Below are 72,089 nucleotides of genomic sequence, written 5' to 3'. Positions count from 1 at the left end.
CCAAATATCAGATTTTTCCTGTAACTAAAACTTAATTTGAGCCTGAGAGGGTTAACTGGTTTTGGTCTGCACCAAGTGCTCAGGTCTTGGTCTTTAGAGGCTCAGTGCTCATCAGCTGTTTGCTTCTCTTCCCATTCTGTTGCATGGTTCTGAGAGGGTACTGTACAGTTATCTTTGAAGGGTTTTTCCACAAAACGCAGCTGCAAAAGCAACATAATAAAGTATAATAACAAGGAGCTGAAATTCACTGTAATGTCAAATTCAGCTGAAAAATCCCAGCATCCAACGCATAACTTCTTCCACATTATTATATTGTCTTCACATTGTCCTTTGATTAACCTTTAATATAGTTTTACCTAATTCAAATAACAGATGCTAAAAGATGAGTAGAGACTTTAGTGGAAAATGAATGGATTAGTTTGGCATGGAATAAAATGTGTGCTTCCTTATGGGTTCTTCCCTTCTATGATTGTCTGGACTGTTTGGCTTTTTTATTTATTTTACAGCAAATTTGTGTTTATTATTTGTAAGTTTTATGTATAAGTGGTTTTTTTACCCACTGTTTCACTTACTGTAAGCATAAAACCTAAAACCTGCTGTCAGATGAGCAGAAATATACTTATTTCTGGTGCAAATTAAAGTTTACATTTCACCCAAGCGCTGGTTTGCCCACGAGAACGTGCACACACACACACACACACATACACTGGTCAGAGGTCTGTGGTTAGAGGCTTGTTGTAGTCAAACAGCATGATGAAGTGTGTGGAGGCTGAAGAGAAAGAAAAGCACTTCCTGGGCAGCGACGTGTGACGGGAGATATCAGAGAATCGGTGCAGGGTCAACCACTTCTGACAACCACCACACCTCTTGACATCCACCCGAGACCCTGGGAGTTGTGATGAGCGCATATGGGTCAGTGGAGACTTGAGATACATGGACTCATCACTCAAAGAGTGTATGACCGGCATTTAGCTTTTGTGTGTGCGAGCCCTTTTATCTCTCTCTTTGCTTGTGTGCATGCTATCTGATTTCTCCAGAAGCAGCACGGGCTACCCAGGTGGTCCCAAGTCATGAGGAGAAGAGTCAGTGCATTCAGACAGTAAGCAGGTAACCTAAACCTTCACACCCCCTGCCTGCAGCTGCTTGGTCTCCTCCCTCAGGAACCCGGGCTTCTTTTACACGCTCGGCCCTTTGTTCCCCTCCCTGCAAAACATTAACACTACAATGACCTCTACAGAGAAACTCGAGTCCATAAAAACCTAATGGAGTAGGATAAAGGAGACAGGAGGAAATGGCTGCTGAACAGAAAAAAGATGCAAAACTTAATCTATATTCGACAAAATGAACCTTCTAAGTAGTGCAGTGGAGTTTCCAGTGAGGACTTCATCATCTGTATCCCTCTATCAGTGGTGAGGCGAGGGGGTAGAGAGGAGGGGACAGTCATGGTGTGGTAATAATGGTCTGTCATTTTTCATCAACATTCCTGACAATGCATGACCCAGACTGGAGCCAGAACACACACTTGGGGAGGTGACACAGTGCACAGAAATACAGCACTCGGGTCAGAGGGTCGAAGTGAGTCTGCATTTATATGTGGTGATGTGTGTGTGGGTGTAGGTGGGTGTTTTGGGTGGAGGGTATAGCCCTCAATATCATATCTGGGAGGTTTCAAAAAAAGAGCAGACTGAGGATGGAGATCTTTTGTGCCATCAGGGTGTATTTCTTGAGAGAAAGTCAAGCACACGAGCCCTCGAGCTGAGGTCCTCCTGGAGATGATGGCCACGCCACACAAACCCCCACGCCCGAACCTTACTCTTAGCCCCCTTCTCAAATTAGATCCCAGGTCTAATCAGAGACAGCTTGGCGTTGTGGGTGGAAACTAGCCACAAACCTCATCTTCGAATGACTGTTGGTTACTGTTAGAGGCCCCCCTGTTCTGTTGACAGGGCAGGATGTAGCACTATACGAGGCGCTCTCAATTCTCTTGACCACACAATGGAAAATGAGAGAGAGACCACACAACAATGAGTGATTTTCAACACAGCGGCTATCCAAAACCCAGATTCAAAGTGAAAAACATACCAGAATAACGCCAACCAAATTCAGTGCTGCTCAGTGTAATAGCTTTCTTTTTCTTGAATGGCAGGTGAGGACATTAAACAACAAAGAGAAGAAAAAAAATGTAGCCTAGCTTTTTCCAGGAATAAAAAAAAGTTTAAAATGGCCTTGCACTTTTGAATGCGCATTGTTTTCTAGCTCAAGCTGAGGGAATCATGAGGTGTATGTAACTGGTGACAATACAAAAAAAAAATAGCAACATTAAGCACACCTGACATTAAATGTATTTGCTTGTATAGTTTTAAGAAGGTGAAGAGTGGCTGGGCTCTCCCTTAGTGATAAGATACAGAGTTCATCATCTGGGGGTGACTCAGAGTAGAGCTGCTACTCGTCTACACCTAAAGGATACGGTTTTGGTGCATCTGACAAGGACGTGTCCGAGATGACTCCAGGCATGTCCTTCAGGAGCGAGGCCCCGGGGCAAATCAAGGACACAGTGGAGAGATATTATCTCTCTCGGCTGACTTGGGAACACCTCTGGTGGTGGTCAGTTAAGCCTCTTTTCCACTAGTACCTACTTGGCTCAGCTCGACTCAACTTGATTCAGTTTTTAAGGTTTTCCATTTGGTGGTAGTACTTGGTACCAGGTACTATTTTAGTACCTGCTCGGTCGGGGAACCAAGCCAACTGAGTCGACTGAAAAATTTGGTGTCAACACACTGCATGCCACCGATTAGGCAGTTAATTACGTCACTTGATGAGTCACGCGAGCGACTTCTTCACAACAACCAAGACCACAATTTTTAAAACCTGGCAATGAGGGAAATGGCTGCACAAAACACAACACACAAAAAAGCCCTGTCTCACAAAAAGCTGTGGACCGAGCACCAGGTATACCATCGTCTCCATGTCCTCCATTGTTTTGTTGTGTTTGTGTTGCATACAAAGGACATCCAAGACTTTTGGACGCGTAGCTATAACAACCGCCACACACATCGAGGTTGGTACACAATTGTAATGGAAAAACAACAAAAAACTGAGGAGAGTGGGCTCAAGTTGAGTCGAGTTCAGCCAGGTAGGTAGGGTGTCTGCTTTTCTGCTTAGACTGCTGCCCCTGTGACCTGGACCTGGACAAAGGGCAGATGGGTGGAGAAATGGATGAACATTAAATGTGCTCCATGTCATTGTGCTATTGTAGGCCACAACACAACTCACTGAAATATAATGTTTTTTAACCTCCCAAACACAATCTTCATTCAGTGCAGACTGTCTCCATCAGATTAGGTTCTCTTTGATCTTCCCCAAAATAAAATTCAGTTTGTAAGGTCTTCATTGAGATAGAGTGGAAGACATCCATTGTGCTTGTGTAGACCTGTGTAGATGCACAACTGCACGTCATCTGAACTAAATTTGTAAAAATAGCAGCAGCATTTTCAGAGGTCCAGATGTGCCCAAGGAGTCCACTTCCAAGAGGAGGTTGGCCAAACTTAAATCAAAGTAGGGACTCTGATTTTTATGGGTGGAGTTGCAGAGCTTTTTCACTGCACCTCATATATGTCCTTTCCCTTCTATTTTGGGTCCATTCACAGGTCAAGAGGCAGACCAACATGTGTGGAAGAACTGAACTCTGAACTTCCTAACAATGAGGCAAGCTTCTTACCTTATCTCGCAGGGTGAGCTCATCCATCCATCCGTCCACCCAATCCCCTGGAGAACAGTCGTGTTGACCAATTTTTAATTACAATCTTATTCTTCTCATCAAAATCTATAGTAGCAGATATCTGACCTCGGAAGACTTTGCAGATGTTGACGTTTGCACTAAATTAGACAGCAATCAGCCAACAATGAGGCCTCCTAAGCCGCTGGGATGAAACACAGAAAAAGAAAGCAGTGGTGGATTTCTGGCAGCCTCCCCTTTGGCAAGCCTTCATGATTATCACTTTGTGTGGAAGCATTCATTTTGCTCTCAATTGCAAGACAAGAAAAAAGTCAGTTCCCCTTATTACACTGGTAATGATAGATTGCTCTGGCAGAAAGCACATGTCTGGCCAGCCGACCTGTTGCTTTACTACCTACACCACTGATGCCAGAGCAAATGGGTCCTTATTTAAGTCTTGTCAAGGGTAAAATTGGGGCCTTAGCTAGTCATTACAACAGTGGCACATAGTCTAATTTGGGTCATGCTGCGGTGGCTTAAAAGCAGTGTGAGCACAGTTTTTACTGCTCCCCATGTGTCATAGTGAAAATGAAACAAATGTGCTTATTTTACATCAGTGACAAATGGAAATCTGTAATAGCAAGCACTCCATCCCTAAGGATGTTTTTCTACTCCCAACCAATAAACATTAAGAAACGAAGCACTCCCACCAGTCAGACTGTTCGCGGTGGATGTGGATATTTTCACAAGAATAAATGAATGAACAATAGCTTAATGTAGACATGACAAACATTCAGCGGAGTTTCCTCATCCCCCCCCTCAAAGTCACATCTGCTAGAGATTAAATTGTGGTGTTAAAATCACCTCAACCACATGATGTAGTATCAACTAAGCAAATGTTACCATCTCAATTCTTTTTCCATTAATAAAGACTTCATCTAAAGCCGGCCTCTTTCTCCGGAGTTAAATTATTAATGTTGAGTGCTCATTACAGCTGTTCAAACACTAAATAGCCAAATGACCCGCGCTCTAAGAAAACACAGTGATCTCTTCTGGCAGCGTGTACAGAATAATGTGAAGTAGACCATAATAACGTTTATCATATGTCATAGGACGTGGAGGGCCTGCCAAGAGAGGCCTTCAAACTCAAACACTGCGCATTAATGTTTGTGTGTATGACACAAACCAAAACAGGCAGCTGTTAACACCAGGCCGATGAAGAGGAGCGGACCCAGTGACTGAGGCCCTCCTCAATGTGCTTGTTTCATCTGTTGAGGAGGTCCAGAGATCAGAGGGGCAGAGAGAGGGGGGGAAAGTCTCTTATGGAGCCGATGTCAAGGGCCAAAAATAGCGGAATAGCTCTTTTCTCTGTTTCTCTCCCTCTGTGACTCATCTGGAGTGTGGTAATTAGCAAGAGACGGTTTGCCACCATCGTGGCTGGAATCACACAGACCGTGGCGGTGACAAGGCCCAAAACAAACGCTCCTTAAAGAGGGGCAGGGTGGCAGGGTTGCAGGGCAGCCGAGGTGGGGGTTTAGAGGGGAGAGAAGGAGCGAGGAACGAGAGGATGTGTCACACTTGGAACCAACTGGTATTACCAAATCCTTCCACGGAGCAGGAGGAAGCAAGAAGGAGGGAGGAGGAAACCAGGATGACAAGAGGTGAGCCAGAGAGAAAAAAAAAAGACGAGACGAACAAGAGCTGTCTCATTGCCGGATGGCCATCTGCACCGCATTTTTTCCCCTGGATTTTCCAATTATAACTGAAGTGAATTAAAAGTTCAACTCCCTCCTCTTCTCTCTATCTTCCATAAATGTTCTCTCCACAGCATGTAGTAATGGAGGTCTATTCAGCAGCTAACCCAGGCGCTATACCACAAAAAATCCACACTCAACTATAATTGGCTCACTAGACCCCTGGGCATTAAATTACACCCCTCGCACATCAATTGATTCACCTCCATTTTCTCTGCAAACAAAATGGTTCGTTCACATATCAGCACAGACCCTGCTGAGCAAATAAATGTCTTCATCATTGCTGTGCTGTATGTTTTGGGTCAATGTTTTCTTTGCATTTCGAGTCATATTGATTTATGTCTGGGCCTCATAGTCTGAATGTGTGTGCGATAGAAAAACAGAGAGATACGGAAGACAAGCGTACAAAGCAAGCATTTGTCTATGTGCACAAATGTGCACAAAGGCAAAAGATGCAATAAGCCTCTTACCTTATGTAGGGCGCCATATAAAAACCACACAATATGTTTTGTGGGAGGGATTATTGGGATCAAAGACAGAGAGGCAGATATGAGTTTCTGTTCCTGGCTAGTCGAGGAGGGGGGTTGTCATACCAGACATGGTGAGCACATACATTTCCTTCGGCCCTGGGCGTGTGCTTAGGTTCTCCTGGGTGGACTCATTACTCACTGTGAGCACTGGGGTTGACGGAGAAGCCTGTGTCACACCCACTACGCACTGACCGTTGTGTAATCCCTCCTGGGGTTTTGGAATGGGCTTGTAATGATGACTGGTTTGATACGGTTTCACTCTCTGCTTCACGCAGAGACAACTGGGAGACAGTCCTGCAGACACAGACAAGAACCTGCTGTGGTGTAAGCGATACTACCCTGCGAGAGCTTCTGTCCGTAGCAGGGAGCACTTAGTAGAGGTTTGAATGTATAAACAAAAAAGTCAAGCGGTTTAAAATGAAGCTTTAACGCTGGTGCACCACCAACATGGAAAGCTTAAAACAAAGAAAAAACCACTGTAGCTGTGTGTCAGCACCTGCCTTTATTGAGCCACCTGTGTAAGTATAAACCACTCCATGAAACACAGCAGGTGGCAGAATGAGCTATGAGCTTATAGTACAATTACAAATATAAATTCAAGCACTCTCTCTATTTTTTTTTTATTAACCAACCAAATGAGCCTGCTAAGGCTCCAGTCAGATAGGTGCAGAGACCAGTTGGTGACGCCCTGGCAACTGTGCTCTGCTTGCTAGGGAAAAATGTGCATTTCCCAACCAGCTGGCGAGTGCTTGCTGGCATTCACTGTGAAACTTATTACCAAAGGCTGAGTCACACAGGCCTAGAGACCAGTCAGTCACCCCTGGCAGCCACAGATTAGCTGGGAAAAATATGCATTCCCCAACCAGTTGGCAAGTGGTTGCTTGATATCGCTATGTGAAACTGCTAAAGAGGTATACAGTGTTGCAGCAGAAACCTCCTTACAACTGGTTTGGTCACTAATGATTAGCTGTGTCTGCCTATAGTTTGTGTAGGATGCACAAAAGTTGTGCTGTGACACTGCAATCAACACATCTGAAAGAGCAAATCTTCTTAGTTTCTGATTTGTGTTTTTCTCAGTTTTTGCAGTCAACAGTTAACATCTTCCAGGCAAACTACGGGTGGCTGTGGCAATCTGCTAGAAACCAAACAATCACAAGGAGGTGCAGCAGCCTCCAGCAAACACTCCTCAACTGGTTGGGGATTACATATTTTTTTAAAGCAACCAGAGGTTGCCAGAAGATCATCAGAAGGTTGCTGAGTTGCTGAGGGCTAACTGAACAAGTTTCTGTTATTTTTTTTATGGTACACTGTCTGAACCCCCTTAAATTTTTAGACTTCAGGCTGCTGTTATTTGATGCTCTATAAATTCAGTGAAATGAACTGAATTTAACTGAAAAACTGCACTAATAGGTGTTTTCAGAAACACAGGTATTTTCACCAGATGTTTTGTGTCATTCACCTTTTTAGCCTCTTTTAGCTAATTGTTTTGATTGTATTGCTCACATTTCCAAAAAGCGAGCAAGCTACCTTTGCGTTCCTTACTACGAGACAGGAAAAATTAGTGTCTAGGTAGAAAAACTAAAATGGAACTGAATACTGGAACTACATTTGACAAGAGGTTTGACACAAAAGCTTTTGGCTTGTTTTTGCCTCACATGTCAAAAAGCAGTTTATCTCACTTTTCCACAGTATCTTCATGCTGATCTGTGCCAGATCAGAAACATCTTTTTCACAGCAAAAACCTTGATTTTTGGCTTTGAATTTTGACTGATTTCAGTCAAGTTTGATCCTTGTAATTGCTTTTGTGATGGAGCTCCTCCTATTGGTGATTGAAAACAACAGAGTCAGCTTAGCTGTGGTGCATGGTTTGGTGAAATCCAGTTGAAACACTGTGAAGATAAAAAAAAAAAAAGATCACAAAGTGTTTTTGTGGATAATAATACGATGGAGAATAAAAGCAAAAAGTGCATTGTTAATGAACATACAAATGGTTGAGGGCACTGAGGACTTCAGGTGTTCATTACCAGGAACCTGAAACTCAAGGAGCCGAATGGTATTAAGACATCACTGTAGCTTATTCGGCTCCCATTATTATTTTTCCAGCTTCACGCATTTCTAATATTTGAAGTTTATAAGCAATAAAAATCAACCCACCCATAAAGAGGAGTGGTATCGTTCTTTGACCTGTTCACACTCTGGCAACGTTGGGCTCGCCCCCGTGATTTTGTCTCTTTATCAAGAATGTTCACAAATCCCTGTGAATGACATCATCTTGTTCTGGGGAGTTGTAGCCAAACAGACACAGAGAGAAGCAGCACCAAGCGTAGCATCCAGATCCAAGCCCTCAGCAGTCAGTGTCTTGAGCCAGCAGACCTGGACACCAGCAAAGAGAAATATGCCAAATACCTCCCCCCAACCACCATCCTACCCCAACGTTTCCCCCCACCCCTCCAGCCCCGTCTATTATTTCTGCCCCTCTCTCTGTTCCTGAAAGCTTGGTTACATCATCCTCAGTGTCCACATTTCAATAATGCCTGTGAAATCTCCCACTGGCTACAGGACATGGGGGGGGGAGAGCTGGGATGGAGAAAGCTTGCAGAATGAATGATAAAAGAACGACAACACGCATACATAACCCATCATTTGTTGTAAGACAACAGTTCGAAACATACCAGTTGAATGTAGATTTCTGTCTTCTCCTTTCCTCGTAATCCCTGAAAGCAGAAGTGTAATGGTAAGCATTTGTATTGACTCAGGCCGGTCAGCCAAGTCCCCCTCCCCTAACACAGCTCCATGCAGGCCCAGCCATAGCAGACATTTTTGTGGTGAAATCATTAAACCCACGTGCAGCTCTCTCTCTGTGGTCACTGGGGGTCGTGCTCCTCTGCCTTTAGCTGAATAAATCATAAAGTTTGCCGGGGGACCACACAAGAAGCCAGCCCAATGCAGCCAGAGCATCCAGCCTATGCAGCCAGTGCAAAACACATGCACACGCACAGCCCCAGATCTTGTTATTTTTCTGAAAAACACCAGCAGTGAAACAGAGACAGAGCGAAGCAAGACAGAAAGTGGCGAGAAGCGAATGCAGCAGAGGCACAAAAAACAAGTGATAGAGCACTACACCAAAAATAATGTCAACCAATGTACAAGTTAACAAAAAAAATAATAGGGGGGAAGTCTTGTAAAACAGAAAAGCATAAGGTAAAATACAGCAAGGTGGAAAAACAGACTGCCAAAGATGTCAACAACATTTGCTAGCAACATCAGTCAGGATACAAATGAAAAACTTTTTTCAGCATTGGGCTCAGGAGCATCATAAAGGAGAGAAATCCTCTCTCCCTGTCTGTCTGGGATGGATGAGCTTGCCAGACTGATCCTTCAGACAAGATGTGACCGCTAAAGGAGGAAACGCTGTCCTGTCTGAGGATCACATACCGTCTGGGTGCATTTTTGTGGGATGCACCAATTTATACCATAAATTACTAGAACAAATCGCAAGTAAAACAGAGAGGAAGAGGAGCTTCTGTTTGCAGACACTTCACTATTACATTTCCATTGCAGTTTTACATTAGAAAACATAGCTGGATGTCTTTATTCAAGTTACAAAAGAAGAAATATTATTTATTTAAAGCCTCTATGATTATATAGCAATGTGAAAAAGAAAGTACTAGTCTTTCAGTTCAAGGTTTTATGTATCAGTACATCATCTAGTCCTTAGTAGGTTCAAAAATTATGTAAACAACCTCAGATGAATACATGACACACTGTGAAAAAACAGTTACAGTAAAAAATAAATACTATTTTCATAGGAATTAAAAGGATAAGTAGTACTCTGGTGCTGTTAATTAAATGCTCTTGATGAGCAGATCATCAGCAAGTGTGATCACCTCTGTAAAGGCAGAAGTTTTTGCACTTTGTTGGGCTGGAGGATATGAAACACTGTTTTAAAACAATGCCAAAGAGAGAAGACATCAGCAGTAATTTCGAGGATGTTGGCACCCATCAGCTTGAGATTGTTTATAAGGTCATTTCCAAACAATTTGAATTCCTTCATTCTGCAGAGAAAGATTATTAGCAAATGGAAAACATTCAAGACAGATGCCAATGTTCCCAGGAGTGGATGTCCCAGAAAAAAGGTCAAAGGACTGTGTCATGCTTACAGCCACTGCAAAGAAAACCCAAGAGCTACATTTCACACTCTACAGGTCTCAATTAGCATGTCAAATGTTAAAATTCATTTAACAGAAAAAGACTGAACAAGTATGGCTTATTTGGAAGAATTGCCAGGAGAACGCTTCTTCTTCCTACAAAAAACCTGGCACCATGGCTTAGGTTTGCTAAGTTGCATCTGAACAAATGACAAGACTTCGAGAACAGTGTCCTTGGGACAAGACAAGGCCATAGTGGAGATGTTTGGCCAAAATGCACAGTGCCATGTTTGGTGAAAATCAAACACAACATATGACTAAAAGCACCTCCTACCAACTGTCAAACATAGTGGTGGAGGAGTGATGATTTGGGTTTGTTTTGCAGCCAAAGGACTTGCGTATCTTCCAGTCACTGAGTCAACCATGAACTTGTCTTTATACCAACGTATTCTACAGTCAAATGTGAGCTCATCTGTCCAAAAACTAAAGCTTGGCCCAAAGTGGCTCATGCAACAGGACAATAATCCCAACAGCAGCAACTTTACAACAGAATGGTTGAAAAGAAAGGAATCAAGGTGTTGCAATGGTTCAGAAAATTAAAAGTCCAGACCTCAACCTGATTGAAATGCTGTGGTGGGACCTTATGAGAGCTGTGCATAAACAAACGACCACAAACCTCAATGGACTGAAGCAATGTTGTAAAGAAAAAGGGGCCAAAATTCCTCCACACACTGGTTATGCGCTTTGGCTTAGTTTTTGTTAAATAAATAATGACACGGTGTAACATGTGTTGTTGTTTATCTGAGGCTGTATTTATGGGATTTTAGAACTTGGCAAACACCAGCAAACTTTTTATTGTGCATTGGAATAAGGGTGTACTTTCTTTTCCACGACTATATATCATGTAGGTATATAAATAATGGTTAACATTAATGGTTCACACTTAACAGGGGAACATAGTGGTGCATATAGCCTGATGGTTCCCTCTATAGTTGGTGGAGACCAAAAATGAGATCAAAAAACAGGTACGTCTTACAGCTGTCAGTTACGTACAAACACAACTTCAAGTCAATTATGATATTTTTGTAGGCCTGTTAAATGTGCACCTTTGCAAGTGCTTAAAATGTTTTTAGTAGTATAATACATTGTACAGTTATTTCTCTACAATTTAAAGTCTCGCATTCTTAATCTTATACAAGGAAAAGAAAAATGCTACTTAGAAAGTTTAGTCCAAACATAAAAAGTAATATTCTTCCAATAGTATAACATTACATAATGGATAATACCTGATAAATAATGAGGCATTAGCAAGTAAGTAATATTTTTAACTTATTTTAACCCAATTTTATATATATTTTAAGAGAATTGCAGTTTTAAAGTGATTCCAAAAGTAATGAATAACTAAATTTAGTGGACAGAGAATACAGTACAAATGTAAAGTACTTAAAAATGTGAGCTCAAAGGTAAAGCATATCACAGCTGTGGCTATGAATTATATGGAAGCCAACACACTGGCTTTTGTTCAAATGTACACTAGTCATTGCGTATGCGCACCATACATTTACAACAGTGCAACATCAACATACAGCCTGCCACATAAAAAATGCTTTTCAATGCATTTCTGTTTTTGTTTGATTGTCAACTTTCTGCAAGGCAAATTAAACACATGAACAAATCTATACCACCAAACTACTGCCTTGTAATTTTGTATTCTAACGCCATGTCATCTTGATTTGTTGTCCACCTCCATCAAGCTTCTGTCACCTGACTAAAAGGTCGGGTCGTCATGCGTGTCACGGTGAGAAATGTAAGTGTTGGAACAGCCTGGAGAAAGAGGTGAGGGTGAGGGTGGAGGTTGAAACTCTACCCTCACCGTTAACGGAGGCCATAGCACCTCGTGACCCCAGGCCACACATTTCTGAGTGAACTTTGGCCTTGTGACCACACCAGTGGTGCTGGGTAGCTCCTCATGTTAGACATGCACTTACATACACACACAGTATATCTTCAGACTCCCTCTGGCTTGCAGTCAGGCAGCCATTACCTGGAGATTGTATCAGTGTCAGTTTGTGTGGGATTCATACTCCCCGGGGTAAAGCACAGAGGGCAGGCGCCTGATCTTTCTGTGAAATGTTAATGTGGAACAAAACAGGCTGAACTCAGAGTGTAGCAATATGTGGAGCCCTGCTCATTGGTTAAGAAACTATATCCCCTCTAGCATCAATTGGGATGTGACCAAGCCAAAAACAAATCAGAACGCTTTGAGTGCTCGATCAGTGGAGCATGCTTTACAGTATATCTACTGTGCTCTGGTCTCATTTAAGTGAGACAACAATCTTCCATTCAAGCCACAGTTAGAGTGTCCATTAGTACTGGTATTTCAATTTTGAAGACAGTAAATTGACCAAGGAATGCAGCTTGTTGCCTTATCAAAGTCTAGAAGCCAGGGATCTGGAAATGCCTTGCTTTGTTGCGCGTTCAGTTTATCTGTCCCGTAATTGCACATTGTAAAACTGTCTCTCTGGGCTTCTTGCTATCCCCAGTGGCCAATGTAACCATCTGGCCCTCGCAAAGATCTGACCAGGAAGTTATGTGAGACGTCAGAGGATAGGAACTCTGATAATGGATACTTAGCCTCACATGGAGTTAGCTGATTCTTCAACATTCCCATCATTGTCTGAAATACCTGTTACTGCATGCTTTGCCAAAGTTGTCAGTCTTTACAGTACTTTTCCGCAATGAGATGGTCAATAAAACATTAACAAGCATTTATTTTTTTATTTGCACAAAACTTTCTGCAGGAGTTCACAGAACATGTAGATCAGTATGTTACTAAACCCGGTATAAATGGTAAAGTACAGGTGGATGGCGCACACAGCCAACTCTTTTTGTGCACACTTGCATTGCAGTATCGCTTTTGGGAGCACCTGCTCTAAGTCTGCACACATATATCTATTATATATCAAATAAGAGTTCATGTATCAGCTGCTTGATATGCTGAATTTTGCTGAATTGGGAGTGTGTTTGGGATCATTGTCATGCTGAAAAATGAAGCTACTGCCATTCTTCCATTCATGATGGATTAAAAACTGATGGTTTAAATGCAGCCCCATGGATTTGATGAAAAGAAGTATGTGTGTTTTGTGGCAGGCTATTTAAAATATAATTTAAAATTGGTTCTTTGCAAAGTTTTCTGTTTCCTAGTTCATCCTTTGAGTTAGGTGCCTTGTTTATGCTCGAATGATTGATATATCAGTGTAAAGTGGTTAAATAAAAAAACAAAACAAAAAAACAAACCCTTATAAAATGGTCAGATACAAAGACTGAACTAAAAATTAAAACCTCTGAAAGCCCCTCAGGAACTCTGGAAAACTACCCTCACCCTTTAAAGACCACTTTAAAAACTTACAAGAATGTAAGAAGAGGGGTTGCTCAAGACTTTTGCACAGCATATATGTATTATATATGAGCAGGTGGCTTGCAGCCTCTTACCAACCAAGTTACACAGTCCTGTTGATGGGATGAGAGCCAGTGTGATTACATCCTACCTCACTACCGTCATAGTAGGTAGAAGTATTACAAAAAGGCTGAACATAGACACAGTGATAGGAAGACAAGGAGGCCCGAGGAGAGTCAACCTTCACAGGGCACCCCCTCTGCACAGATCCCTCTTTATGCTCCTGTTTATTATGGTCCCAAGTAATCCATGCCTGGTGCACTACACCAGGGCTGCCATATGTCAACATCTTGCTGGTGGTTTGCAGGGTTTCAAACAACAGATAGGGTGCACTGAACCTACCATGTAAACTTTATAAAACAGATTCAGCAGAACTATAATTATTTACAAAACCGGAGTATGGGAATATTTTAGTAGAGAAGGTTGTTTTTTTTATTTATTTATTGACATCACACAAGTTCATTGTTCACCGCTCATATTTTTCTATCAGAAAGTGATATACATTGCTACGATGGGACTTTCCAAGCCACCAGATTATGAAATCAAAAAAGTCTGGCTGAGGAAAAATTGCTATAATCTACATAACCTGTTAATTTGCTCAGTTTTCCCCACCATGGCTAACACACAAATTTGTATATGTCAACATTAGTGTCTTAATGATCTAATGAAAGGCTCTGCAAAATTTAGTCCACCTTTCCATGGAGCAGGCGTGGCAAAAAAAAAAGGTGGCGGGAGGGGTTGTTAGTGAGGAGTGAGGGGGGTTATTTTTGTGAGTACCCCTACAATGCTCCACCTGTGCTTCAGCCATACCCCAGAGGACCACCCACTTAGGGAGAGAGAGGGCTGTCGAGAATCCCTATAACCTCTTTGGGTGGGCAACAAGGCCTTGCGCTGGAGTAGAGTGTTTCAGGCAACTGAAAGACTCAGGAGGAATGACTCCCAGTAAATACTATCACACTACCAGCAGAGAATAGCAAGTGTTGGTGGGAACTGAAAGAGGTGCAACATTATCCATACATGTGCAGAGGGACTGAGTAAGTGTGTGAAGCTGATTAAAATGAAGACAGCAATAAAGATTTATTGACCTTTATTATATGCTTATTTTTCATGTTTTTGCACCTTTGGACAACCCTCCAAAGGTCAAAGACACACTCACCATTGCTGCAAGTTTTGGTCCAAAGAGCACCTGTACAGTAATGTGAAACAAAAGGGGTAAATATACATCAATATGTGACTTTTTTACTGTAAAATTATATGTCAGGGATTTATTTGAGCGTGTTTAGTCTGTGCATGATAAAAAAGTCAATACACAAAACGTATGTTTATAGGTCTTGTAACTTCCTGAAATGGTCTGAGCTGGGCTTTTCTTTCTTTACCAGATGACTCCTGTCAATGTGTCAATTGGATATATGCATTTTGCCACACTATGCATCTTTTCACCCTGCCTAGCTGAACTTGAGTGAGGCATATATATCATTTAGTTACACAGTATTTCCCTGGGCTCTGTGAAATCAAAAATGAATCATGATGAGATGTGACGATCAGTGTCTTATTGTGTTTGCTTGCATCTATCTTTGCTTACATCCAATTAGACAATCAAACCTATCTATCTTTGCTTATGCCTGTGGGAGTGATTGATGGCAGAGGAAAGAGGTGAAGGCCTCCTCCCCGGTGGTCTGGCTGGGCTCTTAGCCACTGTGCAATGACCGCTGCTGCTGCTATCCCTGACCCACATCACCACATCATTGACACTAAACCGACCGCCAATCTTCCGTTGGCCCGTTGCCTTTGGCACGGTCCGCGCTGGAGCTGTTTAGATTATAACCCTGCTGCATAATGAAGGCTGAAAAATAACGAAGACGAACTCTGTGTCCACAAACTACAAGATAATGCTTGTTTGTCTATCATTATTGTCACACTGACTGATTTTTTTTTGTTCTTTTTTTTAAAGATGTTGTGCACACAGCCGCACAGGCCAGCACTGCGGTGCATGTGTTAAGTGGCAAACACAAGGAGGATAAAACAGTTCAGGAACACTATCCCATGTTCAAATAAACAGAGGTGTGTGGGGTCTGAAGAACAAACACACATTCATTAAGTGTATTGGTGCCTCTGGACCCATAGTGTTTGAGCAGTGGTGCATACACACACACACACACACACACACACACACACACACACACACACACACACACACACACACACACATATGTAAGACATACAAACACACAATGGTATGGACTCTCTTACACTCTCTTTATATTGCTCATTTTCACACACTCACACAGTGTCCAACCAACCCCCAATTAGACAGTCAAATCCACTCTGCTGACCCTTAGCTTCTCTGGGATTTTGGAGTTTACACCCCGACATAGGCCGCCCACTCCTGTTTATCCAAGAAACCTGACTGATGGATTGTATTGTTTGGCCTTTCGCAGCTATAATTGGCTTCGTTGTATAGGTTAAAGCTTGGGATATATTCTGCAGACCCCAAACATGCCACGCTTGGCCTCTGGGTCAATAACACTCGTATCAGTCCAGGGCCCCCTAAATGGTAAAGGGGTCAGGAGTGAGCATCACTGGCTCGCTAACGACATTAGTTGGTGGCGATGACCTCACCATCTTAACCCTCGTTTGCTCGTGAACCAGAGACACGAGCTCGGCCAAGTATGCCTTCTAACCTCCGCGGCACCCAGTAAATATTTAGCCAGGACTCCACACTGTGATACACAGCCAGTCCAAACAACCTGCTAAACAATTATCATTGGCATAATCTGTATACTGAACTGCCTCCATCATGTATCCATGTGTCGATATAGTGTTTGGCTTTAAAACACTGTGTGATATTTTGTTAGCTTGAGATGTCAAATTGTAGCAACTGTCATTCTGATACCACAGAACGAGAAAATGTGCATTTCAAACACTTATTTATAGTCCACTCTATAAATCAGTGGTTGGGGATGTGTGTTTTGCTCTTAATGGCAATAGAGTACAGTAAGTACATAAAACAAAAGAAAAACTTGAACTTTGCATACAGAACTCAGGGAGGCGGTCAGGCTCAAAAGTAGATTACACCAAGTCAGCAAAACAGAGAAGGTGACAGCAAATAACAAGCCTTAAATTTCAGTGTAAGCATTCCAGATGTGCACTCAGAGATGACCTTGAAGGTGCCAAATTGAATTGAGGTATGGTTTTTGATTTTTTTGGCTCTCAAGCTGTTGACTGAGAGCCATCACAACAGTGTTTTAGGAATACTTTTATCCACAGACCATAAAATCCACAGAATTGACTTGCCTTGAAACTCGTTTCATGATTTAAGCATATATCTGCAGCATAAAATCATGCACATTTTTTTATGTACGTACCTGATGTTGTATTTAATTAGATAAAACAACTTATTGATGTGACAGCTATTCTGGTTTATGGCCTTCATTGGGGACCCAGTACATTTTGGGACTGTGTGCTAGGATGGAAAGTGATTTCGTCATGCATCTACAAGAGTCATAAATGTCTGAACCGCTGGTTGCTAAGCATTCAACAAAGACACTTACAAACATATGACACCTCTCTGTTTGGCCACGGGTGAAGTTGTCACACTTGGGTATGCAAACATTTGCTAAAATATGGCTTCCTCTCCTCTGCAGCCTACTAATGAGGCTGCAGGCATGGTGATTTAGGGATGTCCAGAATTTTGAAGTTGATCTTGGAGACCACGCCATTTCCAATAAATGCAGCTATTCTCCTCAGTGCTTTATGTGCTCAGGTTTGTATTACACTCTCAAGTTACATTTCCGTCTACACTGGAGGTCTCGGCAGTGATGACTCAACGAGGAGTGTACAATAACTTTATTTGTGAAACGACAGATGTTTGTATACCATGACTGCGGATGTCAGTACCGCCAGACACTATTTTGGTCACCAGATGATGCTGTGGTAGTGATCCAAGGTGGGCTATATAGGCAGAAGCTTGTCAGCACAAAGTCTGAAATGAGACAATTTAAAGGCCATGTGGTGAAAAAAGAAAGGGTGAAAATCTATATTTCTGTGTGTGGATCTAAAAATCGTTTCCTAGGACATACCAAAGCACAATGTACAAACGGTTTAGACACTAACAAAGAGAAGTAAACGGTAGGGATGAAAGCAACAAACCACGGTAAAATCATTAGCTTGAAATGTGTTTAAAGTGCCTTAAACAGAAATGTATTCTGAATTTGTCCTAATGGTGCTTTTTGTGAGAAATAAAAAGAGAATGTAGTTTCGGTGTCAAAGTATTGTAAGATAAAGATGCTACAACAAAACCACGTTTCAACAGTACAATACTAGTAAAAAGACTGCAATAGCTGACATGCCAAAAGAACACTTTTCTTTTCACTCACATTTCTTTGTTTATGATAGGCATCCTATCAGAAGACAGCAGACTTAAAATAAGGTGCTTTTTTCAAACAAAGGATGAATTGTAGCAGGTAAATATCGATCATATTTAGTCCAATGGAAAAGAAAAAAAATAGAGTTTAAGTGAACTCACAACCAACTCACAACTGACTTTCTAACATCTTAAAATCTCAGTCTCTTGGTATTGATCCAGAGAGACATAAGTACTATAACTGTACTTTCTTATTGTCAAGCAATTATACTCAGTTGAAACTCAAATTGATTGAATGATGGTGTTTTGTTAAAATAGAAGAAAATAGATAATAAAAAGACGTCCATTAAAAGGATAAACTATATGGTTAAGGATGGATCCGGTGAATATGAACCCTCCCTTAGTTATGCTGCAATAGGCCTGGGCTGCTGAGGGCTTCCCATGATGCACTGATTGCGTCTTCTTCACTCACCTTTTTTTTCCACTCACTATGCATTTAATTATCGGTTATTACTCATCTCTGGCTTTCCTTCCCCTCACCCCCAACCGATCACAGTAGATGGACGCCCCTCCCTTACTCTGGTTCTGCCAGAGGTTATTTCCTGTTAAAAGGGAGTTTTTCCCTCCCACTGTCGCCAAGTGCTTGCTTGAAGGGTGTTGTCTGATTGTTGGGTTTTCTCCGTATTACTGTAGGGTTTTTACCTTACAAAATAAAGCACCCTGAGGCAACTGTTGTTGTGATTTGGTGCTATATAAATAAAACTGAATTAAAATTAATTACATTATTGCTCCCATTTTATCTCCTGAGGCAATAACACTTGGACAGCACAGTGTAAAACATGAAGTGGGTTCAAGTTGTTTGAACATTACTGATGTGATCCGACTCCACAGTACTATCCAGATGACCACACAAATATTTGGAGCACGCGGTGATACTTGGCAGCCTCCGTCTCTTAGACGGCGTGCAAGCCACAGGTTGTGAAAGACTGGAAGAAAAAAAAAATCACATTCCCAAGAAAAAGACAAGTGTTGAAATTTGTTTGAATGTTTTATGATCAATCCATCCCCTAATTTGCTGGCTGGTTTATCTCACCAGCATCGGCGAGTTCCTTCTCTTTTGGTGGGCCGAGCGCACCACAAGAACATAAAGGCTCAGTTCATTTAGCATGTTAATAAAAAACAGGCCACATGGTTTCTATGACTTGGACTGTAGACTCATAACAACCTTATAATCAAAGACATTGTGTATAAGGAATACTGATTCCAGTTGTGGCCTGATGTTGGCAAGTTCCCCCATTTACTCTTTTTACATTCCACTGCCAAAGAGTGAGTAAAAATAAAGCCATTTACAACATTATACCACAAATAGTTCATCTGCGAGCACTGGCGCTAAACACCTGCTTGTGCTGAACATAATCTGCGAAATAATACTGCTGTGCACAATTACGTACAACACCTGTGCCAAATATACTTTATCAAGGGTTGGTTTGCCAAAATCACACAGAGGAATTGTACTTAGCCGCAGTGTTATTTAGTTTTCGGATAATTTGGTGGGGCTTTTTGCAAACTGGCACTCATTTTTAAATCCATAATTAATGAAAACGTTACTGAAATGTATCTTGGGGTACATGAATAGACACAGCTGAAAACTGTCTTTGAGACCTAGCAATGCACAGAATTCAAAGCTCTTCTTTAAGACTAGTCATCTAGGAGATGGCGTCTTACTGGCACAACACTGCTTCTCTGACAAGGAGAGGATGGATAAGCAGCAGAGGGAAGCATTTTATCAGAGTCTTTGTACATATCAAGTCATGTAAGTATACTTAAAATCCTTGGTGGTCCAATGCTGCTATCAGCAAGTGGAATGTAGCACGGTGGGGACTGCACCCAGAAAGTTCAGCTCTGTATCTTTGCAATTAGCTGAAGATAAACTCGGGTTTTTACACTGTCCTGATTTATACTTTGTTTCCCAAATTATTTACAAAATGATCATTCCCACAAGAAACTACACACATGTTGCGTGTGTTTATGGTCAATGACTTTTGTTAATTTGATGTTTGCTTCTAAATGGCTGTGAGGGGAGCATAGGGATAATGAAGCAGTGTTTATGTTTTTGAGTGCTTAGTGGTATAAGGAGTGCGACTGTTTGAGTATTTTATGTTCTCGTGCTGATTGTTCTGCGTGCATGTTTGGAGGACATCAGTGTGTTTCAGAGCATATGAGCCTGTCTGACAGACCATGTGAGCCTACCTCAAACCTTTACATTGTGTTAGTGTGAAGCTTTGAGGAATGGGAGGGTGCATACAGTGGCAGACAGGGCGCTGACCCCATTCGTCTGAGATGAACCCCGCTGAGAGAAGTCTAAGGCTGGGGTCACAACTTCTCAATCACACTCAGCGCGTTAACATGCATGTTCATGACAGAGCCATTAGCCGATTGCTGCATTATGTTAAATAAATTCAGATTTTGCTTTCCTCACCCAGCTGAAAGATTAAGCGAAAGCTTAGGGAAACAGCAGGAGTCCCAACAAAGATTTTATTTTTATACAAATCCCACAATCATATATATTTGTACATTTGACCATTCAGTTGAGCGCTGGCGTCCTTACGACTGTGTTCACCATGCGCATGTTTGATGAATAACAAACAAATATCGAGTTAGATTTGCTTTTAGCCAAATTTAGGTTACTCCTGTTGGTTTGCTACTGATAGTTTTAGTATTAGCTAACTTCCTGGCTAATGTTAGCTGAATACTCAGTCAAGCTGACTGGTTAGTTGCTACGGCAATCCTGGACCAACATTATTATGATGATGTAGGATCAATACCAACAATAACAGATCATGCCTTTCTTTATGCTACAGTCAGTAATTTTGAATCTTCCCAGTGCAGCTGTTCAGCCGCTGATTATTGATCAAGTTATCAAAATAAGCTACTATAAAAATGCTTTCAAGAAAATAGCAGAAAGAAAATAGCAGCGTAGAGCAGATGACAACAGCGCAGGAATAAGAAGCTAAAGTTTGGGTGACTATCATCATGTCATGAGATACTATGAAGCAACCTGTTGGGTATTAAATCTTCTGTATCTATAATTCACTAGTAATGTTTTATGTATATATATATATATATATATATATATATATATATATATATATATATATATATATATATATGTGTGTGTATAGTGCTGTCAGCAATCTGGTGATGATAATGATGTTAATGATGTTAACGCCATAATTGCATTAGCGCAGCAAATTTCCATTAGTGAGTTAACGCATATTGCCCTATGCGTGGGGCTGCACGGCATCAATGCGTTAGCGTGGTTAGCTCGTTAACGCGTTAGCGCCGTCCAAAAAAAACAACAATCAGATGACTTCTTATGGGCAAGCACTTGGCAAAAGTGGAAAGGTAAAACTCTCTTTTAACAGGAAGAAACCTGCGGCAGAACCAGGCTAAGTGATGGGCAGACATTGATATACTGGTAAATTTACCAGTATATCAAGCGTGACCTTAAACCAAACTGACACTAAAACACCTAAATAAGTTTACTTGGACAGTGGATTTGATAGCCCAGCTACTTAAAACTTTGCAGAAAATGAAAATGAAGCTAGTGCTCAAACACCAAAAACTGCAGTTTCTCCAGTGATCACCTCAAGCAAATATTGCTGACATTATTGTATGGTCTTTTACTTACAGTATAAAGTCCCTTTAGGTGACTATATAAATAAAACTGAATTGAATGGAACTGAATTATGTTGTATGAAGATATGGCTGCTTTGTGTGACAGGGTTTGTTTGGCATCACCTTTTTGAGTTGCTGAACTTTAATCCTTAATTGCGTTTGTTGTTGTGGTGCTTTTTGGAGGTTTTCTATTGCAACTGTCTGTCAAATAACATGGCTAACTATTGCACAACAGATAGTCTGTTCTTCAGTTCTAGTGAGTGAAATTCTAATACTGTCTTTATGTTTGCACTTATGTCAAATAGCAGATATCAGTGTCACTGTGATCCACCTATACAGTCTATGAATGCACAGTGGCTAACAAAAACTAAACAAAAACAACAAAAACATGCCAACAGTAAGTCCATTGGGGGCGGGTCATGCTAAAGAGTTCCAGAAAAATAGTCCTTTGACAGCAGTATAGGAGTTAGAGGAACGATTGCTAGCTGTAGTAGTTGTGCATACTTGCGTTCTAAATAATAAAATCCAAAGTTCAACTGGAACTGAACCTGACTCCAAAACAGATTATGTTGAGTAAATCAATTTCCAAAGTTGACCTGAACACTATTTGTAGAACTAAGAAACATTTAGACAGCAAGTAAAAACTTTATGTGGTTCACTTTGGAGCCTGTTGCCCAACTGCGCTGTTACCCTAATGTGCATACAATAAATTAAACAACAGAAAGAAAAAGAAGCCATTTGTTAAAAAATCGATGACATATTACATTTAACACACATATAAACCCATGCTGTGATTTCTGAAGTAAGCTTGACTCTTCCTGGTAATCTTTTTTATTGAGTTGTTTTCTCTTGCCCATTTTTATGATATAAAGTGACTGACTCAAACCTGCCATCGCTCTGCTGCTAATCAAAGGCAGGCCACAAGAAAGCAAAATACATCTGACTAACATGCATGTGTGCACAAGCAACTAGCTATCAACTAGCTATCAACTAGCTATCAAAGTGCTACGTGATTCATAAGGAATAATAGCAGAAGCGAGATAGAAATGCACCTGAACATGAATAATGAAACAAATTTGCGTCACACTGAGTTCAAGTGCGAGTGAGGCTAACAAAAGCAAATCAGGTACTTTACTTTTTTCAAGCTATTAGCCTACTTCAAAACTATCAGAACTACAACCAAAAACCTTCCATGGCTAGTATGAACCAAAATCACAAAAGAGACCAGAGTTTGAGTTACATTTAGGCAAGAAATGTGAAAATGTATACTGTAATAACTGGGCAGTGTTTTATAGCAGACGTACCTCAGACTAAGTGAAAGGGATTACAACAAAAGCATCCTGACAGGAGAGACTGGCGCATCATAAAAAAAAAATGACTCATACTTGGTAATCAGATCCCAGACAAAGGGGAAGTTTTCACTTTGACTTTTTGATACAGAAGAAAAAGGACCAGCCAAGGGAATATTACTCTGAAATCAGACCTCGCAACGATTCCCATGGACAATAAAACAAAGTAGGTTCTCAAACAGTGACCTTTAAATGGGAGCATGCAAGGCAAAAAAACCTCTCTAACTGATTCCACACCTTCTGTTCCAGTCACCTCTTTTCCTTTTCCGATGTAAAATGAGCCCAATGCAAAGAGACTGTGCAAACTGAGATTTCACAACTGACTACAAGTCCTGGAAAAACTATATGACGTCCAATTTTGGGAGAAGCTGTACAGGGCACTATCAGACCAATTACACCCATGCTGAGGACCACCTTGAGAACTACAGTACTTTTCCAAATGATGGAGTAAAATTCTTTCCATTTGCTTAATCTAAATAAGAGTGGAACTGATTAATCTGGTCGGTGGGCCTGCTACTCGTTTTGTTTGACTGACTCCTCAGATAAAATGTTCACGTTTAGCGAGAATTGATGTTTTCCACATTCGTCAAGCAAAAGCAAGAATTTGGGGTGTAAACTTAGCAGTGTTGTTCTTCACACTGGTAGAAATTGCTTGGAGAGAGAAACGCTGTTTAGATTTGAAAGAGCGTTAAAACAGTCACTTTTTAGTGTTTTTAGTGAGCAATATGGAACGGGAGGAAAAAAATGTGCGTCATGGCTTTTGATGTCACCTTGACAACTCTGTCAAGGTGACATCAAAAGCCACTGTAGCCAGTGGTAGTCGGCTAATAACTTTTGAAGGCCCCTATTTATCAAACACTGTAGACGGTACATTAAAAAAAGACCTTGTGCAGGTGCATATGTGCAAACACACACACACACACACTCCTCTGCCTGGTTTATTCAGATGCCATGAGTTGAAGGAGCACTCAATGGCTCAGGCCTACCTGATGGAGAGCTCGAGAGGCCAAGCAGGAACAGATGGGCTGAGGACGGCGGGGTACTGGGAATGAGGGAGCAAAGGGAGGGAAAGAAGAGAGAGAGCATCGACAGTCAGGGACCACCATCATTGCTGCCCACACCAGACTGCACTTACCACCAGCCGCCTGCCTGCCCCCATCCCACCAAATTCATTTTCAGTACAGTGATTCTCCGCTGTAATGAATCTGCAATTTGCACACATATGTAGTGCCTAACATGGTACTACTTTGGGATCTGTTTAACCCCGATGGAAACATTTACAAACAAGTTACCATAAAGAGTCATCAATCTGCACATTAACCTCTTACTTGTCTCTGGGAGGAGGGTAAAGGGGGGATTATGCTATTCTCTATTATAGGGTTTGGAGAAGACCAAAGAAAGTGGAAAAAGGAGGAAAGGGAAATAGCCTCTTTCAAAGCAGAGTATAGGAGAAATTAGCCAAATCCTAACAGAACAACTTTATAATTGCTTCAATTATTGTCTGCTGTCTCCTTTATGACTGGAAAAAAAAGACATGGAGCGAGAGATTCGAGACCTGTGAAAGACAGAATGACTCATCATAAGCTCCCTGAGTTGGAAATCTAAAGAGTCACTGTGTTGAAACATCTGGAAAGACATCTGTCTAAAGAAATGACTGATTGGCTTTCTACTTTTCCTGAAAGGAGCAATGGAAGCCAAAGCTGCTGTATTTATTTCCATGGAGCTGTGTCACTGTATTTGTGTGTATTTACATGCATCAGGCATTTAGCATAGCTCCAGCAGTTACGGGACACTCCATCTTCTCAGCTTGTGCAACTCGGTATGTGTCTCGTGCCACCATACTAGGGAGCCCTGGGTGGCTTCACTTATTCATGCCATGTGTATACTTTAGCCAAACAAGGCCTAAGGACACTCCGGGGTGGTACAGAGGAAGGAGGGGCGAGGAAGCTAAAGGCGAGGTAGTGTGGTCTTATGGTTGAAGCCCGTGATTTAGAGGCTGTTGATACTGGGCAGACAGCCCAGGCTCAGTCACTGACTCACCACGGATGACGCTGCATAAGTCACTACACTTAAAATGTCCTCATGTGTTTAGATCTGTTCAAGTGGAAATCAGGCACACTCGCACAGCTGGGAATGGCTACTGGATCTGATTTTCTTGTTTCTCTCCTGCTTTTCCCTGAAGCTTTCATAAACAGATGGCAGAGGCTCATTAAGCTGTTGTCAGAACTATTAATGACATTGTGAACACTTTCCGAGGTCTGTATGCCTTAAGGCGCGCGATTGCCAAAGCAGGGTCGTTAAAGAAGGTGTGAGAGTAACGCAATGCTGCTGTGTGCTGCAAGGTGAGGGATGGATGCCATGAAAGAAAAGTACACACATGGTTGGACGACTGTTAACAGTGAGCTGACATTAATGATTTCATGTTTGCAGTGGAGGGGAGAAAAATTGAATAACGTCATGTGATTTCAGCACCGTAGGAGTGCGCTGAATGATTTGACTGTGCAGTGCATATTGTATGTATGAGCTGTATGTGCTTTGATTCTGAGGTAGAAGGCTTATACCACTGTTAAATCAACTAAGTAATTGATTCTAGCATTTCATTCAGATAATAGCTTTGTAAAAAGTGTGAACTGTTGAAATCCAAACATATAAGTAGGGCTACTTCACCAGAACTGCATCTTTAGCAGGTGGATGACTGTTTCTGTGACTTTCTAAGACCAATTATCTGAGGTTGTGATGGTCATACTTTTAATAGCTACATTTATTATGGTTATATGAATAAGACAGAAGGGGAGCAGTATTTTTCAAAAAGGCAATATCTTTTAGGCTGAAAGATATAATCTAAAAATGTTCACTGCTATATCTGTACTGGGATTTTTGATGTGGTCAGATAGGGCATTATTCAATCTACATGAAGCACTGACAGTCTAATTGTGATGGCTTTGTGGAGCGGCGTTAGAGCCCTCCTGAAATCTTCTTTCTCTCTTGGTCACAATAATACTAAAATGCTGATTTTAGGCAGGTGAAATGTTTATCGTATTCACCCTCATAGTATTCCATCTTAGCATCTCAGTAGGTTGGGTTGCCAATTGCTGCCCCTTTGTCTTTTGTCTTGTCTCCCCCCCCTGCTTCTAGTCGGTTGTGGCAGATGTCTGCCCCTCACTTAGCCTGGTTCTGCCGCAGGTTTCTTCCTGTTAAAAGGGAGTTTTTCCTTTCCACTTTTGCCAAGTGCTTGCCCATAAGAAGTCATCCGATTGTTGGTTTTTTGTATTTTTGTAGGGCCTTTACCTTGCAAAATAAAACGCCTTGAAGCAACTGTTATTGTGATTTTGTGCTAGTAAATTGTCAAACCTGCACACGTCTCCAAATTCTGCACAAGGTGTCCTTTGTTGTGCTCTGTCTAACGAGTGGGTCCGTCACTAGCAACTCAACACATATGGATGCCTGTAAACGATGCTTTTATGTCACATTTAAATTCATGCAGAACATTTTTCAGCACACAGGACTAATGGTCTAGTCTTAGTGAATAGACCAACTCCAGGCCTCGAGAGCTGGTGTGCTGCAGGTTTTAGATATGTCCTTAATCCATCACAGCTGATTTAAATGGATAAATTACCTCCTTAAACATTTCTTGAAGTTAGCCAGAGGCCTGGTAATGAACTAATCATTTGATTCAGGTGTGTTGACCCAGGGCGATATCTAAAACCTGCAGGACACCAACTCTCGAGGCCTGGAGTTGGCCACCCCTGGAATAGACTCTCATAAGATGTGTGAATATAATCAAAGTGTTTGTCAGAGAGAAAGTGATTTTTAGGACACCCGAGCCTAATATTAGCTGGCATAATGTTAGCTAATGATAACTAACTTCTGTTATTAGGTCAGATCGTTGTCAGCTGTCCAAAGTCGGGAGGGTCACATGTGTAATCTGCTAACAATAAGTAATTGCGACAATATTGGCAATATATAAACAGAGTGCACACAAATAAAAATTTACCACCATGGCACTTAAACCCCTATGACTACTTCCTCTTTGGCCGGTCTCCAGCCACAAACATAAAACACAATTAGGCAGAATGGTGACGTCCATATCAGCCGCTGTATACAAGACAGTGGGTCAACATGACAGGTTCTACAAACGTACACCCTTTTTAATGGTTGAATTCTGAGTTTGTTAGAAGATGTAATTACACACTTATTAATGTATATTTATGAGCACAGTATCCTATTCTTATGTTAAATATTTTCCAAAAACAACTGACTGCACCTTTAACTCAGAGCAAATGATCTTTTACTTGAACCAACCAGATCTAAAGCAAGCAAACACGTTTCTCACCACAAACAAAACACAGTTGCCATATGACTGCAAAACTACACCGGAAACATTGTTTTCACTCCAAATAGTCAGACTGCCTCTTGGAAAATGGGAAAAATTAATAATAATATTGTACTACATAAGTCAAATACATGTTTGTGTTGTTTTTTTAAATGGATTTTATAATGAAATGGCTGCAATCAGCTGCCCACACAACATTCAATCCATATATACACAGTAGTGTTACCTTATGAGCATTTTTGTTTTTGTTTCTTTTAAAAACATACTGAAGACATTTACCTTTATATGTGTAAATCAATTCCTTTCTCATTTTGTATTACTTGGTCATCTTCTTTCTAGACCCCACTAGACAATTTGGATAATAATCACCTCTACTGCCTTCCAATTTCAGGTTACAGGTTAGTAAAAATCCACTTCGCAATTTATTGCTTTTGTCCTCCTTTTCCTTCCCATGAGCTTTATTTTGTTCCATCTGAGAAAAGCATTTGATACACAATACTCCTTTTCACAAACTCTTGTTTGCTAGAAAGTTTAGAAAATATGCCCAGTTGACATTCATTAAGATTCTTGGGCAGAAGGCGTGGGAACGTCGTCAACATTACCTCAGTGTCAACTTTCCTTTTAGAACTATTTTTATACCAACTAGACATCTAGAATGAAGGGTCAGCCAGTGGTTATTCCTACAAAGCGAAAATTAATCCTAAAGGGAACACTGACATGCGTATCAAATTTGAATAAAAAATAATAAAGCCTATTTTTATAGCATTTAGCAAAACCAGCATTACAAAGAGCTTCCCAGAAACACAGAATAAAAGAACAACCTAGACAGAAATTATAAAAACAATTTACATATCAATTAAAACATGCCACTGTCAAACTAAGAATAAGCTACATTGTGAGGGGAGTGAGGCAAAGAATGACACCCCCCCCCCCCCCCCCCCCCCAAAAAAAAGAAAATCTGTTCTAAAAATTGATAGAATTTGTTGCATGAATGAGTCTTTAGCAGTGATTTTTAACGAAGAAGCTTTATAAAGAAGTAAGCCAGACTTCCTGAGGCACAACTGAGGAGTCCTAACAGGAAAAGCTCGACTGCCTTTTAAGTTTGAGGTGGAACAGTTAACAGGTTTCTGCCTTAGGATCAGAGGTTGTGTAATGGTTACTGCAAGTACTGCAGTTTGGGTATAAAATCTGGGCCAGACAATGAATGGCTTTATAAGTAATAAGTAAAATATTTAAATCCTTTCAAAAAGTAATGGGCAGCCAGTATAGAGTCATTAAGACTGGAATAATATCTTAACTTTTCTTGGCTCTTGTAAGAAGTCTGGCTCCTGCAAATCTGAAGTCTGTTTAATGTCTTCTGATTGATATTTATTGAAAGACAATTACAATAATCTAACCAAGAAGCAATAAAAGCATGAATGATAGTCTAAGTGTTATTAAAACTCGGTATTGATCATGTTTTTGAGATATTCCTCATGTGGGAGTATCAGGACTGGCTGAACTTGTTTATATGTTTGTCAAAGTTGAGATTAGAATCAGATAATACTGATAATCACATGGCTGCCACTCCCTGAGCCTGGTTCTGTCAGAGGTTTTTTCCTATTAGAAGTGAGTTTTTCCTTCCCACTGTCACCAAAGTGCTTGTTCATAAGGTCATCTGATTGTTGGGGTTTTCTCTGCACTATTATAGGGTCTCCAAAAGTTGATTCTGTTCATCTGGACGTAGCGTTTTGTGGGAGAAACATTTCGTCACTCATCCAAGTGACTTCTTCAGTCTCAGCTGACTGCAGTTTTCCCCAATCTTATAAACAGTACATTTGCATAATGACTGAAACCAGCCCACTGAAGGAACAATGGGCTGGGAGGTCAGTTCCTTAATCATAATTATGCAAATTCTCATGACCATTGATCAACAACCACTGATCAAAGACCACTGATCAATGGCTATGAGTACCATTCACAGAGAGTTGGGGAATGGCTGCAATCACAGCATTGTAAGATGGCGAAAGATGTACCCTTAGGCCCCCTCCTCGATTCAGAGATGGTCTTTCCCTTTTCACGTAAATGGCCTCCTTGACTCCGCGCTCAAACCAGCGTTCCTCCCTGTCCAGGATGTGTACATCCTCATCATTGAAAGAGTGTCCACTGGCCTGTAGGTCTAAATAGACTGCAGAGTCCTGGCCTGACGAGGTAGCTCTTCTGTGTTGCGCCATCCGCTTCGCCAGAGGTTGTTTGGTTTCCCCGATGTATAAATCCTGGCAATCCTCCTGGCACTTAACAGCGTACACTATGTTACTCTGTTTGCATAATTATGATTAAGGAACTGACCTCCCAGCCCATTGTTCCTTCAGTGGGCTGGTTTCAGTCATTATGCAAATATACTGTTTATAAGATTGGGGAAACCTGCAGTCAGCTGAGACTGAAGAAGTCACTTGGATGAGTGACGAAACGTTTCTCCCACAAAACGCTACATCCAGATGAACAGAATCAACTTTTGGAGATTTACTTTCCTGGATGATTGAGAATGCATCGAAACTATTATAGGGTCTTTACCTCCCAATCTAAAGCACCTTGAGCTTTATTTTTGTTTAAATGCACACACATGCATTTCTTAATATGACGTTAGAAAGATCTATCCATAAAGACCACAAAAGATGGACCTAGCTTGCAAGAAAAGTCTGAAAAGTGAAGCCTGCACAGTGCTTTTAAACTGCATTCCTTTTAACAACCACTAGGGGGCGACGCCCTTGATTGCAATAGGACCTATTAGAAATCAGTGGAAAAACAGTCCTGGACTTGACCTCTGTTGGCACTTTCATAATGAGTTTATAGGCTCAGCAACTAATCTGGGATCATACTGAATGAAAATTTCAGGAAGGAAGGCTTTCTGGGGTGATGCTCATTGGATAATGACTTGTGACTGACAAGTTGGTAGCTAATGAGTGTGTGATTTCACAGTCAGAAATGGCGAAAATGCTCACTTCACAGCTTGAGATACCGATGGGTGATGTCATTCTAGCTATGTCCATCTTTCTATCTTTCATATATTGTCTGTGAGTCCATCCAAAAAGCTGTGTTAGCTGTAGAGGTGCTGTAGCTGTACTGATGCCCATGGAAATCCAGTTACCACTGAGGTACTTCAAAATTTCTAATTAAGAGACATTTAAAAATGACACCAACAACACAAGAGATGGAAATTGACTAATTCCAGTGTTTTGTTTTGTTCTTTTTTTCACTGCTTTTTGGAAAAGACATTATGTTCTGTTCAAGTTCAAGACTTTATTATTCTTCAGTGCAATAATAAAAATTATACTTGTGCTTTCATCTTTGCAGATGAACCCTGCTGTCCCTGCAGTTAAATATTGGCCACCTCCAACAACACTCAGAGACAACTTTAGGTGGACTTATGAACTGTTAGGTGTGAGGTGGCGGTTTTGACTGCCTAGAATGGAAACACTAACAAAATACACAAGTGGAGTCCTGTCGTTACTCCGTTGGTGGACGCACACGATCACGATGCTGAGCTATGAGACAAACAACGCAATAACAGACAGACTGAGAGAACAGAGTAAGCATTTCTTCAGTTTAGGGGGAAACAGCAGAGGAGGCAATGAGAGTCATGTTGTTGATGCTTATGTGGTCACACGCAAACCTAACCATCATCCCTTGGGATATCCTTAAAAGAGGTTCAGATGCTGAGCGCAGAAGATTTCCCCCACTGACCCTGCAGAAATGAAAGGGTGTAGCAGGTGGTATCACATCAGGAAATTATCACGCACTTTGCATGTGGATGTTTCACTTAGATCAGCATTCTGAATATGTTATCTGAATGGGCCAAATCCAAGCAAAGAGAGAGTCAGAGTGTCTGATTTTTGTTCTCATGCATGTATGTGCCCCAGCTCTGAGCCTGTGCCTCACTATGTCAGCTAAGAACTGTGGTCTGTCTAACTGTGATTCTCTGGGTCTATCTCTCCGAGCAGATGTACTCTTTTCTGCTCCACAGCTGCATCCCACATGTTTTCACGCTGCTTGACAATGCACGTATATTCTCTTCTGCTCGGAGCTCTAATGTTAGTGGTGGTACTGGTGGTGGTGGTGCTGGTGGTGGAAGATTCCTACTATTCTTATCTGCCCTTCCACTTCAACCAGAGTTAAGCAAGTAACGCTCCGGCCCCGGTTTGGTCCTGAAAAATCTCCAGTTCTGTAATGTAAAGAATGTAGAAGGTAGGGGGTCAGAACTGGCAGGGTCTGCCGCAGCTTCATAGCACACTGAGTCATTTCCATAATTGCCCACAATCAAACCAACCCCTCTTGGATTCCACCCGCTCCAGATTCCTGTAGATAAGCTGTGCTGCAGCTTTGGTGAGTGCTAGAGACCCCCAAGTAAGAACAGGTGCCGCTAATGTAACTGATTTCAGGTTTTCCCAATGTTTCCCCGGTAATTGCTTTGGGTTGAACATTCCCTTTTGGATTGCTATCATGTGACTTTCCTGAAGAGCGGAATGAAAGAGGGTTTGTCCCACATTTGGTATTATCAGGAGACTTTAGCCAAATTAAGATGCCTTACTGTAAGTACGACTGTACAGGAACAAATCACTGGGCATCAGATCGTTAGTGATTGATTCGCATTGTAGCCAATTTTCCACCGCCTACAAGTAAAGTACTGCAGAGAAAAGCCTTTAGACCATAAACGAAGTCAAACAACCCATGACACAATATGCAATGTGACGTTTCTCTAATGCTACAGTCTCTTAAGAGATATCAGTTGCTGCCACAGTAAAGCCATTCAAGAACAGAGGCAAGTCATTTTTGACATGACTGTTCATTAACTAAAATACGTGAGAATCTGTATATGAGGGGGGGGGGGGGGGGGGACACACAGAAGAGTAGAATAAAAAGGCACAGGCTGATTGTTTTTTAAAAGAGTTTAAAAGAGCATATTCAAGTCTTTACGTACGTAACGTAGCTAGTAATTACTGCGTATTAAAATAGTCACTGGCTAGTTTACCCATTCTTAAAAGCCTGCGTTAGCCTTCCCCAGAACCGTGCAGGTACAGTTTTAGTAAATGTACCTTAGGTACACCACACTACATCAGAAGAATAATGCTTACTTGGCGTACAACTGTAAAGGTTTTTCATATTTACGAACAACGACCGCCGTCTTAGGGTGGGAATTCAGGAGAAGTTTAATAGTCTATTACATTTTCTCTCTCGCTATTATCAAAATAAGTCATTACACTGACGTGATAAGTACAGGAGGGCAGTGAATAATGAGCAACAGTAGTTTTAATCGCCTCTACCGTCGAATGAGTGTTCGGTACTTAACTCCCCCCACCGCCTCCTGTCTCCGTCCGCTGCTCTGCCAGGTAACCGTTTACCTCGACGTGGACGCGACTGTGGCCACACGCGCGCTCCCGCGAAGTCATACGTCACCGTGCTCGCTCCTCTTCTCGCGCGCTGGTTAAAAAGAAGGAGGAAAGAGCACGGGAAAACATGTGAGCGCTCTGAGGACTTTAGTGAGAAGCAACTTTTATTTTTCTTATATGTTTTTTTTTACCTGTGCATGTCCAAACTGCCGTGCTGTGCTCAAAAAGGAATTACATCTGAAAGGAACGTCACGGCTTTATTTTTTGTATTTTTTCCACTTCCACTGTTTTGCGGGTTTTGGCTTTTTGTGCTCATCAGGATAAACTGTGTTATTATTTTTGCTTTCATATTGTTATTATTATATTATTTTAATTTTCGGAGTTATACTGTATAACCAGAAGGGAAAAGTAGGGCTAATTTATTTTAAACACCTGTTTTCATACTAGCGAATCACATTTAGAACACCTGCGTGTACAAATTTGACTTTTGTTTTTTTCTTGCGTGGAGAAATATATACATATAAAAATATAGTGCACTCCAGGTCAACATCTCTCCCCCTCTCTTTTTTTTTTAAAAAAAGGGACGCGTTTTATTTTATTTTCTATTATTATAATTAATATTATTGCAAGCGTATTTTATTATCTTTTGAGACTATGAAGCATTTGCAATTTGTGCTTGTGCTGGCCATCGCGGTCAACGTGTGGGAATGTGGGGACGCAAAGTTTGGCGAGAGAGGAGAAATGAGCCCCAGGAGAAGAAGATGTTACGACGGAAGCTTGCCCAAGCGGCTGAAGAAAAGGGAGCGAAAACTGTTGCTTGACGGCAGCAGCGGAGGAGAAGTTTGCCACAGGCTGTATCCTCGCGTATCCTGCTGCCCCACCAGGAGAGCCGCCTATCAGATCCTGCACCGCAGGGATCCCAGGGTAAGTTAAAGTCCGTCCGCACACGCAGCATTTTCTTCTAATGAAAGGACTGGCTTTTTTTTTTATTGCTAAGGCACCTGAGGACATGCATTTACAGCCTTTGTGCATTGTCATTCTGCTTCTTACTACCGACAGCTGAATTTGAGGATGGCAAGAGGAAGTTCCCTTTGGCTATGCTGCCAAGAAGAAGTCCTAATTTTTATGTTGCTGTGGGAAAGCTATTGTAGCCTTAGTGGTAGGCGACCTTTAAATAGCTTCAGGCGAAATCCCCATTCATAAAACTGTTAAGCATATGCGTGGCTTAATTTTATTTATTTATTTCCCCTCTTTTCAGCATCGCTGTAGCATTTATACAATCTTCGGAGAACAACTTAATCTGCTTCTATCGGAGGCAGCCTTAAAAGTGAACAAAAAGCAATAAAATGTTTACCAGCTTCGCATAATACGGTTCAACTCTAATTCGGTGTGTCCAATCCGTTTCGTTGTTACCATGGCAATCACTCGCCCGATTTACGTTACTTCTACGCTGGCCACAGTGAGCTCCAACCGCCGGCTGAGAGTGACAGAAAGAGGCGCTAGGTAACTAACTGTTGAACCATTTACCCGACAAGGTAGGAGTTCGGCTGTACCTTTTTTTTTTAAATTCAGCCGTCGACCTTTTTACTGGAAGCTGATAAGGATTTTTCCCCTCTTGCCGGCTGTTTGGCAGCCGTTGGTTCTCAGTGGCTTTCAGAGTTAACGCTCAGACGTTTGTTTGTCTAACGTCTTTTAAGTGTCTCGCGCTCTTACGTTCCACTCTTGACCGTTGTGGCGCCAACCGAGGTAATAATGTAAGTGTTAAAATGTAATGCAGCGCAAAGCTCAGAGGGGGGTGTGTGTTAATTAAACCGCTCTTCGGAAATGCAGGAAGGACGAAAAAAAACAGCGAGTGTATGCGGCCAAACTTGTAGCAGATTCCTTTGGATCCTCACCGGGCCATTCTCATGTAAACCACCCCTCGAATCATTCAGTGGCTGGGTGGTATCTCACTTTGTGTTGCGACAAAAAGCCATATTGCATCATTTAATTTGCTCAAGTCATGCAAATAAGAAGGGGGGGTCGAAACTGAATAGGACGAACTCGACTTCTCCTCCTCCCCACTACACTGCCCACACACGGAGCCCTTTCTGATTATGGCAAAAGAATAACAACAACACCATTGTGTTTGTTGGTTTCACTAATGGGAGAAGCTGGAGAACATCATTCTCCCCCCAGTCATGAGCCCCTGTCCAAGTGTTAATGCCTTTGAGAGGGTGCGTGTCTTTCACTATATCCCCCCGCCAACAAACTTACACCTATTCCCTGAGGACAAGTGTTTTGTTAAAGCTTAGTGTTGCCTACCTCAGTGCTTGTCTCCCTTCTCCTATCCCAGTCTCCCTGATTGTGTGAGGACTGTCCAGATTTTTTCTCTCTTTTTTTTATTCCAGCTGAATCGTATTTTACATTTTCATTTTTTTATGTGTTAATGTGTTTCTTCTGTGAATTTTTGCTGTTGAGTCATGCAGATGCGATCATAGAAGGAGCAGCTGTTCTCCCACACGAGGCTGAGCTTTGCAGGTGTGAAGGGAGTTTTAATAAATAAAAAAAATGCAATGTAAAAATCTGAAATGGCAGGGGAGTTAAGTTACTCATGATTTTATTTTATTACCCCATTGCAGTTCCACTTTTTTTTTCCGATTGTGACTCTGCTCTTGATCTCTGTGAAAGTGTGACAGCTGAGCCTCCTCGTTGCTGTTTTCTCCCTGCTTTTTTGAGGCGTGTACTCACCAAGATTGAGCGAGAGACAACAAACAAAGGTTCACTTGTTCTGGTTTGGATGATGGCAACATTGGAGCCCATCCCAGTAACATATGGACACAAGGCATGGTTGAGAGCACACAAATGCTACTCTCTGTGGACCTTGTGCCAGCCTATGGCACGCAGAATCAATGGGCAATTTAGAGCAGGAGAGCAGGCATGCCCACAACACTACATGGCATGAGTGTAGAGGATACCGAGACAGAGGAACACACTGTACATACAGCGCGGAGCTCCCTTTCGGAAAGGGGTTAGATAAATTGCAGAACAAAGATACCATTCAGTATGATTCTGTCTTTGTTTAGTCCGTTACATTGCCTTCTATGAATTGCGATTTCCTATTTGCATGTCTGAAAGTGTATTTCACCTGTTGGGCAAAATCAGCTCTGTACAACTTCTGAAGAAAAAATCTGTTCTGCAGCTTCAACTCGCTCTGCAACTAGAGTAAAGTATAAGGTGTCCATATGTTAGCCTTGGGTCCCCTGGTCTAATTGACTTCGACAGACTGCTAATTTGTTGATACCAGAGAGGGAATGATGTGCCTGTCTATCTCTAAATTGGTGTTTACACATGGACCTCACACAGAGCAAAGCACTACCAGCCTGCTGCCTGCAAACAGCACTTGACCTAAAACAGATTACACTGTGTTTTATTATAGCTAATTTGTTATGTAAATAATCCTGCTAATTTCTTTTGGATGAAGTCTATGTATACCTTTGCGTAATCACCCCAAGTCAGGCTTTGAGGCGCTTATTTGGTTTCATTCATTTTATGCTTCGAAATTTGTCAGGCGTGGGTATCGTAATTTGATTTTAAGTGTTTGTGAACTTGGTAAGTAGGCAGAGAATGAGATGATCTTTTTGTTTATTTCTGTATACAGAAAGGGAGGTCAGACTGTAGGCTTGACAAGTCTGTACAAAGGGAGACTGAATAAAAAATGTTGCAATTGTATAGAAAATTTAAACATGTTGAGTATTTCAGCAAAAGACAAAAACAACTTTTAGATCTTTGTTAGAATTCACTTTTATGAATGGGACCATGCAATCTCCAGTGGGAGAACAAGGAGGTAAGTGACATCACTAGTTGCTGCTGAAAATGTGGAGTCGGGTGATGCAGATGCAATTGTGGAGATGTTGCAGACTTCAAACTGAAAGAAATAAAAACTAAAACTAAATAAAAACTACCCAAACATATCCACTGTAGAACATTAACAGAGTCCATGGCATTAACATTAAACTTTTCATGTATGTAGTGAACAAATTATACCTCATATATATATTTTAACTACCTTTAAATCTTGTGAGTACTTGCTTTACATATATCACATTGGATAATTTCATGTAGTTAAATGGGAGCATAATGTTAGACATCATATATACATATTTACTGAGCTGATATATACAAGCCTAACACTGAAATAAATATACAAAAATATGTAAAAGTCCAGTTTAAAGGTTAATTTGAACTCAGTGAGATTATTTGAAAGCATCTTGCGTAGTTTTTCTAAATTCTCAGTGTCGTCATATTCAGGAATTTATAACAAAGATTTGAAAATGAATCTCACAATCTAAACTCTCGCTTCTTCATAGTGTAATATTTATCATGCTGCTATCACCAAATGTCCAGCTAATCCTAAACTACATGTTGGCTTGCGTAGTGAGTGTGAAGTGAGAGGTAAAAGCAAACAGCAAGCCATTCTAATCAGGCGTATGCCCTTGTTGCGTGTGGTCTCCAGATTTTCTCCACCAACAATACAGAATGTGGACGTCTCCTGGAGGAGATCAAGTGTGCTCGCTGCTCCCCCAATGCCCAGGTGTTGTTCCACTCCTTGGACATGGATAAGATGCCACACAGGGAGCCAGACCTGCCACGGCTCTGCCAGAACTTCTGCCGCGAGTTCTACTACACCTGCAGGGGGCACATACCAGGTAATTACACAGATAATAATAGCCATTATTATAACTTTAATGTTGCCCGTGTGGTTACCTGGTGGTATCTAAGTAAACATACACAGTGGAAAAGATTAAGTAAAAGTAAGCATGTGTTATATTTGTTCATTTGTAATTCTCATAAATTCAAAATGATGCGAACATGTTGATTTTGATTTATTTAAAAAAAAAAAAAAAGTCAAACCCGGCCACACTTCTCATTGAGACTCAGCTTGCACATGCATGTGCAGCTGGAAGATTTTTGGACTTATGCAAGAAGTGGTGCGTCAATAGTCTGGTCTGTGGATATTTATTTATTCAGCTCTTACCTCATCTGACCTCACCCCGATTTGTTGTTGCTTGTCTCACCCGTTTTGCTTGCTTTCTGCCTCGTTTCTTAATGCATCAGTAAAATCACTTGCCACACTTTGGCTGTACGGACCCAGCACCTGATTAGTGTGCAGGCTGGCCTAGCACATTTGAGTAATCAAATTTGGAGAGTGATTTTTGTGCTTCTTCTCTCACAGTATCGACTCTAGCTGTGTTTATGTCATCAGGTGCCGATGTTGTTGTTCTCACGTCTCTATTAGGTCTGTTGGGATCATGCAGGGTTATTTTAATCAGCAGAAATTTGCAATAAATTAACTTTCTGAAGCCCTTGAAGGTAGTAACAATATGCAGACTTGAGACAGTTCGTGACATGTGAATGGAAAATATTAGATATGCAAAGGTGGGTGTGAAAACAAATTTCATGAATGCACTGACAAAATCCAGCCGGCCTGACCTGTGTTCCAGAAAACTTGACTGACTGGAGCAAAGTGAACTATTTTATAACCTGTTCCTGGATACAACTTGCTAGACTGAACTGCTGGAGTTGATTCTGTATTTGGGATGCATATGCACCCTAGCTGTGGTCTAGACATGACTGCTGGGCGCTTTGCCTTCCTCAGACATAAACTGTCACCTAAAAAACTCTCTCATGCTCTGCCATTAAACTGTTTTCATTTGGGTAGTAGGTTAACATGATTTGTAAACATAGCTGAAGTGTTGCTGTACTGGCCTTTGTCGTTCCTGACTATTAGATGGCAGAAACACTAAAAAAACAAAAAGCCATTGATGCAACAGTTTCCTCTATGTGTAATGTACTGTTAAATGGGACGCCTCTATCACTAAAGCATTTGCTTCTCAGAAGATCACAGGTACCTTCAGAGTGCATACCACACAAGATCAAACACTTCTTGACTGTCTCTTCTCCTGCAGCCAAGTCTTCTGCCAGTCTCGGTCGCCACAAACTGATTAGATCTGCTAAGATTTGCAAACAGAGAACAGTTTCAAACACACTTGTCTGCAATCCACCCACATGATACGCTGCAGCTCAAGTCAAATATCAAACACATACATTCCATCGGAGTCCTTGCTCATCTGCATTTAATGGCCTACCGTAGTATCATGTACAACACTTCAACTACAACTGATGTTGGCAAGACGGACTCTACAGAGCAAAGGCAAAGAAGAAGAAGAAGTCTGGCATTGTCAGAGTTACATTGTTTCCTTATGAACTGATAGACATATGGGCTCAGAGAGTCAAACCAGAAAACCTCAAGAGAAGAATCCAGACACGACTCCCACCCCGTCCCCCCACTGTAGGCTCCTCCCTGTACACCCCCCATCAGCCCCCACAGATCAGCATATGTGGTGACGAATGACACATTTATTTTTCTACAAAGGTTGTGTGTATGTAAAACTGCTGAAGTGCATCAAGATGTCAAGTACTTTGGGTGGGCCACCCAGGTTGCCTTGGAAGATAACCAGATGGAAGTATAACTTTAGCAGTGGGGAGCCAGGAATATGGACAGAGTTCTGTCTCTCACTCTGTGTGTCTTTGCCTTCGCTCCCTTGTTCTCTCACTTCTTTTCTCCTTTGGTTTGTTTCCTGCCTTTTTTTAATGTTAACTCTCTTACAGTATCTTTTGTTAGTGCACACCCTGCAATGAAGGTAGAAGACATTGTCAAGCATACAAGGAGATATTGACGATTCCTGAAAATCATCTCCAAACTACAGACAGATTAATTTGATTGAATGATGTACAATATGAGCAATGTTTTTCTTAGGCATTTGCATAAATGGTAACAATTAAGTTGGAATTTTTGAATGTGCAATGCATTTTTTTTTATATTGTACCTGAATATTGTAATGGGAAGCAGCAAAAGTGAACATAACCACAAACCTTGCCTGTCAGTGTCACCTGTTTTGCTAATACAAAATCACCAGGCACAGGTATTAAATTGAAACAGTAGCCTTTACTGCACCCATAACTGTCGTTCTGCACCCATGAAACATCCTACCAGCCCTTGATTAGCCCATGTACCCCTTTTCTCCATAAAGATATTTACTGCCTCGACTCTCACTTCTGCCTGGGGGCCTCCCACCTTCTCCATACTTCTCTTATGTCCTCCTCCACTCATCCCCGCACCCTCCATTCGATGTCCCCAACCAGCATGGTTAAGATAACTGCAGACACTAGAGTGTGGGTGGTATAGTCAGAGCTGTGTGTGTTTCTACGTGTGTTTGATCTTCATGTTATGTTTAGATGTTTGAGGGGATATCCTATCACCTCCAGTATTTGGTGCGGTCAACCCTTGCAGTGTGGGGCAAAGGGAGTAGATGAAAGGAGGGACAGGGAGAGTCCTGTTTGTGTTTTTATCACTGGTGTATTTGCTTTCCTCTGTCCTCTGAGGGATTAACTAAAGGAAACAATATTGGTAAGATTGTTTTTAGGTCGCTAAGGGCCCCGAAGACCCACTGCGCACTTTGCTTATTGCCGGGAATAATGTTGTGACTGCACTGGCTGGAGGGGCAGCTCTGTGTGACTGCTGTGTTTATGCAGATTACCCTCTCCTCTGGCACTAGGTCGTTTTAGGTAAACTAGCAGGCCAAAGGGAAATAAGGAATGATGTGATGTCAGTTTTACCTTGAACTCATGGGCAGAATTTATGGAAATACAATCAGTCAGCATTTCGGAACATCATGTCTTTGTTTGGCGGTTCAAGTGATGAAAAGCTCTCACCCTGAAAACAATTTTGTTTATTCACAATCACATGCCATATTAAACAGGTGGACTTTTTCATTTCACAGACTATGCCCATGTGCAGCTCTGTAATGCAAAACAGCCAGACCTTTTTGAAGAGTAAAACAAGTAATTTGGTTGTTGTTGTTTTTTGTTTGTTTGTTTTTATTTTATCAAAGAACATTTTGGGATACCTGTGACTGGCAAGAATAATGAAGGAATAACATTTTTAACTCCAGCTAAGTGAATAAACACAGTTTGAAAATTGGAAACTGCCATCCAGCATCATTAGATTAGTTAACCGTTTAATGTGTTGATTTTGAGAAATAATGATGGGAAAAGTTGTAAAAATGTAGTTTTAGAAGAGTTTTGTAATTTGGTAACTTTTTTGAAATTTGTTTTCAAATTATTTTTTCTGTATCTATAGTGTTGCAGAATATATTCAAGGGGGTATATGTGTGATTCATGAAATTAATTTGGTTCCCATAATTCACTGCGATGGAGATATATTGTTTCTGGTATAGAGTCAGATGCTTTTGGCAAGGGTTTACCTAGTTAATAATTCTAGTAATCATATATTTGGCTTTCTTTGTGTCTCACATTTTTCAAAATGATTGAACTCCTCGTGGAGCTTTGTGGAGTCTTCGTTGGGATGCAGTGGGGTTTTTTTCTTTTTCTTTTTTTCCCTTGAAATAGCTTTCTTAAGACCACTTCTGTGTATGTCACAACCTAGTCAACCATCAAATGATCTATGAATCAGTTGAAGAATTATATTTTTAGTGCCAAACAGACAAAATTATAGTCCTCATCATGCCAGTTCTTGTACTAGGTTTATTTCAGATTTTTTTCATGTACAATGGCTGAGATGTGTACTTCCTCAGCAAGCTTGATGAATTTTGCTGCCACTTGCAATGTGTTGCTGTTCATTTCCAATAAGCTTTCATTTAGTGTACATCAACAGCGCACACTGGGTTTAACTATCTAAAGCAGTTATAATTAAAGGATCATCCAGCTGTAGCAAATGCAACCTCATTATTGCATGGTGTTGAACCAACTGAATAGAAAGACAGTCTCTTCTACTAGGACTAAGGCATGAGCATTATTTCATCAATAAAAATAATGACAAGGTAAACTAAAATTTAGAATGCAGTCATTCTTCTCTCCGGAAGAGGTATAGTTCACTGTAGAGCCCTTTCTAATCTGTGATCCATTTGGTTTGGCCCAGTTTGCTTTCACTTGTTCTTTTCAGCTCAGTCTAGCCAGGATTTGGTTTGGCTCGTCAAGTAGAACTCCAATGCTCCCCGACACACTAGCACATCACATCATTTCTCATCACATCTCTCTTCTTCTGCCTCCACTTACAATCTCATCTTCTCTTGCACAATAGCCACAATACATTATAGGCAAACCAAAGCAAGCAGGCCAGACGAGCCAAGTATAAGAAGCCATGCAGTATCTAGTGAGTGCATGACTCCATATCTGTTGTGTTTTCTAGAACTGTTCCAAGCCGATGTGGATGAGTTCTGCCAATACTATGGGAGGAGAGATGCCAGTTTGTGTTTTCCAGATTTTCAACGAAAGCAATCACATCGTCAGGATTCTAACTACTTGGGAGATGAGAAAATAGAAGAAATCAGCAGGTATGTAGTCTGACTTTTACAGTGTTTTGCTGCATTGATTGCGTGATACTATGGAAGATCTAAAGTAATTTTTAAAATAAGTTTTGACAGTGTCATGTGTTCTAACAAAATTAGCTTCTTGGGTTTTTTTCTATACCTATGAGAAGCAGGCATAGCTTTGGAACATGTTTTGGGTTCACTGGTCCATTTTGACATGGTCCATACTTTCAAACTGACATGCCATGCAATTTCTCCTGTAATCCTAAAGTTTGTCCAGACTGCTTTTGCTCAGCTTTACTAACATAATGAAAATGCTTATCCTGCGTCATTCTGTTTTCCTCCCTCACTGCAAAGGTCTGTACATCACAGAGAGCTTTGCCCTTTTGTCCATGGGGGGATGCCTTTCATCTCAGTTTTCCCTAGGGCAGAAAGGCCAGAGACTAGGCACCTGAACAGCAGCAACCAACTTTCCGTCAAATAACTTCCGACAGTTATTGAGTGAAGGGCTTAAATTGTCTCTTCTGTCTCATATCCTCTGAGAAGCGTAAGCACATAAATGACAGTGAACAGGCTCCATTACTTTAAAAGGGTGGGAGAAAGAGCCAGAATTAAGTCAGCTGAGCTATTGACTGAGAATATGAGCTTCATTTTGGAGATTTAAGACACAGAGCTTAAATGCCCTGTGTTCCTTGCACAATGCAGTGTGGCAATTGTGTACTTTTATGGTATAGGCAAAGAAATAGTCACATATGTTGTCACTGGGTGGTGTGAATGATTATGGACTGATTTTTGTCATAGCACTTCATATTGACCTCTCTTATGTAGATTAACCTAAGTAGTCATGTCCACAGCCTGGAAATCTGCAGGGGTTCTTGCCCTTGTCTCACACTGGCACATTTGAGGGTAAATGTAGGTGGATGAGGTTGAACTTACTGGGTTTTCTTCTTTCAAAGAGCCAGATCTGACACACACAATTATTGTCCAGAAAAATCAATGTTTTGAATAAAGATGGGCAATGGCAGTTTTCTTATAATATTTTATTGTTCTGAGTGTCATGAATTGCAGATAGAGTGCCCAAGTGCAGATGCCTGGAGGCAGCCAGGTTAAACAGAAAATATATCTTTATTAGGTGGACGTGATGTTCAATAATCAAATAATGAAGTCCACGAACTGAGAAACACAAATGCAGGGAAACACACTAGGAGAGTAAACAGGTAATAAAATTAAATAAAGTTAAACCAGGAGTAAACCCTCAACCTATAATCAGAGAACTAAGAACATAAACTCGCAAAGAAACCAAATAAAATGTCTAAGAACAAAGAAAAAAAACCCTCAGAGCTCCAAGACCCAGGATCATGACAGTTAATAAAATATGACAGTGCAGCTGATTTAGTTTTGCTTTGCATGTAAATGGATTTAGTAGTTATCAGCTAGGACACCTTTCAAATACCTACAGCAATAATTGGTTTTAATCATTGTCCAGGTAATGTATACTATTGCCGAATATATTGTATTATTCTTTTAGTTTATATATGGAAAAACCTCAACATTTGAAGCCTATGGCCTAAAGCTATGGAGGTTTCACTGCTTTCAGGTCTGTTTGTTCCAGTAGAGGTAAGGGTGACTGCAGATCTGTTCAGTGTGATCACCTTTGGCCTGTGATCAGACATTTATAGAGCATAATGGGTCATGATTATGAAAATGATGTGGATCAGTGAACTATAGCTCTTGGTGGTATTTGCAGTTCTTTTAGATGATGTTCTGATAAAATGACAAGGTATCTTTTTGTGAGAAAAATGTTCCTGTAAAGTCAATGCCAAGATTCACTGAACTTGTTGAGGTGGCAGGTGGTTGCCAAATATCTTATAAAGACCCTGGTAAGTTTTGGGGGTTATTTTGCTTTTCTCTTTCATCCGTACTGCTACCTGAAAGTCTTGCTGTTCTGTCTTATTGCTGGATTCACTGACATAGTCATTCTCTGTTCCTGTTCATATCTGGCATTAAAATGTGTCTTAGATTATCTGTTCAGTGGTGAAGTATAGAGATAGTATAGTACAGTAGAGTATTGAATGCACCCAGGAAGCATTCACATTGAGTCAGTCAGTCAGTCCATTATCTCTGGTGGTCTGCGCAGCAAATGGTATCAGTTCTTTTAGCAGTACTCTAGTGATTTGCCTCTCCCCAGTGAAAAACAGCGCTTTGGCAGAGTGAATTGAGTTGTTTACCTGCAGCTATCATTAACCATTTGTTTTGAATAATACTGTTGTGCAAGGAAAAATAAAACACTTTATAGTGTTTGACCTTGCTTAGCTATGGTTCAGCTCATGTGCTCAAAACTGATCAGTCAGGGTGGTGGTTCTGGATTGGAAGCAGAATTGAGTTTGCAAATTTGAGCCCATGCAGGATTCTAACATTTGGTCTTAGCAAGCGGAAATAATGTAGAGTACTTGTTTGTTTGCCTGTAAAGTGGGAGAGTGAGATCCGGTCACAAGTGGTCACTTGATACGTATGCTAATGCCAAGTGTGAACTGACGCACTTAGCACGGTCCGTTTATGATCGGATCACCCAAGACGCATGTTGATGGCAAATATGAACAGGGCCCTTGACATTTTGTATCTTCCTTGTTACCCAGGAAACACAAACACAACTGCTACTGTGCCCAGGAGGTGTTGAGTGGTCTAAGGCAGCCGGTGGCTGTGGTGCACTGTGGAGATGGTTCCCAGCGGCTCTTTGTCCTTGAGAGGGAGGGAATTGTCAGGATACTCAACCATAACCTCGAGCTAATTAAGGAGCCTTTCTTGGACATCCACAAGATAGTGCAGAGCGGCTTGAAGGTAGGACCAACTTTGCCTCATACTGTTGCCTGTGAATTATAGAGGTAATATGTTGAACTAGATAATCATAGTTGTAAAGAACAAAGGGAAAAGAAAGAAAGAAACATGGCTGAGAGTACATAAAATAGTTTCTGCTACATTTCTAAAGAAGGGGATGAAATACAACACGTCTTCCCAACACAAATGTTTTCACCTGTGTAATGGAATGTCTCCAGCCAAGGTAAATCCCTTGGCAGTCTTGCTTGCATACTATTAGTATTAAATTATATGATTAGACCAAACAAGCAGTCGTTCATTAATTGTGATTGTGCATTACGCTATTACCTGCTAATTAAATGTACATAGTGCACACATTAAGCAAACTGATAATTTTCTGCTACCTCTCATAAGAATGGTCAATGGCTTTCTTAATCTCTCCCATATTGTTCCTTTAAGGGTTCCAATATTATAGGGACTTATTTATATGACTACCACAAGTGATAATGGGAATGACAGTTAAGTTTAAATTGTAACCTTGTTTATGCTTGTAGTTCAGTTAAACAAATAACTTCATATTTGAGGTCTGTGAAATCTTTATGCCTCGTCCTGCACTCTTAGTGTAGTTATGGGGGTGTTATTAATACAAATAAAACCTGTAGACCTGAAAAGGCGGATCTATCCACACCTGTGTAACATTTAACTTGTCTGTCTGACCATCTCTCCTGCCAGAAGAGGGAGGATGGCAGGGTAAAGATATGTTCTACTTTTGTTTGGCTATCTGCCCTATGTGGGAAAAGTAAACATAGCCAAAGCAATAAAAAAAGGTGTACAGGAATTTGATTGTTTATGTCTTTTGAACATGATACACTCTTTTGGAAATAGTTAGGCCTGCTGTGTCCTTGAGTTGATGTATTCTCAAAAGTATGTGTGCCGTGCTACGCTGCTAGTTCTTGAAATGTCTTTTTTTTTTAAATTCTCTATGGATATATCATTTCCAAAGACACTTAATCTTCTTGAGATTTATTTTTATATCCATAGACCTTGGGTAATCACAGATTTTGAATTTGGTAATTGTTCAGAAATTGTTTAGATTGCATGAGGAGATGTGGTAGCTTAGATGTCTGTGGGGGGCACACTCCCAGACAGGAAGTTTATCCATCACGCATGCCTCTCGCTCTTCCACTGACAAGGTCCTCTGCTTACAAGGAGTCAAACGGAGCAGAGCATTTGAATATTAAGCTGCACCCTTTGGGATGCTCACCCCACTCTTCTCAGCTCTCTTATCTTAATTTAGTCCAAACTAGTTGTGGATAAAGTCACTATTATGACAATTAGATGTGGCTCAATCCCCCTGCAAGCCCCAGGAGTCCTATTCTGAACTGTTGGCTGCCATAACGGTGCAATCCACTCCAAGGGAGGGCTAAGGTGTTTACTGGCAGCATCAACAGGATGGAGCTGCCTTTATACATAAAGAGGAACCCATGCTCTCAAGAGACAAGGCAGATAACGGGTTAATCATCAACCTCATGCACATGCTTTGATTGTAATGTTCTATGTTTCCTCTTACTCTTCTGTCCCCCTCCTTCCATGGATCCCTCAGTGCCAATTTAGCTGAACTGCACAAAAACAATACTACACTCTGGTGTGGGCTTCTACATGGCTGTGGGTGTTCTCAGAAATTCAGTTTGCTTTTAAAGTCATGCAGTCCATTTATATATTCATGTTACAAACTTTCAGTTGATTATGTAACTCAGCGGGATCTTGTCTGCAGAAATCTGTAATTGTTAAAATAATTTAAGCCCTATTTTGGGCTTGTTGTTTGCAAAGAAACAATATAGCATGTCAAATCTGAGTAACTGTTGATGTTGGTTTTTCTTTTTTTGGCAGGGTTTGGGGGTTGTTTCTTAAATCTATTCCACATCTTTCAGGTTAAAGAGAATAGGGACCATTGGGTTTGTTATCAGCGCACAGTTCCAAAGCGATTATCTGTGATCGTGTGTGGTTATATTACTGTTTGTGGCATAGGTGCACATCAGTGAAGATAATATATACTGTTTTTTTCATCTCTTGCCTTTTTACATGATAGCCTTCCTCATCCAGATTTTAAAACAATAAACACTATAACAGAGCCCAGGTGGAAAACTCACATACCAGTTCAGACCTGTAAACCGTGAGAAACACTGGACAGTAGAGTAAGCAAAAAATTGGGACAAAAGGATGGCCCCACATGCTGCTCCGAGTTTGTTTTGTTGGGGTTTTTTTTGTTTGTTTTAATCTGTTACTGGCATCAAATGAGCATATTCTTGATTGTTTTAATATGTTACATTTGTATAATTTTTAATTGAATATAGGTTTTAAGTTAATTATACAAAGATTTATTTTTATCCTCTCTATGTTTTACATAGCCTATAGGGTTGGGCGATTTGCTCCATAGTTCAATCATACTGTCTTTCTCCTGTTGGACTGCAAAGCATTGCTGCCAGGAAAGGATGGCAGAGGAGGTTAACGTGCACCAATTAGGGCTGTACTCCCTAAAATACAATGTGTGGCCTAAATTCAGAAAACTCATTACACACTCGTGAGAGAGAAACACACACACTGAGAATTTATTTCTCAAATGTCAGTTCCAATTTTTTACACCTGTAGCTCTACTAACTCATCCACTCTGTTTAAAATGCCTCACTTAGTTCCCCTTCACTCATCACCGTTCCCTCCCCACTTTGGTGGACCAAAAAGTTATGTAGACGACAAGTATAGTCGCATTACGCTACAGTTTAAAAATCAAAACAGCTGCTATAAATATCCTCCAGATGTGACATGAAACTATGGTAAGGCAGATTTAATTTATTATGAATCACATAATAATAATAATAATATTTATTTAATGCATCAATTGGAAATGAGCTAAAAATCGCCTTGATTGGTGAGTTGGCAAGCTATCGTTGATCATTTGAACTTCATTCCCCAGCATTAGTATCTATTGGGGCAAACTTAATAGTTTATTTTAGGTTATATAGCTTATTTTTGCAAACATGGTTATGTGTTAGCCCGTTTATTTGCCAGTAACAGTGAACCACAGGTGTATTTCTAGTTGTGTACTTTTCATGATTTATGGAAAGCAATGCTTGCAGCATACACAGATTACATAAAATTTTATAGTGCTTTTACAAACATACATTTGAACACTATTAAACCTGTCAGGAACCACAAATATCCTTGAACTTGTTTGGAATTGCTCTCAAAGCAACCTATGAAGATGCAATCAGAAACAGTGTGCAAAAAACTTTAGAAATGCTACTTGAGAGTACAATGCATGATAATAACAGTGGACAGATATGGGTGACTAGCATCCCAGAGCTGACAGTACAGCTGTCAGATGCTGTCCTTGGCATCAGAAGATCAGAGATGATGGAGTAAAATAAAGCAGTATGTAGTGTTGGCTGCTCTTGTTCATGTTGTAGTTCTACCTTAAGCTTTGCCCATGGTGGAGAGGCAGAAGTTGAGCTATATAAAGGACGTGTTTGTAGTGGAGTGAAACCGAGTGTTAAGGAAAATTAAAACTGTCCACTGCAGACATTGCCTGTGTTTCTCATTCATGCGTCCTTGATCTTTGTTCGGGTTTGTTTCCAACTTCTTCCTATTTGTGCTTATTCCTTTTCCTGTTTAAGTAAACTTTTTAACCAATCAGCATATTACAAACAAGTGATAGTGTGCACAAAGGTGTATCTCTGTTACCACTGCGTTGATTGAGATCCTATAATCCTTCCCTCTGTGTAGCTGAACAGCTACGCAAGTGGACACCACAGTACTATAAATCCAGCTTTGCACATAAATGCTGCAGTGCTCATATAAATATTGTTGGCTTTAAAAAAAAAAATCATCATCTTTGTGATTGATGATGGATTATATCTCGTTCTTGGTTGGTTGGAGTGGAATTTGTGCACGGCTTCTCGATGGTCCAAGAATTTAAGTATCACCAGCTGAAGGCATTGCAGTGGAAACTTGACTGTGTGATTCTTATTGCACAAGAAAAAAAGAGACAGCAAAAAAACTGTGTATGTTGTTTGTGAGGGAGGTACAAGCGTACATGCTGCAGGTTGTCTTTGAGTGAAGGGTGTAGAGGGTGTTTTTGTTTCAATCAACTCTAATGGAATGTCTTTTTGTGGAGTGAGGATCAAAAGGTTCAGGGTTATAATGCATGAACCAACACATGTGTCACTGATGCTCAGTGACAGCTATCCCTGCAGAATTGGAAATTGCTGCATTTCTTGTGACATTTTCTTCATAATTCTGTGAAAATAATCACTGCGAGATATCAGCTGGTTGTTATCCCTGCACCTCACATTCCCAGGTTTATTTGGAATGATGCCACACGTTCCATAGAGCCAAACCCAGAGCTCCAGAGAACAGTGTTTGAGGGAAAAGTGAAACGCAGGGACAGGTATTTGTGAAAAATGAAGAGATAATACCTGGTGAGAGATCAGAAGCCCCCTACTTTGCTTTGGAAGAATGATGATAGTCATAAATAAGACAAAGAGATTCATGGAAAAAATGTGTTTTAAGTTGACACAATGTGCATGGTGTACAATTTGACAGAGTCACTACAACAATCAGGGAGCTTTGAAGTACAGGTGCAGCATCTATAACTACGAGAATCATCCCTTATATAGATGGAAAAACATGGCAGAAACATGTAGCTCCTCTTGCATTCAGCTACACACGTGGTATCACTCTAGTCAATGCACTTGAACATCTTTATATCTAGGTGCAGTAGAGAACCTTAAAAGCTTCAGAATTGGCTTTACACCTAACAATATGCACAAAACCGCAGTTTGTACATTCTTTAAATGAGGTTGTTTATATAGTGTGTTAGTTTTTGAGCTGTGCCAAAAATATCTTACCTACTGCAGCTTTGGCAGCAGTTTTAACATGATCACTGCTCACGAGTCCCAGTTTGGCACTTTGTCTTCTTTTAATCAAGCTATCTCCATGGACCGGCTCTTACAGTGAAAGGCTCGCTGATGCAGTGTTTGTTTCTTATGGCTCTGGTGCCAGCTCTGCTGTCTGCCTGCTGCTGAAGGAGCTAGTCATTAGCAAGGGAGCTAATATTTCAGCCCATTTACCACTGTGTACCTTGGTGGTCCCCCTTTGGCTCCGGATCTAGGCCTCTTTGGAATCACAGCTTTTGACCCACTCCCTATGGTGAGTTTATTTTGGGGATGTGGGTCACTGCATCTCTAAATCTAACATATGGATCCAAAATTTCCAAAGGTGAGGTGGAGAATTTCTCTTCCCAGGAAGAAACTTTTTGACATTCTTTGGCAAAGGGCACTCACTGTGTCTCCAAGTAAAGAGTGCTGCATCCACTCCCATATAACTCTTGTTTTTATTTGACTTCAATGGTCTGACATTTAGTAGTACTCATAAATTTTTGCAGAGGAACTCTGCCTTTTGGGGTGGAGACTTATTTGTCAACCTTCACAGTATTTCACTTTATATTCAGATTGATAGACCTCCTGTGGCTTATCATGTGGGTCTCTGTTTTTCCTCATTGGTACTTTGAGTACATACCTTGGCAAAGAGTCATCTTTTTACATGTGTATGGAGCCTGTGTTTGGACTGCACTGGGCCCAGTGCAGTGTGAACCGAACTAGTAGATCCAGTGTACCAGTTTATGTTTTTCTTGTCCTGTTAAATAAACTACACCTATCCAGAAAACTGCCACTATAGTGCAAACAAATATTTATATGTATATATTTTTTCTGATTTTCTTTCTCATTGTTACTGTTTTGAGAATGAATACCTGAGGAATATGAGTGCAATGTCAGTGCTTTTGTAGTAACTGCAGACCTTTTTAAAGCTATTATTGATAGTAAAAGAAACGCTGTTATATACTTGCTTAAGGACCACTTTAAAAAATGTTCTTAACACCTGAGAATTCTGCTCATTCTTTAGTCAAGAAGAAATACAGGGAGAGAGTAAAACATTAAAAAAAGCCAACCTGACTTTCCTTGCCTGGGGAATGAAATGCTATAGCTGATTATTACAGCTAACTATGACGGGAGGACCACCAAGGTAGTGACAACTGATGTAGCTGCCTCCAGGGTTAGACAAAGGTTTACATATTACACAAGCAATTTAGATGTTTTCTAAACATGTTGCCAAGACAGTGGGAGTTGGCAGCTCTTTCCTTGTTTAGGTTGTCTTTTTTTCCTTTTTTACTCTACTCTAGCCCTAACCCCCCTATCCAAGCCTCGTATTTTGCATGGATTTTGTGTAAATCAGTGAAGAGTGAGGGGATGGGGAGCGAAAAGCAGGGACTGAAGCACTCTGCACTTTTGTGCGCTCTATGAACTGTGAGTGAGCTAATAAATTCTTTCAGCCACTCAGCATAGCATTCACAGATATCCCCCAAAGATTACACACACAAATCACCGCACAATAGAGGCCACCGGGAGGGTCTGGGCGTCACTGGGGCCCCCGACCCTGGGGACAGATGCACATAAACAGGCTGCAGAAGACCTGGCAAAGTCTATGATTTGCAGAGGAGATGCTGCTAAACCCTGAGTCAAATGCTTCCTAATGGTTGGTAAAAGTATATGTTTTAAAGGTGTGTAGTGAAATAGCAGCAAGAGTGAGAGTAAAAGCAAAGAAGTGAAAGCGAAGGTGAATGTCAAATTTAAAAAAAAAAGAAAGGGGGGGGGACAGTGGGAGAACTAAAACAGGCAGGGGGTTATGGATGTATAGAGACTGTGTGTTGGGGATGATGAAGATGACCAAGGGGGGTGATTCCAACCCCACACAGCCAAGCACAAGCCAAGCAGGGACATAATTAACTCCTGGATCTTTTGTGTTTATCATCTGACTGCAGGGCGGAGATGAAAGGGGCCTGCTAAGCCTGGCATTCCACCCCAATTATAAGAAGAATGGCAAGCTCTACGTCTCCTACACCACCAACCAAGAGCGCTGGGCCATCGGACCACACGACCACATTCTCCGTGTGGTTGAATACACCGTTTCGAGGTAATGGGAGAAGTGGTGCACCAAACCACTGCCTGAAATGACACCATAAAGGGTACATAAAAGGTCGAGGTTAATAAAGACTGGATATGCAAACCCTCTTCAGTTAATCAAACTTATTTTAAGACACCTTTAGCACATGAATGCAAGACAGTTTTCATTTTAGTCAACTGTGATTTGTAGTACTGTGAACATTCCCATTTCCCATTGTTTTTAATTTTATTTAAATTCTAAACACTATAAAAAGGACAAACTTTTCTCATGGAAGTTTCTGATTACTGAATTGTGGATTTTTTGATTATACCACTAATAAATCCAACCTGCTAACCTCAATTTCTTTAAGAAACCATGGTAACAAAACCTTCAAAGGCACACTGAGGATTCTTCTAGACATGCAAAGAAATCAAAACAGATAATTTTTGTCTTTTGAGGATTTAGTAAGTAGGTCAAATCGCCAAGAAAAGTGTTTTGCTAAAGATGTGCAACACTCTCATTATCATAACAGTGTTTTGCCTTTTCCTGTGTCTGTACCTTACACTCCCTTCACAATGACCTGTGATTAAGAAAACAATCTTTTCTCACGAACATGTTTAAGTGTTACATTTTAATTTTCATAATCACAGTTGTATGTTTGACTTAATGATCTAATCTTAATTATAATCTTGGCATGCAGTCTTGGTAACTGCAGCATATAGTCCTTAATTTGAGGGTCCCATAGAGAAATGGTAGTTAAAGTACTTAATGGTAGCTTAAAAGACTTTTTTTTTTACTTTAGGAAGGTGCTTTTTAAAAATTGCACGACTACCCAAAATAACACAACTTGCCATATTAGTTGCTGATACTGTGAAACTAAATTCTCATTTTGCACTTCACTTGAAATTGTGCAACATTTTGCAGCCTGTCTTTACATCTCCACCCACTGTCTTTAGCGATACATTAGATTAAGACTAATTGTCTGCAGAAAACAAAGTATTTAAAGTAATTTAATGTTGGATTTTGTTCGGTGTGTCATGTCAGCATATCTTATCCATGCCTTGGTGTCATTGTACCCATTAACAGAGTCATTATTTGAAGCAAACAGACAATCCATGGTGATAGTGCATGTATAACATGCACTATCACCATGGATTGTCTTTTCACATGTGAAAACATGAATGCTGAATTGAATGGCCTTTAACCTGCCAGCTCGCCATTAACAGTCTGTGTGATATAAAGTTGCACCACATTAGTGAAGAAAAAAGCAGATAACAGTTCAGAAAATTCATTTACAAAAAGCATGATCTTTTATTGTATATTTTAAAACACTATATGGCTTTTACATCAGTCAGAATGACGTTTTAGGCCAGCTGTCCACTTTCAGATATCATACATTTGAACCCAGACCCCTTTAAAAATAAGGGAGCAGACAAAAGTCCCCTTATATATAAGACAGCGTAAAAGCATCAAGGTATAGAAATGTTGTGGGTACTCCTTATAAATGCAGTTTAGCAAACATATTTTTTGCATTTGCAATTTTTTATGATTTCCTCAGGAAGAACCCAAACCAGGTAGACACAAGGACAGTCCGAGTACTAATGGAAGTGGCGGAGCTGCATAGGAAGCACCTTGGGGGCCAACTTCTCTTTAGTCCTGATGGTCTGTTGCACATCATCCTGGGAGATGGCATGATCACTTTGGATGATATGGAAGAAATGGATGGACTGAGGTAAGATCAAAAGTCCAAGGGTCATTTTATTGATGTTTATGTACTGCTTTGTGCTCCATGTTTCAATCATGACCTACCTTGTACAATTTTGAATGCGTATTCTTGTCTTTTTCTTGCAGTGATTTCACAGGGTCTGTGCTAAGGGTCGATATAGACACAGATAGTTGTGCTTCTCCATATTCCATACCACGGAGCAATCCCTACTTCAACAGCACCAACCAGCCACCTGAAATCTTTGCACATGGATTACATGATCCAGGCAGGTAAGTGAAACACTGCACTCTTTAAAGATTCTTGCTGTGACTGATTTGCAATTTTCTGTTGTATCATAAAATGTTCATGTAGAAATTCTGCTCATACTATAGGGTATTTTCATTACTGCTCTTGTAGAAAATATGAACTTAGCACAAACAGTAAGGCATTTTGTGTTGGGTCGATTGTTTCTTTGTTGTAACAATGCTTCCCGGCAATAAATCTTATACAGTTGGAAAGCCTGTTTATTTCCTCTTATATGGTGACACATTTATAAGTAAAATCCATTTACAGGTTGAACAACAGAGTTTAATATATGATCTCCACCCATGAAAACTTCTTCCTTTTGAATTTCTTCTTTTTAAAACAGTGTTTTTCCTTCCCACTGTTCCCAAGAGCTTGATCAAAAGGTCTCATTTGATTGTTGGGATTTTCTCTATATTATTGTAGGGTCTCTACTAGGGATGGGTACCGGTGTCCGGTGCCATGATGGCACCGGTTCTGACATAAACGGTAGTAACCAGACCGAAAAGCAGCACACATTTCGGTGCTTTATTTTGGTGCTTTTTTTTTTTTTCCTGAGCCAATTCTAGCCAATCGTTTTACGTTTCCGAGGATAGTAGGCGGGCCCAGGTACGTACGTTCTTTTAGAGCAGAGCTACAGATTAAAAATGCCCAAGGCGAAGCGGTCAAAAGTCTGGCTGTACTTCGCAGCAAAAGATGCAAACTCAGCAGCCTGCAACAAGTGCTTTAAGCTGATACTGTGATACTGTCAAAGGAGGTAACACCTCGAATCTGATGAAACACCTGGCGACGCATAGCGGTTTTTTTTTAAAGCCGAGAAATGCACCGTATTTGATAGCTTGCTGTGAGACCTCACACCGAGCACAGATGTGCTCGGTGTGAGCACCACACCCGCAGTAGATACTGCGGGTGTGGTGCCTGTTATCGGACCCGGAGTTAGCAACATCCCCCAAAAACTCGAAGAGTAGAGTCCTGGCCCCTAGCCCTGCCAGTGTAGCAGAAATGATGAGGATGATGATGGCAGCAGCAGCCGTTCTTCTCTGCGTGAGTAGCTTAATGTTGTTCATGTGTAATTTACGCTGAGTAGGCTAACCACGTTATTAAATTAATGCACGTAAGGTGAACTAGCAAACACCGTCGTAGTTACATGCAGCTGTCTTCTTGTTTGATGGCAGATACTCTCTTCACCCTGGCCAAAAAGGCCAAAATGACCACAAAGAAAAAGTGGAAAACAGTTAAACATGAGAGGTTTTTGGACCAATTTTGTGTTTTTTCCATTGTTTAAGCACTGCTTCCAGCCAAGAGTGATACCATATATGCCCTATAGCTGCAGAAAAGGCTAACATTGTTATCTTTTTACAAAAAACAGCTGAACATGAGAGGTTTTTGGACCAATTTTGTGTTCTCCATTCTTTAAGCACCGGTTCGAGCACCGGTTCGAGCACCGTTTAAGCACCGGCACCGTTTCAAAAGTACCGGTTTGGCACCGGTATCGGATAAAACCTAAACGATACCCATCCCTAGTCTCTACCTTAGTATAAAGTATGTCAGTATAAAGTATGTTGAGGTGACTGCTGTTGTTATTTGATGCTATATAGAACTATACACAGCCACAACAGCTGGTTACACTCCTGTGTGATGGCATCAATCTGGAATTACTGCTAACGTTCCTCCACATGTTCAGGTTCCTGTGCACATGTTGCCGATGCCAGCAGTGGAAGGCAGTCATGGCAGCCCTGTGAGACCGGAGACTAGCTGTGTGCAGTCTGTTCAGGATTGTCTCGGTAGAAAGCTGTTGGCCGTGTCATCTTGCAAACCTTGACTGTAGTTTTGTAGAAGACTGCCTATGATTCACAAGTGCTGAGAGTGAGGAAACAACCTGACGGAGACGCCTACTTTGCAGCCTGTCTCTGGCATTGCCCAATTTATGGAACTTCACCTTGGAGGTGGCAATAGGCCTCACTCCAAATAATGCAGCAGCTTGGTTTTGCTTAACATCAGCTGGAAGTAGCCCTATGGGACAGCCCTATTCAGATCAGTCAAACATGGCCTGGGGCATACACCAACTGACCGGTGTACCACGGTCCAAGCTCATCCCAAGGTGCTGCTAAACACTAGCCAATCAGGCACCCGATTGTCAGCAACTAGGCTACTAGAAGTTCGAAACAACACTCAATAGCAGAACAAGCTGTTCAGCACATGCTCAACTCTGGTGCTCAACCCAGAACAAATGTAGCACTAGCATTAATGGGAAATAAACAAGCTTTCCAACGGTATAAAAGTTCTTACCAAGATGCATTGTTACAATACAGAAATAATCAACTGCATGCAAATTTCCTTTTTGTGCTTGTGTTTAGTTTCAGAAAACTTGTATTGCCACCTTTTATTTGTTTGGTGTTTGGATATTACTTCTAATTATGTTATATTCATTCCTGGCACGCTGTGCTCTGTAGGTGTGCAGTGGATCGACTTCAGTCAGACAATGGGAGTCTTGTAATCCTCTGTACAGATGCCAGTGGCAGAAACACAACAGCAGGAAGAATACTGGAAATTACTAAGGGGGGCGATTATGGTGAGTTACAATTTCCATGAGAATTTCCAAAAATGTTCACAATATTTACCTTATTCGCATGTTTGGAAGGAGTTTTAATATAGCCAGTTGTGTACAGTCTTTGCTGGAGTTTTGTTTGATTGCATTGCATCCTGAGAAAGAAGTGAAAATACATTAACATCCTGGATAACCTTTCATATTTATTCTCCTGAAAGTGACATGTGTTTTTATGAATGTCTTTCATTTTGTAAGAACAATGTTTTGGCAACAGATTCAGAAACACACCAGGTTGAGTGCAGAAACAGTGAAGGTTAAATGTAAAAATGATGTGATCCAGAAATATTCCCCACTTGTGGTGTGTCGATTTGCCAGTGGAATGTAAGATGGTGTCCACAAGTAAGATTTAAAGCTGTCAACAATAATAACTGTCTAGATGATGGTTTAGCGCTGTTGAAAACACAGCTGAGAGGAATCTAGCTCTTCTCACATTGAGAAAATAATCAATAACAGCAGCACTTTACACTGCTTATCCTTCCTTTTTCCACAAAAAGCAAATTACAGCTCTTTGTTCCAAAATACATGAGGCAGGTTATCCTTGCGCTCAGTTAATCCTTAACTTTGATCTCTCACTCCGTTTGAAAATGTCACTTCTTGCCACAGACCACCTCTCTCTTGGCCTGATGCCCGATTTAGCCAGTTACCCAAACTCCAAAGTGATTACGGTTGGGAAATGAGCACACCCCGTCTCGGATCATAAATTTTTAAGGGCGGCAAACCTCCATTCATATTTTTCCTTGCCAAGAAACCGTAATCCAGTAAATGTGCCACATTGCCTCACCATCACGCTTTTGAATAAAAGATCAATACATTCTTTTCCAGTTTTGATAAAACACGTCCGATTTAAATCTAGAATTCCCTCTTTCCTCTTTTTTGTGTTTCATATAAACAACACAGCAATTATGTCTGATGAACGTGGTCTATGTTTTTGATTCCAAAACAAACAAAACAACACCAGTGCATGAATCAAGAAAAGCAGTTAAGTAGATTACAATCCCTGCAACATCAGTGAGACGGAAGAGATTGTCTCTGGGATAAAACATGCATGCAGACAGTTTGTGATGGCGTTACAGATGAATGGCAGTAGATCTATGAGTCTATTGGAAGTGCCTAAATAAGACCTACGTCTCCTTGTCCCACTAGAAAATGAGCCCTCTGCCTATGACCTGCATTCCAGTGGTGGAGCACCACCTGTGGGGGGTTTCATCTACAGGGGCTGTCAGTCTAGGAGACTTTATGGCAGTTATGTCTTTGGAGATAAAAATGGGTAAGTACAGTAAAGAAATGACTGATTAATATATTTAAACAGACTATTTAAGTAGCTGTATGTTTTTAAGAATTAACTGTTTACATGATGACAAAAATCCATATTTTGAAGGCTTCCTAACATCTTTATCCTCCCAGAGTTGATTTATGACTTAGTAAGATCAACATGACTTTTCTTCTAATATTAAAAACTATTTCCTTTGCATTAGCATGTGCCAGTGTAAACACCAAGTTCATCCACATGGGAGGAAAACAAGCTCTATGTTTTCCTCCCATGTCACCACGACAGCGCGGACCGTTGAGTGTCAGTGGAGATTACACATTGTTCTCTGTGCTGTTCACACTTTTCTCTGGTTTCTCTGGTTTTCTCTGTTTTGCTGATGTCAAACACTGACAGTTGAGTAAACAAAGGGGGTAAAGTGTGTCCCCTCCCCAATCCGTCCAATTATCGCAAGCTGGCACCATGTTTAAAACAATGTGTGGTCGGTTAATTCTGTGCCTTATTACAATTTGGGAGCATTTTGTTGTGGCAAAGTGAAGGCTCCGGCATGATGTTTGTTTTGAAACTAAAGGCTGACTTCTTAAATAACACCATGTGGGACATGGTGTAGAAAAAGAAGATGGGTCATGAACCATGCTGTACTATGCTACTACAGTTTACTTCTTTTGCTTTCTCCCCTGTGCACAAATGTAGTACTAAACCTTTTACAGTATCATCCAGTCTGCAGTCACTTACCATGAGTAATTTTACTTTTCACGTTAGTAACCTTCGCATCCTTCAGAAGTCTACATCTTCCACATCAGCGAGTGGTGAAGAGTGGCAGGAAAAAGCTCTGTGCCTGGGCTCAGCTGACTCCTGTGGCACTATGCTTGTTGGACACATCTTGGGTTTTGGAGAGGATGAACTGGGTCAGTATGGCAATTAATAAAAAAGCTAAAAATGTAATTGCTTCTGAGATCTTTTATCTTTGTTTCTTTTCTCTCTTGCGCTGATCTTTCTTTAGATTTACACCTGACCTATGTTATGACATATTTTCTGAAGCAAGGGTTTTAATCCATGACTCCTTGAAGGCTTGTTGACTCTGTGTGTGTGTCTGTGTGTACAGCACATACATACATAACACACATAACCACAGCATAAAACATCACTGAAAATCTGAAAACAGGCAGCATGGTGGCGTGATGGTTAGCACTGTTGCCTCACAACACCACTGTCTGGCCAAGGCCTTTCTGTGTGGAGTGTGCATGTGTTAGCCCTGCATCAGACTGGTGACCTGTCAAGGGTGTACTCTGCCTCTCGCCCTATGTTATCTGAGATAGGCCCCCCACAACCCTGATAAAGATATGAATGGATGGATGGATGGATGATAAAGCCAACAGGCCTCTCATTAAGTAGTCCAAACATCTTAGTTAGTTGTCATTTCCGTAGGATAGTCATAATCTTCCAAAACCTCCTTAATTTACTGTGCCACCATGACATGTGTTAAGTGTTTCTCTGGGCAAGTTAAAGATTAAGATAATATATGCAGAGTAACCTGAAATGAACTGACAGAAGACAGTTTTATAAGTTGGATCCCCACCACACACTCGAAGAATTGTAAACCGTCAGCTCTGATGTTTCTGATTAAAATGAACACATGATGTAAATTGTTCGCCCGGCCATCAGAAATCTTTGATCACAGTTGTTGCCAGGTCTTGGAGTTATTGTTTGATGAGATATTTAAAGATTTCTGTATTCGATCAGGATTTGCAAGTGGTGCAAGAATTGCAGCAGGGGCCAGGCCTATGTCTCAAAAAAGAGGCCCCACAGACACATGTTTACAATTTGTCCCCCTATGGAATTTTCTTGCAGGCTTGTTCCTCATTAAATCATCTGCCTGGTTCCCAGTCATGAGTATCCAATTGTCTCATTAAACTCTTTTTTAAAATCCATTGGCAAGTGCAGAAATGCAGAAGCCTGTGATACACTCATTTTCCTAACCCCCTCATGTCCTCCCTTTTCATTTTCTTGTGTTTCCTTGTCTTGTCTTGTCTCTTCTTTAGTTTGGCACTGGGATCTGCTGAATAGTTGTTCGGACATTGGAAGTATTTCATGCAGATGATGCTGATGGGATTCCCACTTAACTGTTCTTCTTTTGCAGGTGAAGTCTACATACTGGCAAGTAGTAAAAGCATGGTGCAGTCACACAGCGGGAAACTCTACAAGCTGGTGGACCCGAAAAGGTAAAAGCAGGAAGTCCCTTGGTAATTTGTGCTGGTATGTAGTTAGTTGTTCGGTGATTAAGTGATTCCTTCTTAGTGGGGAGGACATTCAGCTATTCATTAAAAAATCCTGCATTACGTCCACAAGAGGGCAAACCAAGACAATGAGAGACAAAACTACTGGTAAATCGCTCTCTCTTGAGTTGAGTTTAGTTATAAACTCATTCCCCAAAGGTTGTAATTGAGTTATTCACTCAAGTTAGTCTGAACAACATTTTCAGTAGCCTAAAGTGTTGATTGTGATTCCTGTCAACAACAACACAGAGTCTTTCCAGTATATTCAAGCTGGACAGCCGTTCCCAAGTATTGGAGAATTTGGGATTTTTTTAGACAGCAATTATAATTGTTACCTTAGCATGTTATTAGCCTATTAGCCAATTCTTACTGTTAACTGTTTTAGGCATATTAACGCAGCTTTAAAAAGTTAAGGAGGTTAAAAAATTTAAAAAATACAAGCAAATAATTCAACAGTGTGAAGTTGTTTAACCGATATCATGAATTCAAAATCACAGCTAAAGTTTGGAAAAATCATTCAGGAGGATGATATCTGAAGGGTGAAGCAGCAAGAGCTGTATGTACTAAGGTTGTCACGATACTTGATTTTCAAGCTTGACACTTATACCCAGGAAAATATTCTAAATACTAGATACAATTTTTGATATCACAGTGAAAAAAAATTACACTTCCTCTTAGAACAATAAAACTAATAACATCAGTGATAACAGCATTTTTAGGTTGCCAGACATAAAGAAAATACAGTAAGGTAAACATGTAAGGTTGGCTGAGGTCGCACTGCGCTTCTCATGACTTGGCACCATATTTTTATTTTTGATCAAAAACAAAAGAAACACAATACTTTCTAGATACAAACATTTGTGATATCGTGGTAAATGAACTCATTGTATTAGGATTACAGACAGGCAGGATGTTTGCTCAAGCATTAAGGTTATCATTTTTTTTATATTAGCCACAGCTGCTAGCCTCTTTCGTAATGATAATAGACAGCTAGTGTGGCTATAAGGTAACTGTTAATAGTTAGATGGATAATGCTTGTAGACAACTGCTAGGTTCTGTGCAGTTATCTATGATAACTGTGTGTGTGTCTGTGTGTCTGCCGATATCAATACTATTGCTAAAGATGATCTAATCAGTATTAATTTTGTATTGTCAGTTAGTTTCTTAGTATTGATATATATATTTATTTTTTTTTTACAATCCTCGTACCCACCCACCTCTGCTGACTTGCTGCACACCAAGTGTTAATGCAGGTGAATACTTCACTGTTAGCAAAGCCACTTTTTGGAAATCTGTGCAGCGGGGACAAAGATATTATCAGTAGTTCTTGCTTTTTCAACAATATAAAATCAGTTTCACAATCGCGTGGCAGGTGTTTATTTTTTGTTTTTCCTTTTGGATCATGTTATCAAATTTAGGATATCCGTTAACACCCCTAATCAGGACTGCCTATTACAGATGGAAGAACTACAGTAAACCACCAGCTTTATTTTCATGCTGTGATTGTTTTGTTGTGAAATTTAGATGAGCCTAACGGCATATTATGAGATCTTAGTTACTCACAGATCATCACATTGAATAAGAGTGTCATCCTCACTGCTTACACACATTCCTGCAAGTAGAATTGTTTATGCACATTACAGCTTCCCAGAATGGATGCTGAGTGGTTACTGGAGAAAAAGAATAGCATTTCAAATTGTTTGCTTAGAAAAACACTGCTAGCAGCACTGATTCTATTGCTTTGTTCACCTTTTGTCTACTGGTTAGATGCTAAATATGCGACAGTGATATTTTGGTAAGTGTGAGGGAAAAGACAAAGACACCTGTTGTCAAGTAGCGACATTTCAACATATTAACCACTAATAGGGTGATATGGACATACTCTGTATAGCCAAAATATCCATGTAGATATACTATCCATTCATTTTCTTCCACTTATTGAATTCAGGGTCATAGAGGGATTAGAGTCTATCTTGGCTGTCATAGGGGAAGAGGTGGGGTACACTTTGGACAGGTCGCCAGTCTATTGTAGGACTAACACAGAGAGACAGACAGCCATTCACACCTACATCCAGTTTAGAATCACTAATTAACCTAACATGCATATCTTTGGACCGTGGGAGGAAGCTCAAACACGCAGGCAGAGAAAGAATTCCACTCAGGAAGGCCCCAGCTGGCTGGTGGATTCGAACCCTCCAGCACACACACGTCTACTTCCCTTTGGGAGGTGAAATCCATTTCTTTTCCAGTTTAATGCTTAATTAGCTGTGGAGGGAACATGTGCACAAGTGCAGCTTCATCATTTATATGTCAGTACATGTCACCATGTCATAATCCTTACCATATGCATCGCAGTATTAGAAATCATTCTGATAGTGATAGATCTATAAACTCTGCTTGGAGAGCCAAGTACATGTGAAAAACATTTGTCACTCAAGATGAGGAAATATGAAAACGGAATGAATTCGACCCACAAAAATACAAGAGGGATGTATAAAAAGTTCGATCCGAAATATTTGCAGTACAGAAATCACTTCAAACATAAGAAGACTTTGTAATTCAAACCAACTGCATATAAAGTCTCAAGCCAAACCCACTCAGTGATTGTGCTTTATCTTTTTAATCAGTGCTTTTGCAGGGAGATGAGAGCATAAGATCCTGTAGGCCTACCGGTTCAAGTCAATGAGTGGCTTGTGATTAAGAGAAGTAAATAAAGTAGCATAAGCATACTGAGGAGAAAGAACACAATAGAAACATATTCACATCTTATTATTCCTGGGTGACGGCAGTGCCACCCAGGCATTAGCACAGTTAATTACAGCACAGATGTTTCAAAGGGGGCCCTGATGGCTTGCTTCGTATTTATGTTTTCTGGCATGGCTGCTGGACGCATTTCTCCCAGAGAACAGTTCTTTCCACCATCAACTGGACTTGTTTAGTCTATGTGGACCCTGTGGTGTTAGAGTCCTGACTCCTAATACACTCTGGCTTCGTTATTAGGATTTTGTTACAGGGAGGATGGAGAGAGGGGGCAAAGGGGGGAAAATGAATAGGGTAGCTAACGTGTCTGACCCCAGCACGTTATCAAGTCTGGTGGTCCTCCCTTCTTTTCTCTTCCCTACTGCAGGGACATCTGGACTCTGAAGCCCATTCAGACAGAGGTTTGTTTTAGAGTGTTGTGGTTTTTGTGGCCCGGTATAGCATCTCACGCTGTGTTTTAATCAACTTTGTGTTTGGGAACATAGAGTGGGGAAAAGAGGAACCGTTAGGGGGAGCGGTAAAGGCTTACAAGGAAACATCAACCATAAAATCCCTCAGCAGTGTTTGTGTAAACACATCCTGGCCAAATGACTTCATTTTTAGGTATTTGTTTGTCAGTTGGAGTACCCCTCCAATAATAAATAGGCCACCATGCATTTTGAAACATGCCGAATGGGTGTGGTGTGACTGAGGTTGTACGCGAGAGAAAGCAAGAATGTAGAAAGGCGCGGCTTGTTTTTGGTGTTGCAGTGGGATAGAAATATGCATTAATATTTATCATTAATGTCTTTACTGACAGTATCTCAGTGTGGTGACTGTAAGATGTGGTTGTGGTTTAATGATCAATGAGAGGACCTTAGAGTTTAGAGGATAAGAATAGGTATCTGTGTAAGCATGATTAATGTTTCACCTTCCACAGCAAAGTGGTTAAATGTAATTTCCACCCTTTGTTGCTTGTCTTTAACATACATCAGTAACCCTGGTTCTGCACTCCTGAGTGTGCCTCGAACTGCACATACTCCAGGTATTCAGGGCCTGGGTTTTGCTTCTTTTTTGTCCCACTGAGTCTGCATTTAATAACAATTATTTGTACAGTGAAAGCATTATATTTGTGCCAGGAACAAAACTGTTTTATGTCCTTTTACATGTTCTGAGGGTCATACAGTAAAGTTACATGTTTATCACATCATAATTCAGAATCCCCACGTTGCACCCCCACCTTGCTCCTACGGTCAGTCCTTGGCAGGAGCTTAATTAACATATAGAGCCAGATCTCCTGCTGCTTTCTGGTACAAAATGCAATTTGCCATTCTTCATGTTGCAGCTCGTCACAGGGAAAGCAGTATTGAGAAGGACTTTTCACACGTTCGGGTTTTGTCAGCTGCAAGCTAGACTGATTGAATTACAGTGAGCAGAGCCCTTAAAAAGACACAGTGAACTTCAAATAGGGCCCTGGGACCTCCTTTATGAACTGCATTAGACATGGAAGTCACAAATCACTAGATGTGCTGAGGAAGGAGACCACGGGTGCTCCTTCGTGGATATATTTATCTGTATGTGTGCTTTTCTGTGTGTTGTGCGCATAGATGTAAACCATGTGGGTGGTGGGTACACACGCACATGCGAGCTTGTGTGCATGTGTGGCACGCCAGCTCCCAGCACGCTACAGGAAAAAAAAGTCTTTTCTTTATTTTCCTATCCCTCCTAAATCTTCCTACATCTCCGCTGTGGTCCTCCTCTTGACAAAGCTGCTTGCTAGTCCCACTGAATAGCCCTGGCTCCTACAATACACAGTAAATTTCTTACACAATTAAAACAAGGAAAGAAGCTACAAAAGGAGCCCCCAAACAATGGAGTTGGATGACAAAACAGCAAAAGAGACCACACTGGGCCGTTTGATTAGGCCATTGTTAGAGTGCACAGTGTACACCACTCCATAGCCCTTTTCTCACATACACCTCGTGTCAATCAAACAGATCCTGTGAGCTAACAAGCTAAACACAGATACACACTGACAACAAGTTTGAGGCAGAGCATTCGCACTCCTTCGACATGGAAGACTTGAAGGATGGTCACTGTTAATGTTTAGCTGACGTAAGGGAAGAAGAGAGGGCACAAAGAACCTGATCCTGCATTCATCTGCCCTGTTCTGTGTCTTATCTTTGCAGCTGTGCTTGCGTGCTTTGTCACTTTTCGCTCTGTTTTATGTTCAGTTATGGCATGATCAGTGTCTCATGCCACTCTCTGACTTTATTTGTTCTCTTTCTGTCTCTCCACTTGTAACTCTTGTGGAAGCACTATCGCCTTCTCCCACTCCCTCACTCTCACACATACGCCACCCCTCCCAAAGTTGATAAATTCCCACAGTGGCTGTTGACCCAGCTGCCTTTGTCAAGTGGTGCTACCAGCAGGTGCTGTTTTCACAGCCACCCTGGCAGTCGTACAGGCTGTTTAGTAGCGCTGCTGACCCCTGCCTGCTATTAACAGTGTTAGCTACAGACCAGCCCCCCAATTCTCTAGGGACTCTTACTCTTTCTCCCTCTCCTTCTCTTTCTGTTTTCTCCCCTCTTTTGCTCTTTTTTTTTTTAACTACATGCAGCCTGCAGCAACAAAAGCCAGCAGAGATGGAGTATGGAGTTGGGTGCTGATGGGAGCATGGGAATCAACCCCCACTCCATCCTCAAAATTTAAAGCAACTTTAACACATACACACAGGCAGTGTGTCTGTCAGAACACCTGCAGCACACTTTTCAAATCAGGGAATGAGCATTTAAGATTTTCTTTATTTAACATATATTTGTGAAATTCTTCAAATATATAATTAGTATGCACAAAATCAAGTGTATTTATCCCCCAGTTGTTAGTATTTTTTGTAATAAAACTGCATCTTTCATTTAAATCTGTACAGCAAGTAAAATGAAAATAATTTATACTGAAGTACCGACTGCTGGAACAGGTGATCAGCACCTCACCAAAGCAGAATAGAATGAGTATCTAATGGTGCTTCCACAAAAAACACAAAGTAAACAGCATTTACACCGCATTACCAAAACATGTCAGAGCGACTCTTATGACACCTCTGACAGAAATGGAGGAAAAGCTTATTGATGCCATTTGCAGGCAGCCTTCGCTCTTAGAGACAGGTAAAACAGGACAGAGCACAATCGTAAGACTGATGATAAGTTCTGAGATGTTATTGTAACGTAAAACGTGACTACCATAGGAACAGCTACCCAGATGGAAGTAATATGTATTCTAAAAATAGCTGATTTGAGCTTTAATATACAAATTGCTGGTTGTATGTCTTCAATCTAGTTTTGGCTTCTCCTGCTGATTGACCATTTGCTCCCCTGCCATGATTGATGAGACCCGTCCTCTCGTGGAGTGAGAATTACACACATACACATTCAGTGACCTCACTGCTCACGCCTCTCATACCAGCACCGGTCCACAAGAGTCCAGTTACCCTGCCTGTGTGTCAGACATATGCGCACGCCTTAATGTCCAACAATGTTTTGTAGCATAGTACAGCAGAAATGTTTACACATCTATTTTTCTTCCTCTCTCTCCTTTTCACAAATGTACACACAAGCAAGTGTGTGTGTGTGTGTGTGTGTGTGTGTGTGTGTGTGTGTGTGTGTGTGTGTGTGTGTGTGTGTGTGTGTGTGTGTGTGTGGGCCGGTGGGTAATAGGCACCAACAGACGCTTCACATTCGAACTTGATTACGCACTCACTGTATTATTTCCAGATTTGTGGAGCGTGATATGAAATAATTCTGTTTCAGCCCATTTGCTGATGTGCGTGTCTGGATGTTTGTCTTAATATGGAATGATCACAATATGCTTCTCTGGTGTTCAAACTTGACACATATGGTGTGGAGATGTTTCTGTTTGTGTCTGTGTGCATTTTCCAAACCGTGTTCATATCTGTGGGAGCCGTGCTTTAACCCCGTATGTCGTTTCGTTCTTCGAATAAGAAGTCAAAACAAAAACAACCACACATGAAGCGGCTTATGTCCCAACTACACGCTTCAATATTAACTTGCTATTAATTGGTAATACATAGAAAAAGAGCCCCCGTCACTTTAACAGCATATCACTGGAAAAAGAAACACACGCCTCCTTCAGGAGCAAATACATAAATTTTTAACTTGGCAGGTTAAAAGTTTACATCTTAAAGTCCCTCACTTCAAAAGTGCTTTCCCACTTAAGTTACATATCAACAAAACCTGATAGGCTCGAAAATCATCTGAGATCACGGACGCAGCGTGCGATGGCAGATTTGTCTTGTTGTACAATTCAAAAATAGCTTTGCGGTAAATAAATAGCTACCACAATACATCACAGTCAAGTGTTAGATGCTTAAATAGAACACATTTCCTACAGTCCCATCCTAAATCATGGTATAGTGTTACTGTGTAGCTCAGCCAGTATGAGTTGGATGAGTGTTTTGTTTTTGTTTAGTCTCAGCTTTTTGTTTAACAGGACATTTTTTAAAAGGTTGCGTGAAACTTTGTAGAAACTGTTGTGATCTGGCAACTAAATGTGTTTGTGGGCGAGGCTCAAACCTCTAAACAGACTTGTGTAAGCCCAATTAAACGACCCGTGGACGCTGAACGACTGATTTCTGTTTTGGACAGAACAGCAGTTCATTCATTTGAGGCAGATGCTGATTAATAGGTAGAATTTAAACAACATATCGCACATCTCTTGACATGCAGTCATCCAAACAGTGAATTATACCAAAGCTACATGCCTTTAAACCACATTTTCCCTTCATAAATCAACACAATGCTGATTACGTGTTATTATTATTATTAAGAGTTGAAATATGTTCTCCGGTTATTAACTTGAAATGTCTTGTATTATTTATTTGGTTATAATAAATTCTCACAATGTGCATCATGGCCAAAAGTTGACATTGTCTTAATGAAACAGTCGTACACAGATTTAGGTTATTGTCTGTTTTCGGTCGCTGTGGCTTAATCACCATATTGAGAGGCTTCTGTCTGCCGAATACTTACTTTGTCTTCTTCCGTGTTTTTTAACAACTGGTGCAGGCCTTACACCCCTAAGGAGTGCCAGCATCAGGTGGAGCCACCGGAGCTGCTGATGACAGCTTGTTCCAGACACTGTAAGAACGGCCGCTGTACTCCCACCGGCAAATGCTGCTGCAACCCCAGCTGGGAAGGACAATTCTGCCGAGTCGGTAAGAGTGCATCTGTCACCCTCAGCGTATAACATGGACCAACATCGACGTGTTCTTTCACTCCAGATGTGGAAATGATGTTCAGTAATATCTGCCATAATTTTCCTAATCAGAAATCAGAGTACGTCTGAATAAAACAAAATTTAAAGTGTTTTCACTCTCTCACACCCTGTGACTGTAGCCAAATGTGAACCAGCCTGCCGCAATGGAGGAGTCTGCGTGGAGCCCAACAAGTGCCTGTGTAAGAGTGGCTACTCCGGCAACCAGTGTGAGAAGAGCGAGCGGGGTATGCCCAACGACCAGGAGAACAGCGGGATAGTGGACCACATCATCGACATGACCTCGTACCTCTTAGACCTGACCAAGTACGTCGTATAGTGGTGCACGGAGGGGGCCGCTCCCCATCATCCATCCTCAAGTCTACACACATCTACCTTTCGCCCTCAAAAGACTCTTAAAGAGGTTTGCTAAATGTGGCCTCTTAATTTCCCCTCACATTCACACGGGCAAGCACACACACACACACACACACACACACACACATGCAGGACCCCATCAGACTGCTTTTAAACCACATCACCATACCAAGCTTTTCCTCTCCTTACCTATAAGCTACTTGTTCCTGAGCACCAGGCCTGGCATCCAAGCCGTGTTCACATTTCAGAGAGCCCTGCAGACAGCTGATTGATGAGTTCCACTAAGACATTTCCTCTGCCGCTCTGAAAACGCCTTCACTGGCTCCACAGGAACAGGAACTCTGCCGGAGCGGACTGTTGAAACCCCGAGACTTTTATGCTGCCTTACGAAAAATGGAGTTTTAGGCATTTCAGTGGAGACAGTTGATTATTCAGGAGTTCATTAAGGATTCAGAATTGGGTGGCTCAAGATGCAGTTTGTGTTCACGGTCCGTTGAAAACCTAGCAAAGAAATAAATGTCTACGTACTCAGACTGTGAGCACGAGGCATGCGTCTCATAGAGCCTGCAGTGCTTTTTGCTTTACTATTCCAAAAGCACTAACAAGAGGAAGGCTGTGTTGACTCATTTATGTTGTGTTCAGTTTGTGGGTACATTGTCATAAACAGCAATTTACAGTATAAAGAACGTATCACTCATTTGCTATCAGTGTACAGAGAGGATCTACACACAGACGTAGGAATGAGCGAGTTGAGAACATTGTACTTTGTCAGCGCCAGTTTCATACAATTTGAACAGAGTGTTCGATTCCCATGCACTGTATCGTTTTCCTTTCATTCACTTTTTTATTCAAAATTAATTTCAACATTTATTAAAAGCGCAATGAGAGTAGTTTCAGCTCCACACGTTCACACAGCACACTGTCACAGGTATGGTTTAACAAACTCCTTTCATTGCGTCACACACTGAAGCAGAAAGCTGAAGTCAAAACTACAAAGGGAAGGGATGAAACGCGCTGATGTATATTTCCAATAGAGCTTACCTACTTAGCAATACAAGAAAAAATCTACAAAAAAAATCTATAGCATTACTATTGTTATCATAGAGGAGGGTTTATTTTTTTAAGCGTAATAATATATGGGAGAATATGGTGTTTATAGAAAGCAATTTTACACTAAGCTCGTCAGTTCATGTCATTTCATGTTGTACTTATACATATGCAGCTTTTATAAAAGACACGTGAGGATGTTTTCTTTTTTCGCCCAGAGTACAAGTAACGCATGTCTGTGCCTGCAAATAGTCATTCGGAGCAGTTGGTGAAGCTCATCTAAAACCCACCCACCCCCATCCCCACAGCAAGACAGTCAGAATTGTGCTTCTGTAGTAAGATGATCAAAGATCCCGACAGGCCACCAAGTCAGTGTGGCAGGAGCTCAGAGGCAGGGCTGGCATTAACCTGAGGAAGAAAGCTCAAATTCTCTTGTGAGCATTTCCAGAGTAAGGCAAGAAATTTTAAGAATGTGTTTGTTATTACAGATGCATATAGATGCATTCTTTTAAACCGGAGACTCATCCTAATAAGAACATTTGATTTTTTTATTTTTCTTCTTCACTACCCGTAAAGCCAGTCTTCCCAGAACTGACAGCTGTTGTTTTAACCGTTTTTAAGGAAAATATTTATCCTTGTACTTTATCCACAGCTTTTATTTTGAAAATCTAGTTTCAATAACTTGATTTTCAATTGAAGTTTAGTCAGTTGAAGTTTAGTGGCCATAAATGATGTGCTTGTTGTTCATCTCCTGCTTTCCTTGTGTTTGCTGAAATAAAACAACTGTACCTGGTCTTAAAACATCAAAAAGGAATTCATGCTGTAAAATGGAAAATTATAATTTTTTAGCACTTAATGTGAAAGTTGCATTGTAGCTGCTGAGACGGCGTGGTGTGAATAGAATAACCATTTTCATTATTTAAGTAGTTACACAAATAAAATAATTATTTAAATTCTCTATGTTGTTTTTACCATTGTACTGTATGTGACAATTTTGTATTCCTGTATTGTAAATAAAAGTAGGGATAACTTGGTTTCTCTTCAGAAATATCAATATGTCTATTAAAATGTATAGCATGTCTGAAATATTTGTCTCTCTTGTTTAAGATGTTTAAAAAAGTATCTATTTTTAAAATTATTTTCTCATATAAATTTTCTGATCAGTTCATAGTGTAAACCATTCCATAAAAAAATTTTAACAGTTAAAATTCAGCAACTTGGAGCAACATAACTATTAATGTAACTATTAGGAGTGAAAACATTTCATGAATGACTTATGAAGGAGTGGTACGTCCATTAAAGGGTTCCCTATTCAATCAGAGCTTGGTGAAAAAGGAGTAACCTTCACAGATGAAAAATGAAGCCAATGCGGCGATAACGGAGACTACAGCTCTGTGGGTGCCACTTCAGGCTGGGTCCTAAAGGGAGTCAGTCCCCACAGACTCCCATGTTAAACTCAAACTCAAGTTAAAGTATTGAAAATTGTACAAAGTAGTATTGACCTGTGTGGATAGTGTGTTCCACATAACAAGTCTTGAGTGTGATGATTTATATTTAAACTCATCCAGCTGGATAACTGAGTTAAGGGCATGGTGTTTTTGATTGACAGGTGTCCTTACACAGGTAAGTTAAGGTGATTAGCATCTGCTAGGCCTCATCCACTACTTTGCGTCTTTAAATTGAACCATTTCACTGTGTGAATTCACTTAGCACTAATTAACCAGTGTGTGTGTGTGTGTGTGCTTTGCACCCCTACCAAAAAAAAAAAACGGGCAGCAGCCAAAATGCTAGCATGGAAGCTTCAAAATGCCAGAAACCAGTGGTAGATGGATACACCCATCTTTTACACTGTGTGGTACCAACTATTACATACTAACCGTTAAAGTAAAATAACAACAATCCCATTAATTATCCACATCCATTCACCACAGTCATTTGGGTGACTTCAGCTGATGGAGGAATCCAAACACTGTGTTGATTCAAGCTGGAGTCAGACAGTGACCATAATGACGAAGTCCCTCAGCGAGTAATTTGGTAGCACTCCAACAGGAAGCAGTTCAATAATCAGACCACAAAATCATCCTTTCACAGTAGCATGTGATTACATCGCTTTTCAATCACAGCTAGGGCAATCCCTCCATGTTTCTTCATGCAGCTCAGGTTAACGTCACTGTACACTGGGAAAGTCCCGTTCCCACTACTTGTCTCCTGGATCTCAACTGTGTCAAAACAAAAAACATAGGGACATACTGAGTTCCATTTGAAGTAGGAAGTTAAAATTTCCATTTCCCAGACTGAACTTTTTTCAACTGGAACGCTCGAGTCCGATTTCCAGCTCAAAAAGTTGAAGCAGTCCCACCAACCCTCAGTTAGCAATCCAAGATGGCGGTTACAAACACAAAAACACATGCTCTACCTCGCTAAGAGGCAAAACAAATCCTGTTTTTCTTGGTTTTCTGACTCTATTACTGGAACATTCCCATGTAGAGAGTGATGTCAAATCCAATATCCAACTTCTGAGGTAAATAGAACACGGCATCATTTTGGGTAAAGCACAGAGGAGCATAGAGCTTAGCTAAACCACTCCTTTTCAAAGCGCTGTATCCTGGCACATAATGGCAAAT

The 72,089-nt window shown here is 40.9% G+C and overlaps 1 protein-coding gene across 2 annotated transcripts; it reads left to right on the top strand.

Moving 5' to 3' along the window:
* Window positions 1-32,829: 32,829 nt before the first annotated feature.
* Window positions 32,830-70,536, top strand: hhip (hedgehog interacting protein). Of its 2 annotated transcripts, none has more exons than XM_063476095.1 (13): window positions 32,830-33,617; window positions 37,189-37,381; window positions 41,944-42,088; window positions 44,701-44,902; window positions 51,753-51,904; window positions 53,433-53,606; window positions 53,726-53,869; window positions 56,336-56,454; window positions 57,634-57,757; window positions 58,520-58,665; window positions 59,898-59,979; window positions 67,854-68,002; window positions 68,184-70,536. In XM_063476095.1, exons 1-13 carry the CDS (start codon window positions 33,348-33,350, stop codon window positions 68,378-68,380), a joined length of 2,097 nt encoding a protein of 698 aa, XP_063332165.1. In that variant the 5' UTR covers window positions 32,830-33,347; the 3' UTR covers window positions 68,381-70,536. The 2 variants fall into 2 exon arrangements, with proteins under 2 accessions (XP_063332165.1, XP_063332166.1); XM_063476096.1 differs by lacking the exon at window positions 32,830-33,617 and adding an exon at window positions 34,176-34,196.
* The last annotated feature ends 1,553 nt before the right edge of the window (window positions 70,537-72,089 follow it).

This window comes from Pelmatolapia mariae, linkage group LG6, assembly GCF_036321145.2.
Source record: "Pelmatolapia mariae isolate MD_Pm_ZW linkage group LG6, Pm_UMD_F_2, whole genome shotgun sequence".
Taxonomy (NCBI): Eukaryota; Metazoa; Chordata; class Actinopteri; order Cichliformes; family Cichlidae; genus Pelmatolapia; species Pelmatolapia mariae.
The sequence above is the reverse complement of the archived record's forward strand: the minus strand, read 5'-3'. Positions and strand labels throughout refer to the sequence as shown.

Coding starts and splice junctions, on each gene's coding strand:
- hhip (XM_063476095.1), top strand. CDS start 33,348: ATGAAGCATTTGCAATTTGTGCTTGTGCTGGCCATCGCGGTCAACGTG. Junction 33,618..37,188: donor TGCACCGCAGGGATCCCAGG/GTAAGTTAAAGT, acceptor TGTGGTCTCCAG/ATTTTCTCCACCAACAATAC. Junction 53,607..53,725: donor GAAGAAATGGATGGACTGAG/GTAAGATCAAAA, acceptor TTTTTCTTGCAG/TGATTTCACAGGGTCTGTGC.